This window comes from Polypterus senegalus, chromosome 15 (genome assembly GCF_016835505.1).
Source record: "Polypterus senegalus isolate Bchr_013 chromosome 15, ASM1683550v1, whole genome shotgun sequence".
Classification (NCBI taxonomy): Eukaryota; Metazoa; Chordata; class Cladistia; order Polypteriformes; family Polypteridae; genus Polypterus; species Polypterus senegalus.
The window spans coordinates 10,327,164-10,399,252 of NC_053168.1; the positions used below are offsets into that span (position 1 = coordinate 10,327,164).

The 72,089-nt window shown below is 42.7% G+C and overlaps 1 protein-coding gene across 2 annotated transcripts; it reads left to right on the forward strand.

Annotated features, from left to right (window-relative positions):
- The first annotated feature begins 1,346 nt into the window (after window positions 1-1,346).
- LOC120515672 (C-C chemokine receptor type 4-like) lies at window positions 1,347-38,719 on the forward strand. Of its 2 annotated transcripts, none has more exons than XM_039736892.1 (3): window positions 1,347-1,708; window positions 36,366-36,397; window positions 36,908-38,719. In XM_039736892.1, exons 1-3 carry the CDS (start codon window positions 1,694-1,696, stop codon window positions 37,929-37,931), a joined length of 1,071 nt encoding a protein of 356 aa, XP_039592826.1. In that variant the 5' UTR covers window positions 1,347-1,693; the 3' UTR covers window positions 37,932-38,719. The 2 variants fall into 2 exon arrangements, with proteins under 2 accessions (XP_039592826.1, XP_039592827.1); XM_039736893.1 differs by lacking the exon at window positions 1,347-1,708 and adding an exon at window positions 26,304-26,379.
- The last annotated feature ends 33,370 nt before the right edge of the window (window positions 38,720-72,089 follow it).

The window sequence follows — 72,089 nt, forward strand, 5'->3', positions numbered from 1 at the left end:
TTTACAGGAGATGAAGAGGAGACCTGAGTGAAGTGCTTAAAATTATGAAGGGAATTAGTGTAGTGGGTCGAGACGGTGACTTTAAAATGAGTTCAACAAGAACACGGGGACATAGTTGGAAACTTGTGAAGGGGAAATTTCACACAAACATTAGGAAGTTCTTCATAAGAGAACCACAGAAACACGGAATACGGGTAAGTGACCAAGTAGTGTGGTGACTTTAGGGCTTTTAGGGACCTTCAAATCTTGGCTTGATGTTATTTTGGAAGAATGTGAGTTTATATAGCGCCTTGATGTGTGGAGTACAAGTCACAGGAGGTTCTGCTCAAGCTTTATAACACACTGGTGAGGCCTCATCTGGAGTACTGGTTGCAGTTCTGGCCACAGGGCTACAAAAAGAACATAGCAGAACTAGAAAAAGTCCAGAGAAGAGTAACGAGGCTGATTCAGGGCTACAGGGGATGAGTTATGAGGAGAGATTACAAGAGTTGAGCCTTTACAGGAGATGAAGAGGAGACCCTTCTGAAGTGTTTAAAATTATGAAGGGAGTTAATCCAGTGGATCAAGATGGTGGCTTTGAAATGAGTTCATCAAGAACACGGGGACACAGCTGGAAACTTGTTAAGAGGAAATTTCACACAAACATTAGGAGGTTTTTCTTGACACAGAGAATGACAGACACACGGAATAAGAGACCAAGAAGTGTGGTGACCTTTAAGCTTTAGGGACTTTCAAAACTCGACTTAAGTTGGATTTTCATGAATAGGACTGGAAAGCTTTGTTGATCTGAATGGCCTGCTGTTGTCAAAGTTTTTTGTGCTGTTGCTGATAAGTGGACCAGAATTAGAAGCCATCACCGTGGGGCTGTGAGGGAGCAGCACTACCCGCTGTGCCACTCCTAATAATAACCCTCCTAATTCTTTGACTACACTCGGTATTCACCTACTGCCCATTTCAGATGCTCATGTGCTCACATATTTATGGATTGGCTGATTATGTCTGTTTCATTCCACTGACGTTGTGGAGGAGTTTGTGTAGAGGAGAGTGAGCAAAACCCTCCACACACAGAAAATGTAATTTTATCTGAGTTTCATACAAACACACCTGATAGTACTTTTCTTTCCAGGCAACGTGCCAAGGACAGACATCAGAAGGGAAAGTCAATGGGGGCGGCCTGCTCAAGTGGAAGGATGTGCTCGTCCAACGTGTTGCGCTTTTTCATCTCAATATCATCTTAATGAAGCACATTTAATAATACGTTTCCTCTATTGTGTTCAAAAGCTTGCGGTGCTTCTAGGAAAGAACAATGACAGTAGGAGAAAAGCCCAAAATGTTTCACTTTTCACAGAATTCGGTGAGCTCAGATTTTACAGAAAACACTATTTCATTCCAAACAGAAGGGGCAAATGGCAAATTAAGCAAAAATGTAAAAAAACCGCAGACATCCTAATGCATTGACTTGCATTTGTGACAGCACAAGAACAATTGCCAGAGCAGCAGTCACACCAAAGGTGCTGCAGCCGCTTACAGGAAATGTTTGGCAGGTGATAATGAAATACGAGTGACAATAATCTCTCCATCTAACTGTCAGCGAACAACAAAAAAAAAAAGGAGCATCGTGCACAATAAGCAACACGAGAGCATCGCAGAAAGGCGCTTGATTGGAGAAAACACAAGACGGGCCAAGGGGACAATGAATTCAACTAAGGTAAAGCCCACTTCATCCAATTCAGGGGGCAATACAATGATTTGTACCAGTGAGCTTGTTACAATCATACATAAAAAATACAACCTCATATTAATATGTAAAAATAATATTATTAATTATATTAGAAAGCTCTTTTTAAAAGTTTGCCATTGTACAGTGTTTGCTTAAAATATTTTTAATGAATAAACAGTGGATGGATTTTCGAAAACAAACAATTTTTTACAGTAATTTTGTTCATTTGTGAAAATCTGTTCATTGTTCATTGATTAGTATTATAGTATTATATTAGACAATTATTATACTTTTATACTAAATATGTAATACAAATATATATATATGATTGATGTATTTAAGCCATCTATCTATCTACATATATGTATGTATATACAGTATATGCTCCATATAGTATAAATACTGCATATAATGTGTGTACATATCTGTATATACTGTATACAATATACGTATATGTGTAAAAATGTATTTGTATAGTGTATCCAGATGTACACATATACGTATATATATACATCTAACAAATATATATATATGTATGTATCTTTGCTCACATACATGAGATATGAATGCTTTTTTATGTATGCTTTATATAATATATATTTGTATATATACTGTATTTATTTGAATATATATGATATATAGGGATCTATCTGCATATACTGCATACAGTGAAAGGATTGCAAACATTTGAAAGTGAGCAGTATATACTAGATATAGTCCCTAGAACTTCATGACCCTAAATATATAAAATAAATAACATTCTGTGGTCAGGCAGCTTTGAGAATGTGATGATAATTTTGTTACTTATTTATACAGTTTAGGGTCATGAAGTTCTAGGGACTATATCTAGTATATACTGCTCACTTTCAAATATGGTACTATTTATATTATATACAGCATACATACATTACAAATATATACATTCTATATGTGGTATATAACAATACATAAATATAAATGTATATACTGTATATGTAAATTTGTGAATTTCCCCTTGGGATTAATAAAGTATCTATCTATCTATCTAAATATTTATATATGTATATATGCATATCTGTATATATACAGTGTATACAGACAGACAGACACACAGATAGATAGATAGATAGATAGATAGATAGATAGATAGATAGATAGATAGATAGATAGATATGAAAGGCACTATATAATAGATAGATAGATAGATAGATAGATAGATAGATAGATAGATAGATAGATAGATAGATAGATAATATGAAAGGCACTATACAATAGACAGACACACAGACAGACAGATAGATAGATAGATAGATAGATAGATAGATAGATAGATAGATAGATATAGGAATTGTAGGAAGCTGGAAAGGCACTATATAATAGATAGATAGATAGATAGATAGATAGATAGATAGATAATATGAAAGGCACTATATAATAGATAGATAGATAGATAGATAGATAGATAGATAGATAGATAGATAGATAGATAGATAATATGAAAGGCACTATACAATAGATAGACAGACAGACAGACAGACAGACAGAGGTATATCCAGTATATATGCATGTATCTATGTATTAATGATTGTGAACATCTAACTTAAAGGGGGTTTGTGTCGAAGTAGAATACACAAATCCTTTATCAGAGTGGGGGGTCCTTGTGTATATGAGATGAAAAGGGAATTGAAGGGTCTTGTGGGAGTCTAAGTGGGGGCATTGAGGAAAATGTGGTTGATTCACTACCTGTCATTGTCTGGCTCCTGACTGATGTGGTTTTACTCAAAGACTGTAACTTTACCATCATTATAACACTTCACCCCCTAGATAAAAGAAAATCTTATTTCATGTTGCCAATCTTAAATGTATAATTTATTAATTAGTTTATACATATTTTCAGTCTTCTTGTTACTTTGAAATTTATCTTTGTTTGTCATTGAAAGAGCTTTCTGATGATGTGCTCCAGGAATGGCGCTATATAAAATAAAGAGCGACTGACTGATGGTTAATGACGCTTAATATTAAAGCAGTGTAGAGAAACAGACATCTTGAATGTTCTCTGCTTCGGGCTTCTTCTGAATTATAAAGTGAAGTCACTGACTAAGCAGTGCCTCTCGGAGGTGTAACTATTGACAGGTGGGGCTGGGGGTCCATGGTGTCTGCATGCTTGTTTCTTTATTTATGATAAACATTAGAGTCAAAATTTTAATGGTGTTATCCCCGCAACTTCACAGAGCCAAGCTCTGACTTGTAACTTTTACGTATCTTATAAGCTTGACATATCTCATTTTAAAATGGATTTAATTTAACTTCGCATGAGTTTTGGGGGTGGTGTCATTTATTTTTTGTGTTGCTGTCCATTAAATTCTAGGTACCCCACTGGTACCTTTTGTCCATTACTTCACTTACTCCATGTATCGAAAAACAACTCCAAATCCACCAAAACAAAAACTGGATAATAACTAGGAAGGCCGTTTGATTTGATGAGGTGCTTTTCTGTAGTGAGCACCATGACAATTGTAGAAGTGCCACCACATACTGGTATACAGTAGGTTTACATTTGGAGCTCAGAGAGACTAAGCGACTCACTCGGGACAACACAATGAGCCGGGTGGCCACCTTGCTATTTTATAAGGTGAAGAAGATCGTCCCAAGACAGCGGACCACCGGGTGTTTAATGTGGACTTTTACTTTTGTTTATGATAAGGAACTCCCTTTGGGTTGGAAGACGTGCCACAGACTCAACTGGGCACTTTGTGATTTTTTTTGAACTTCTACTTTGAAATCACTTCTATTTATTTATTTAGTTTTTGGTCTCCACCCCACCTTACTCACCGATATGAGAAACCCCCACATGTGACACACCGTCCAACTCATCTTGATGTCTAGTTATGCAAGATGATGAGCTTGTTGGGGTTCCCCATCTATTTTTTGGCCCTCTAACCCTCACGCTAACCCAAACACCAACTCGTAGGCCATTTTTGGATCGTAGCTTTTGGAGGAAATGTCACTCTTATGATAAATGAAACTAATTAGTGTCTTCAACAAAAATAATCACAAAGAAAGGAAGTTGTGTAACGCACATCAACTGACCTCAACGGTTCACCCCTAATGGGCAAGGGGATCAAAGTCAGCCTTTTTCACAAAACTTTAAAAAAAAAAATATTAGGATCAGTAATATTAGCATGTGGATTGCCATTTTATGTGATTTCAAGGTTGCTGGTTATGAATATTGCCATAGTTTTGATATCTGATTCTTTACCGGTGGTCCAGGCCCTGTAACAGCCACTCCCAGAAGGGTAAACATCGCACATTTCAAACATAAGTGTGTGGGGTGTCATTGTAGACTATTTCAGGGTCAGTGATTATAAATATATACGAATAGAGTTTTGATCCTTTAGCCCTCTATGGACCTCGAACAGACAGTGATAAATGATATGTTTCTATTACAATCAAAAATATTCAGACTTTAAACATTTACACTGAAGCACACATCACTATCTATATTTGTTTAATGGTGTTTATTATGAGTTTTCTTATGAGCTCCCCAAATTAGGGCGGCTTATGCTAATTCAGACCTTTTCTTCAGCTCATATGGCTTATATGGCTGTTATTGACACATGTACAGGTTAGAGCAAAATTCTTCTTTGCGTGTTTTAATCAATTTGATTAGTGAGTGAGGCAACCTCACCTCAAGACGTCTGCCTTCCTTAATTGAAATATCAATAAAGTGAGCAAATTCACCATTCACTGTGTAATACACCAGAGGAAAAAAATGAGGATACTAATAACAGCATCACAAGGTGTCGTGGGAGAGTCCAGACTGCATAAAATTGTTTTAGTACTGTCATCATGATCCACCTTAATAAAAGGATAGGTGTCTGCATAGCTGTGTGACCGTCTAGTTGCTATGTCTCTGTCATTCCAACAGATGGTGCATCATAAGCATTTATAAAAATAACATGCATGGCAGTTGTCATTCCAGCAGATGTTGCATCACACACACTAACAATGCTTTTACAAATCCCATACCAAATGGCATATAACAGAGACATATAAAGGGCATTTTCCATTCTGACAGATGGTGCATCACAAACATTTGTACTAATAAAAGTAATAAGATGCATTGCATCTGTCATTTCAACAGATGGTGCATCACAAACATTTATAGTAATAAAATGCATTGCATTTATCATTTCAACAGATGGTGCATCACAAACATTTATAGTAATAAAATGCATTGCATTTGTCATTCTAACAGATGGTGCATCACAAACATTTATAGTAATAAAATGCATTGCATTTGTCATTTTAACAGATGGTGCATCACAAACATTTATAGTAATAAAATGCATTGCATTTATCATTTCAACAGATGGTGCATCAGAAACATTTATAGTGATAAAATGCATTGCATTTGTTATTCCAACAGTTGCTACATTTTTGAAGCAATGACAACAAATGGCCTCCTTTAATTTTTTTTATGATTCTCGTTTATTATTTTGTTTGAAACCAAAGTGGGTCTAAACTGCAGAAGTTACATTTACTTTTGAAATAAAATTCCTTCTCAGTGTCACCTGTGTGTTCACTAACAGGGCAACACTGCAAATGTAACTGAGGTGTCACTCAAAAGAATGTTAACCAATCAAATGAGAGCTTTCAAAAGCATGTAAAGTGTGACTACAACGTCTGGTAGATCTGATTGGTTCATCCAGGGGGTGTTGGTTGACACATGCAGTGGATTCAGAAAGCATTCAGACCCTGTCACTTTCTGTACATTTTATTATGCTGTAGTTTTCATTTTAAATGAGCACATTTGCCATTCTTGCCCATCAATCTACGCTCAATAACCCATAATGGCAAAATGGAAAATTTTTCAGAAAGCTTTACAAATTAGTAAAAAACAGAAACTGAAATCTCCCCTTCATTAAAATGTTCAGACCCTTAATTCATTACATTGTAGGAGCCCCTTTGGCAGCAATTCCAGCATTGAGTCTTCTTGGTAAATCTCTATAAGCTTTGCACACCTGGATTTGACCAGTAGGGTAGTCCAAGAGAAAAAAAGACCCTAACATATTCAAGTTCTCCACAAGGCTAGCTGTATTGCTTATCATTATCATAAGAAAAATACAAAATTTTAATGAAAATAAATAACATCTAGAGGTCGCTCCGTTTGGCAGTTTCTTATGTCATGAGAACGGAACAGCAGGCAACCTGATCCACACTTGCAGGTCCACAACATCAGCACTGTGTTTGATGAAGTTACAGAATTGTTGTGATGCTTTGCCACTGGTAGAGGAATCAACTGTTTCTGTTTCTCGTCCTTTGCCGGTATGTCATCACACCTTTCAATGAGACGTTTTCCTTTTTCAGCTGCGTCATTTGCTATCATCACGTGCCAACAGTCCCCAAAATTCTGTGAAGTTTGGATCATCTGTTCATGTTCAGGCGATTTTGAGAAATGGTGGAGAGATTTATTTTCCTTTTTCCATAAGGACATCAAAGAAGGATGTCCTTTCTGCAAATGTTTGGCCGGACCACTCAAGGATGCTCTGAGACTTGTCCTTTCTGTTAACAGATCCTCCAACCTCAGCTTTGCAGATTCATTTGTCAGCTTAATATCTGGTGATGATGGCTGCTGCAGGCTTTCCACCATCTTCTCTCCTTTCTTTCCACTGGGATTCTCTTATCATAAAAGACTAAATTAGAAATTCCTTCTTACAATTTGAAGCTTCTGGAAACTTCCATTTACTAGTAGAATGTTCTGGAATTTTGCAGTTAGTACTAGAATGTTCTGGAAACTTCCACGTACAACTAGAATGTTCTGGAAACACCACTGTAGCTCTAGAATGTTTCCTAATCGCTTAGCCAGTTAAGAACTCCTTTAGCCTAGCACCTCTCTACCATAAGCACCCGACTGATGGAGTGCTGCTGAGGTGGTCTTCCTTCAGACAATACAAATGAAATGTTCAGAATGGAGCGACCGCCGCATGCTTGACAACCAGGCCAAAATTTCACAGGTTAGCCGACTACCCCTAACCGTTAAAATCAAGCTCTGTAGAGATACAATTCTACAAACATCAACTCTTGGCATTGGTTTGTGGACCACCCTTTTGGGCAGTTTATCCCATTCTTCTTGAAAGATCCTTTCAAGCTCCATTAGACTGGATGGGAAGCGTCTGTTAATGGCCATCTTCAGGCCCCTCCCAAAAAGTGTTTGGCCGGACCACTCAAGGACGCTCTGAGACTTGTCCCAAAGCCACCCCAGCATGGTCTTCCATGGGATCGTTGTGGTGCTGAACGGTGAAATGTCACCCCAGTCTGGAGCAGGTGTTCTTGAAGGGTCTCTCTCGGCATTTGGCTCCATTCATCCTTCCATCAATCCTCACGAAGTCTCCCTGTCCAGGACACTCCCACCACCTCCATGCTTCACCGTCGGGATGGCATTAGGCAGCACCAGACGTAGCGTTTGAAGTTCTGCCCAAAGAGTTCCATTTTCTGTCTCATCGGACCAGAGGGTCTTTTATCCTCATGCGCTCCGAGTCCTTTAAATGCCCAAGGCGCCACCCTTCCTGATCGATGGAGTGCCACTTAGGTGGTCATCCTTCTGGCAAGTTCTCCCGTATCTGAGGCTGTTAAAATACTGAAGACCCCAGTTTATGAAACTCTGTGGTACCCGCTTTATGATACTTTGAGTACTGGATGTAAAAGGGTGAGAACGGGCACTTTGGGCTCTGTCATATATCACCGTGATCAGACCTCCATGGTGCCAACGTTCATATCTCAAACAACCCACACCAGTCATCCATGTCATATACGCGTATTACTCTGGTCCAGCACCAAGTGGAGGGGGAGCCTCCCGCCCATATGAGGGGACCCGGCCCACTGGCCAAAGGGGTGACCCTCCCACCCACGGATTTCAAGGAAATGTTATAATAACAGAGTGTGTCAGACTCCAAAGGGGTCGTTTTGAGGTGTGAAGTGTGGCGGAGCACTGTGGCCAAGTGACGATGCAGCTCTAAGGCTGGGGGTGCGGGGAGCCATTATCCATTTTTAAATATTGTGATGTTTTAATCCTCTATTCTTCATATACAATTGCTCACATATCCCAACTTACCCTCCAGAGAGTTTTGGGGTCAGAGCGCAGGGTCAGCTCTTTGTACGGCGTCCCAGGAGCAAGTGCAGGTTTAATGGCCTTGCCCAACGGAGTAGGATTCCTTCAGTCACTGCCAGGATTCAAACTGCCAACCTTTGTGTCCTTTGGCTGGAGAGCCACCACTCTGTTATTTGTTTTGTTACCGAAAGTGTGAAAAGCTGAGGTCAACATTTTAGTGTCAATCCAACACTATTGAGGCCATTGGGCACCTGGGAATGGATTGATCCCCTTGTCCTGATCTGTGCCACCCCACAATTGGATCCTGAGGGTCTTCAGAGATTTCCCTGGACTTCATGGCTTGGTTTTGGTCCTGACACGCAGTGTGAATTCTGGGACCCTCTACACACAGGAACACACACGTGTGCCTTTCCTAAATGACATCCGGTCAGTTCTGTTTGTCCCAGGTGGACTCCAATCAATTTCTAGAAACATCTCAAGGGGAATTAAAACAAACAGGATGAACCTGAGCACCATCTGGCAGGTGTGGGCCACCCAGGCTGGCACCGCCCCCTGAACCCGACACAGACAAGCGTGGGACAGAAGCTCAAGGCACACTGATTTTTTTTTTTCTTTTTTACCTTGTGGGAAACGCCTTCCCCCGTTTCCCACAAGTACGACACAGTTTCAGCACAAGCACAGCGCGATACTTTTCCTCCTCTCTCTTTCTTTTCTTTCTCCTCCACTCTTCCTCCAGTCAAGCTTTGTCTTCCTCCTCCCGACTCTGGCGAGTTGCGGCTGCTGGCTCCATTTTATAGCCCACCCGGAAGTACTCTAAGGTACTAGAGTACTCTAAGTACTCTAAGGTGCTTGATGACCTATAGACTTCTGCAGAGCCTGCAGAATTCTGGGAAAAAGGTCTTGTGGGCAGACGAGACAAAGACGAGACCTCATCAGAGTGATGGTGAGAGCAAAGTGTGGAGATAACAAGAAACTGCCTGAGATCCAAGTGCAGGAAGAACTGCCCAAAAGGACTCAGCAGATCCTGCTGCAGCACTCCGTGGCAGTGCTCCCCGGATCCCAACAGGGCTGCACCAAACTCCAACTCCCATGGAGCCTTGCAGGAGTCCGAGGCACCGATGCAACCCAGGGGGTGGTAATGCTCTGGCCATGCTTGCTCCCCTGGCCCTTCCACTGTGGAGGCGTCCCAGCCGGGCAAGGGCCCCAGCCACACGCTACACAGGCCACAGCAAAGGGTCTCAATACTTAGGGGAGAGATTTCAGTTTCTGATTTTGAATGAATTTGCAAAGCTTTGCCTTTATAGGTTATCGGGGGCATGTGTCAGATCTCTGCATTTCAAAGGAAATCTACAATGAAATGCACAGAGAGTGAAGGGGGTCTGAAGACATTTGCAATCCACTGTAATATTCGGCTAGCACTTCCCATCTGCCCCCAGGTGGCATTGATTTAACGGGTTGTGTGGCATGGCCAATTGCTTATTTCATAACAAGAAGGAAAACGTGCATTTCATGTCCTATGCAGTATTCTCCATAATGTTTTTTACTTAATTTCCCCTTCTGCTCCACAGAAAATTTCATTAGACATTATGATTAAAGGGCACATTATAGACTTTCATTTAGGGGGATCTGCACAAATTTCGGTCACATGGTATGTTTTTTTACAAGACCCCAACCCCCCCCCATTTCAGGGCACCATAATGTTTGGGACAGTTGGCGTGACAGGTGTTTGTGATTCGTCAGGTGGCTTCATAAGATGCCTAGGCCTGCTTCTACCCTTTGGAGTCTGTAGTTGCAATTGTGAAAGTCAAAGAAGCTATCATGAGGCTGAAAAACAAGAAATAAAGCCATCAGAGACATCAGTGACACCTGAAGTCAAGTCAAGTCAAGTCAAGTTGGGGAGCATGCACTGGTACAGTGTGTTGCCGCAAGCACAACACGACAAAAAAACTCGGGATCCTGGTTTGCAACCCTCCAGGCAGTCCAGTCCCACCCTCCGGAAATGACCCTCTATCTGCCGCAGCCAGGTGTTACATGGGCGACCCCTTGGCCTGGTCCAGCCACTTGGGTACCCAACAATAAGAGCCGGATCACCCTGGGGGAAACGCGCCACATGGCCGCAGTGCCGTAACTAACGCTCCCTCACAATGCAGGTCATGTGCCTCATTCGAGACTCCATGAGCAACACAAAGTCAAACCAGCGGCACTCAAGGATTTTTCCGGAGAGACACAGAACTGAAGGAGTCCAGTCTTCGTCTCAGGTCACTGGATAGTGTCCATATCTCACAACCATATAGCAAGACAGGAAGCACCAGGACTTGGACCTTCTTGAGACCTTAGGATGGCTGAAATGAAGTGTCAGGAATATCATGAAAAAGAAAGAACACACTGGTGGGCTCAGAAATCACAAAGGGACTGGTAGGCCAAGGAAGACCTCCACTGCTGAGGACAGTAGAACTCACTATGGTAAAGAAAAGGCCCCTCACACCTGTCTGATGGATCAGAAACAGCCTTCAGGGGGCCCATGTGGACGTCTCAGAGATGACAATCAGCAGAAGACTTCATGAACAGAAAACATGGAGGCCACACTGCAAGATGAACACCACAAGAACAGGATGGCCAGGTGACAGTTTATGAAAAAGGATTTCAAAGAGCCTGCAGAATACTGAGAAGAGGTCTTGTGGACGTTGAGACAAAGATGAACCTCATCAGAGTGACGGTGAGAGCAAAGTGTAGAGAGGACAAGGAACTGGCTGAGATCCAAAGCAGACCACCTCATTTGTTAAACATGGTGGTGCTGGGCGTCTTATGGCTTGGGCATGTATGGCTGCTACAGTGACTGGCACACTTCTCTTCATTGGTGAAGGAACTGCTGATGGCACAATGAATTCTGAGGTGTGTGGAAACATCTGATCTGCTCAAGTTCCAGGAGATTCCCCCAGAGAGTTTTATTAAGGTGTAGGTTAAGCATTTTATTGAATGAACGCCTGACCATGTTCTCACACTTTGTCGTTTTGGGTTATTGGGCATAGAACGAGGTGCACAAATGGCAAAATGTATTTATTTAAAATTAAAAATATTCATTTTCAGCCATTTTCCAAACACACTTCATCCTGAGCAAGCACTGGGCACAAGGTAGGGACAATCCCAGGAAAGGGCATCAGTCCATTGTGTAAGTGAACATTCATACAAACACACACACACACAGTTTAGCATTGGCAATGCACCTCACCTGCATCTCTGAATCCTGGTACTGCACCAGCCAGCCACCCCAAATGAAATCTACGTATAGAAGGTCCGGGTCTGCTCCACACTTCTTGGCTGCATCCAGGATCGCTGATAACAGACCCGAGGATGTGCCAGGCAAGTGAGGACACACACACACACACAGTCAGTAAGGGGTTGGTGCAAAGTGTCTAGTGCTTTTGCTTACAATATTGTCCAAAATGTTCAATGCAGAAATCGTGAATAATTAAATAATCTGTGATAATCCGTGAGTTAAAATCTAATAAATAAATCAATAATAAACCCCCCGCAGTCATCGGGTTCTTACTTTTCTTTCACCTGAGCTCACTGCATCTTCCAGTCTTCCTTCCCTGTCCCAACTCTCCCTGCTCACGTCTTGCAGCCATTGGACACACCAGCGGCCCCAGTCCTCACTTCCGGTGATCTGCTGGACCAATCAGAGCTCGCTGTCCTTCTGTCTTCCACCGTGATCTCCTAGCGCCTTTGGGATTCTTAAGAAGGACATCTTCACCGTCGTACCCACTCCTTCATTAACTCATCAGGTAACGGTCCACCCCTAAGAGTGCTCCACGCGGCTACCGACTGTTCTGCCTCTTCTTCCTCAGAATGGCGCAGGGACCCAATACTCATCTCTTTCTTTTTTACTTTCTCATATACGAAGTATAGGAAAAGTATAGTAATCATGAAAAGATTCGACCCCGAGATTTTGATGAATCTTGACGTTTTAGACCTCTGAGTACGAAAATACCGTTTTTTGGAATTGCGTTTGTGTGTGTGTGTGTGCGTGTGTGTGTCTTATCACGATAACTCAAAAACGCAACGAGATAGATGGATAAAATATGGCATGTGATTGTTACACCAAAATTGCAGATCTGTTTGAACTTTTGCGCGAAATCCATCAAATGGAATTGGTACTTTTTTATTCATGCAGCTGCAGAGCCTGATTTATTCAACTTAACTTTTATGATAATTGTTCAATATATTATTAATTTGATTTGATTTGTTGTTGATAGCGGGTTGGATAATGGATGGATGGTTCTTTAATGTACATAATATAAAAAATATAATCCTTGTCTTGCGGTATACTCCTCAAATATCCCTCCCCATATCTGAGTATATGAGAAAGTCGACTGCTGATTTTTTCTTTTCCTCTCGCGCTTCAGCTTCGTTTTAAAACTTCATGGGATGCCGGGGGTGGCGATCATGGCTCCGGTGTTAATGAGGGAACAGGTCAATCCCGGACGGGCGCACAAGACTCTGATTACACCACTTTGCCACGCATCTCACTTAATTTCGGCGAATCACGACGCAGCCCTCCTCTTTGCCACGCCCCTTGAAATGCCGTTAGGTTTGGGAACCCCTGCCTTAAAGGAAGGAAGACAGAAAGAAACTAAATGTCAAAATTAAACTCCTGGGGTATAAAAACGCCAGTTTAGCTACGGAGATCTCCCAAAAAATTAGCCATGGAAAGAATTCTGCCCACTTTGTCGTGGGGAATTCCCCGTTGTACTATGTGGCCACAGTGAGCTTAAACAACTCAGCGCAACCACATCAAATGACAAGGGTGGGCTCTCTTGAAGGATTATCCTGGAAATACCTCTTTGTAAACTGAAATACAGTCAGCCCCTTACTTATGAACAGGTTGCGTTCTGAGAGGCTCTCCGTTAAGTCCGTTTTGCTCGTATATCCAGCATGTGGATAAATGTTTTAGTTTCAGACAGCGCTGGATTTGGACATATAAAGCAGGTTTATCGGTGGTTTCTAATGTGTTCTGAACATCTTACAAGTACTGTACATGAAATAAAGTTTTATAATAAAAATTATTTGCTGCCACCACTTGGCGGACGTGCAAATTATCCTTATGTGCCAGTTTTGGACTTGAGGATCACTTTCTTCATATCAGGGACGTGCGATGATGATAACACAAAATAAATGTGTCCAATGGTCTGTGCTATAAATTTGTTTTCTGTATTATTCCAATAATGTTGATCATTTTTATAGTCAAAATCGCTGAATTGGCGCATTTCCTTGTTCAAATACAGGGGAGAAACCCGAGGTGCAGCAGAAACGAGCCTCACCTCACCTCAAACTGCGCTTTTCTCACACACTGGGTTGATGCCTGCAATTGGCGCGTGCTTGTTGCTGTCTCTCTGTATGTCACCAGTCTAATGTTTGCAGACACGTTTATTACACACCCTGACTTTCCACGATCTGGCTAATATCTTTAATGAATGTGTGTGACATATTTAGCCCTGTTGACCGGACATTAAACCACAGTGAAAAGTACCGTGCTGGCCTGAAGGGGGCGCATGTGAGCCCAACAGATGCTCGTTGCTGCTGTTCTACGCAGAGGCGCCGATAAGTTAGCGACATCAGAAAGTCAAGTGCACTGCAGCGCTCCGTTTATTTGTATTTTTTGTTCCGACTGACTGCCAAAATGGAAGATTAATGTTTTTTAAACTAAAGGAAAATAAGAAGGACTTTTACAAGAAAGTAACAGAGATTTTCGTGGAGAAGGATAGGCGCATGGACTTCACTTCATAAATGGTTTTCAATTTAGTAAAAAATGGGATCAGACTAAGAAAAAAAAATCCAATATTTTAAAATAAAATTTTGACCTTAAATAAAATATTCTTTTGTTTTTCTTGTTATCTTTTTGTCGAACAATCTGTATTAAAATTAATTAAAGCTTCAGAATTAAAAGCTTCTAAAAACAACTAAATATTTCAATTGAGGTCAAAATTGAAATCAAATTTTCTGTACACCACTCTACACTTTCATTTTTATTGCATGAGTTTGAATTGTGGAATTGCAACGGCAAATTTAGAACACATGGAGGGTGAAGAGCAAATGCGCTCTCTCTGCTTTCTCGCCGCTATAAATGTAACGTTCTTTCTTATCCAGATATGCGCCTTACTTTCGTGTGTGTAAAGAATGATGATGAGATATGAAACATAACCAGTAGTCAATGTGCATGCTGGCTGTCAACTGAATACTGAATAAGACACTCTTTTGGTGTCATACATTTGTAAATCTGACTCTGAAGGAGTCACCAGCCATGAACCTCACCACATGTCACTGGTTCATATGTACGAAAGTTTGTAAGTAGGGGACGATCTGTATATGCACAAGAAACATATTTAAGGGTTACAACCAAACCAATAAATAAGAAATAATTGGGGCGGACTGGCCATAGGGCATTTGGGCAATGCCCGGTGGGCCGCGGACTCTGGTCTGGTCATGGGCCGGCCGTTTCATGAAATAAATTTGATGTACTGGTTACTGTTTGACATTAAAATTAATTTTTAAAACTAATAAACATTATCTTTCCAGTACTGCAATTTATATAGTCCTATATATAATATACCATATTACCTCATCAAGTTCTTTTAGTTGTCAGTACACAACGTTGCAGCATTTTGCCGTTTTCTGTTTCGATATGCTATTTCGATTAGCATATACAGTGGAACCTTGGTTCACGACCATAATTCGTTCCAAAACTCTGGTCGTAAACCGATTTGGTCGTGAACCGAAGTAATCTCCCCCATAGGATTGTATGTAAATACAATTAATCCGTTCCAGACCATACAAACTGTATGTAAATATATATTATTTAAAGATTTTTAAGCACAAATATAGTTAATTACACCATAGAATGCACAGCGTAATAGTAAACTAAATGTAAAAACACTGAATAACACTGAGAAAACCTTGAACAGAGAAAACTAACATTGCCTGAGTTTGAGCTACGAACTGCTCGCCAAAAGCACTTTTTTAAATGAGTTTTAAACACAGGGAAAAGAATTAACATTTGAAAAATCCGTTATTTAATAAACCACCAAGAAAAGTAACATTGCAACAATGCAGGCTACGAACTGATCACTGTAAACAGAAGTGAAATGGAGGTTAAAATCCAATAGAAAAAAGTCTTCATTAAATACGAGGTTAAAACAATGCTGGAATCAGTCTCTTTAAAAACAAGCCTTATGCATCCAGCTGTCTCTCTCTCTCTCTCTCTCGTGTGTGCGTGTGTGTGTGTGTCTCTCTCTCTCTCTCTCTCGTGTCTGTGTGCGTCTCTCTCGCATGTGCGTGTTTGTGTGTCTCTCTCTCTCTCTCTCTCGTGTCTGTGTGCGTCTCTCTCGCATGCGCGTGTGTGTGTGTGTCTCTCTCTCTCTCTCCCTCTCTCGTGTCTGTGTGTGTCTCTCTCTCTCTCTCTCTCCCTCTCTCTCTCCCTCGTGTCTCTGTGCGTCTCTCTCGTGCGCGTGTGTGTGTGTCTCTCTCTCTCTCTCTCTCTCTCTCTCTCTCTCATGTCTGTGTGCGTCTCTCTTGCGTGCACGCGTGTGTGTGTGTGTGTCTCTCTCTCTCTCTCGTGTCTGTGTAAGGCTCGCATGCTGCGTGTGTGTGTGTCTCTCTCTCTCTCCCTCTCTCGTGTCTCTGTGCGTCTCTCTCGCGTGCGCGCGTGTGTGTGTGTGTCTCTCTCTCTCTCTCTCTCTCGTGTCTTTGTGCGTCTCTCTCGTGTGCGCGCGCGTGTGTGTGTCTCTCTCTCTCTCTCTCGCTGCACAGGGAGAGACCGAACACGTGCGGAAATCATCGCCGTGCACAAACCGAAAGGGAATCTGGCTTGTTTGTATACCGAGTCTTTGGTCGTGAACAGTGTTCCGAGACGTTTGTGAACCGAGGTTCCACTGTACATTATTGCAATTTATTTCATCTCATTAAATTCTTTGGTAGGACGGCATGGTGGCGCAGTGGTAGCGCTGCTGCCTTGCAGTTAGGAGATCCGGGTTCGCTTCCCAGGTCCTCCCTGTGTGGAGTTTGCATGTTCTCCCTGTGTCTGTGTGGGTTTCCTCTGACAGTCCAAAGACATGCAGGTTAGGTGCATTGGCGATCCTAAATTGTCCCTAGTGTGTGTGTGTGCTTGGTGTGTGCCCTGCAGTGGGCTGGCACCCTGCCCGGATTTTGTTTCCTGGCCTTGCACCCTGTGCCACAAAGCAACCTGCGAGATTGGAGAAAGATTGAGAAGACATCGTGAGAGGAAACGACAGCGTCGTGAAAACGAGACGGACTGTGAATGGACAGAAGCAGAAATGCTGCTACACCACCACATAATTACGATTCGGACAGTGATTCCGAGTAGGCCGTTCCTATCAAATCAATATCCAAGGGTTTTCTTTTGTAATTTTGTTTCCCTTATAAAAAATCATAATGCTGTGCGATGAAGGGCCCAGTTCACGACTGGCGGCCGCGTTTAAACAGGGAGCTCTTCACAGACAACTTTAACACGCGCAACGTAGCTGGCCGCACATGGCTAGCGATGAAATAAAGTTATAAAGCACAGGATAGGAATTTGTCATATTAGGACGGAACATTTAGAGTTTATCGTTAAGTTAATGGAACATTTCAGTCAGGTGAGGTTTTCATTCTAACCTCGGTTATCATTTATTTCATTGTAAATGAGCAGTTCTTTTTATTAAGTTGAAAATAATTGTTTCACACCTGTAATCACTTGCAAGTCTCGTAACGACTGTCCTTTCTGCCTCTACAAGGTGCTACTCTGGTTGAACTTCTTAACTGATGCTTACAAGAGCACTGGGTTTGCCTACAAGCTCCCGCTAACGCTGCCTGTGTCGCAAGTGCAGTGTGAATGATCAGTCTCTGTGATGAAGAGAATCAAAAGCCACCCGAGATGCACAATAGCGCAAGAACATCTTGAGGCGTCTATGTTGATGTCGGTGGAGAAAAGTATCCTAGCCAGACTTGACACTAGCAGTAATGCTGATGATGTGGCTGCTAAAAACAGTGAACTGCGTAAGCTAATAGGGTACTGGCATTGACATTTGACACGTACTATAATAACACGTAAGCCGTGTTATTAACATTTTTATTTTTCATTGCATTTTATTTCTAAGCATCATGTCGTCAAATTTGAAGTTGTGTCTAAACAGCAGTGTACAGATTAAGTCTGGTAACAGTTTAGCTGGAGTTCATATCATAGGCTCATAGCAAGTAGCGAGCCGCGTACTCATCACAATGAATAATGGGGCCGATGGGTCGACCTCGTCACCTCACTTGCTGAAGGATGACCGGGCCGGTTCTGCGACCCAGTCCGCTCCTGGAAACAACGGTTTACAAAGCACAGTCCTGGGATCTCCCTGTGTGTAGCTTGCATGTTTTCCCCATGCCCCTATGTGGGTTGTCTTGGGGGTCTAAACACATACAGGGTAGGTGAATTGGTGTGTTTGTGTGTTCGCCCTACGATGAACTAGCGCCCTCTCCAGGTTTTGTTCCTGCCTTGCGCCCTGTGCTAGCTGGGATAGGCTCCTGCAGACCCCTGTAACCGTGTTCAGGATAAAGCAGGTTAGAAAATGGCTGACTGACTGATTTACAACGCTCCACACAGCAGACAGTGAAGCTGAAGCAAAGACGGAAAGAAATCCCACTGACAAAACAAGGAAAGGAAATTCCAGAATCCGATCATAATGTTGACCAGGATCCATATTGTCATACGCCACAACTGACCGCACCCTCGAGTTTATACTTTAACTGATACACTTGAGATGTGACCAAAACAAGAGCTAAAGGGGGTGGCAACGTGATGCTTGAAGGGAGACATCGTGTTTAAACGTTCACTAGGCAACCTACGTGCCTCATGAGGGCATCAAGGGCGTTGATAACATCACCGTCATGACAAGATAATGGGGGGCTCAGTCCAACAAATAACAACATCAGCTAGCAACAGGTGGCCCTTAGAACAGAAAGGCCCAAAAATAAATAAGACGTACCAATCATACCAGCTGCTTTCCCCTGCGCTAAACACCGAGGGCACCAGGCCAAAGGACCAACTCCAGATTTGTTCAATAACTGAAGTGACAGATGAACTGACTTGTCAGATGGGCTGCACGGTGCCATCTGAAACCTGACTGTTTCTTTTTATGGTTGTAAGTGCAACACCTCAGCCGCGATGCCACAACACTTGATCTTGAGGAAACTGAAAATCGAAAGCTGATCCCCCGCTGTGTGACCAACGCCAAGTCAACTTACAGAGAGTTGCACAGGGGTGGAGGAGTTTGGAGGGGCAGAGGGCGGTGGCTGTGTCAGCATTTCTCTAAAACAAAGACAAAGGTGACTTTCAATGAAAAAAAAAATAAAATCAAAAGAATGTCTGTGATCTGCAATCTCAGCTCTCAGGTTCGCGTGTATTGCCCTGTGCCCGCAGTACAATGAAATTCTTACTGGCACGTCTCCCATTGAGCCGCAACAAGCGTACAATACCAGTGAGTATAACGCTGTTGTGATGCCACGGACCCTCAGTGACTGACACTTTCGTTTATCTCGGGGACATCAGTAGTCATAACCAAAGATGGACCAGCGCGAGTGTCAGAGTTTATTAACTCTTTCAGGACTGATGTTGACCACTGTTTAAAAAGGAGGAGTTGACGATGTTATGTCTTAGCTGGACTCTCGCTGCTCAAAGGAAAGTTAGTTTCATTGGTTTGACTGAGAAACCAAAGCGAAGGCGTATTTTTTTTTTTCATTTTTATTACTATTTAATTTAATATTGTTTCTTTGTATCAGTATACCGCTGCTGGATTATGTGAATTTCCCCTTGGGATTAATAAAGTATCTATCTATCTATCTATCTATCTATCTATCTATCTATCTATCTATCTATCTAAAGAAAAATACTCAGTGTGTGACGATTTCGCCTATTATCTCTGAATTGGACTATGATTTGTCAAACTCAGATTTTGATAAAAGTGACTGAAAACGAATGTGAGGTTCCAGCTTCGTGGTACTGACAATATTGGCCAGGGAGGACTGCCACTTAACAATGATCCATCCATCCATTATCCAACCTGCTATATCCTAACTACAGGGTCACAGGGGTCCGCTGGAGCCAATCCCAGCCAACACAGGAAACAAACCCCGGGCAGGGCTCCAGCACACCACAGGGCATGCACACACAGCCACGGGACAATTTAGAATTGCCAATGTCTTTGGAATGTCCATGGGAGGAAACCCACGCAGACATGGGGAGAACATGTAAACTCCATGCCGGGAGGACCCGGGAAGCGAACCCTAACCCTAAGTGGCCTCCTTACTGCGAGGCAGCAGCGCTACCCACTGCGCCACCGTGCCGCCCACTTAACAATGATAAGAGGTAGAAACCAGATTGCAGTGCACGGTCACGCTGCTGCCCCAGCACACAAAGACAGCCTGGCAGCAAGCTTGCCGCACATTCTTGGTAAACTGGCAGCCACAGCATGCAGCAACAGACGTTTTATGTTGATTTCTGTGTGAAACTATCCATCCACCCATCCATTTTCTAACCCGCCTGAATCCGAATACAGGGTCACGGGGGTCTGCTGGAGCCAATCCCAGCCAACACAGGGCACAAGGCAGGAACCAATCCTGGGCAGGGTGCCAACCCACCGCAGGACACACACAAACACACCCACACACCAAGCACACACTAGGGCCAATGTAGAATCGCCAATCCACCTAACCTGCATGTCTTTGGATTGTGGGAGGAAACCCACGCAGACACACGGAGAACATGCAAACTCCACGCAGGGAGGACCCGGGAAGCGAACCCGGGTCTCCTAACTGCGAGGCAGCAGCGCTACCACTGCGCCACCACCCTGTGTGAAACTATTTGGAAAAAATATTCAGCCCTCAAAGAGTTAAAATAGAGGCTCGAAAGGGCAAAATGTGTGCACAACAGTGCATATCCTCGGATACTGCTACTAATATAAATATTTATAACATTAATGACTATGCAGAGACAAATTACTCAGAAAAAATGTCTTGATGCATGCTCAATAATCCAGGTAAGGAAATTCTAGAAAGTTGATTCAGTTCATCTGGACATAGTTTTGTTTCCGATGGAGATACGTTACATCACTCATCCAAGTGACTTCCTCAGTCTCAGCTGACTGCGAGTTTCTCCAACCTTATAAACAGTCCCTTGGCATAATGCCCGGAATTAGCACCATTGACTAACAATGAGCCACGTGATCAATGATATGCAAATTGTCCATTGATCAATGGCCATGAGTACCATTCACAGAGAGTTTTCACCGCATTGTAAGATGGTGAGAGATGTACCCTTAGGGTCCTCTCCTCGGTTCAGAGATGGCCGGACTCCTCGCTCAAACCAGCATTCCTGACCTGTCCAGGATGTGCACATCTTCATCACTGAAAGAGTGCCCACTGTCCTGTAGATGTAAATACACCGTGGAGTCCTGGCCTGACGAGGTAGCTCTTCTGTGTTGTACCATCTACCTCACCAGTGGCTGTTTGGTTTCCTTGATGTATGATTCACGGCAATCCTCTTGGCACTTAACTGCGTAAACTATATCACTCTGTCAGTGCCGGGTCATCTGATCCTTGGAGTGGACCAGGTTTTGCCATAGCGTGTTTTGGGGTTTGAAAGCCACCTGGTGTTTTGAAAAAATGCGTCTCAGCTCTTCCGATACTCCTGACACCAAAGGTTTTCGCTTAGGCGGCAGTTGTCCTTCCTCTGTCCTGGATTGCTTAGATCCTTCTTTAGGTGTCTTTCCTGCTTTGACCAAAGTCCAGATGGGATTGGGATCGCTACCACATTTACTCACGGCCTTTTTGATATGATGTTCTTCTGCTTCCATGGCTGCTGTATCTGTGGGTATGGTGTTTGCTCAGTGTTGTACAGTCCTGATGACACGTATTTTGTGCTCTAGTGGATGGTGAGTGTCAAACCTTAAATACTGATCCGTACGCGTTGGTTTACGGTACACATCAGCTTTTAAATGTCCCCCATTGCTGATGGAAATTTTACAATCTAAGAAAGCTAGCCTGTCACGTTTCATGTCCTCCCTGGTGAACTTGGATGTGTTTCTCCACTGAGTTGATGTGGTCAGTGAATTGTGGCACCTCTTGAGTATACAAAGAAAAAGCTAGCCTGAACATTGAAGGTCACTGAAAAAGCTCACAATTTGACCAACCTGAAACTGTTTATAAGACAACAGAATGTGACACACGTACTGAGGTGTGAAGAGCGCGTCTGCTTCAAGCTGACCACAACTGTTTGATGAAGAGCTTAGAGTCACATAAATATAGCGCCTTCCAAAAGTCTTCAGACCCGTTTGCGTTTTGCACATTTCGTTATGTTGCAGCCTTGTGCTAAAATCCATTCATTTCATTTGTTTTAACTCGTCCAGCAACACTCAACACCCCAGAATGAGAAACCGAAAACAGAATTTTGAAAAGTTTTTTTTTTTGCAAATTCATTAACTAAAAAGATTACGATATGCAAGATTTCCTCGAAAGCTGACATCTTGTCATCTTTCTAGTTAGCCAATGAAAGGTGTCGTTTCGGTGGACTTCTCACTCCATCCATAATGGCTAACACGGTACAACACCTTAGTACTGTAAATGTATTAAAAATCAGACCCTTCACTCAGTACTTAGATGATTCTAGTCTGGAGTCTTCTTGGGTCTGACGTGACAAGCTTCGCATGCTGGGCTTTTGGGATTTCCTGCCGTTCTTCTCTTCAGATCCTCCACCATTGGTGGACAGCGATCTTCAGGTGTCTCCAGAGATGTTCAAGTCCAGGATCTGGCAGGGCAAATCAAGAACATTCCCAGAGTTGTCCCTAAGTTAATTCTGTGATGTCTTTGCTTTGTTCTGTTGGAAGGTGAGCCTTTAACTCAGTGTGAGGTCCGTGGCGGTGTGCAGAGGCGGCCTTTGGGGGTGGCGACTAGGGTAATCGCCCCAGGCCCCGCGATAAGAGATTCTTTTGCCACCGTCAGCTCATCATACAAATATGGGTTCACCGACAAAAGCGCAATAGACATATGCACCCGACAAATGATCGCTGACAAACCCGCTAACTGGTTTTCGACAAATGCGCGCCAACAAAATCGCGAGAGAGGCCAAGAGAGTGGGACGCCCTTGCTGCAATTCTTCCTACATATACAGTACGTGATCTTAAGGAATATCTGCGTGCCGTGCTGATGGCATGCTGCGTCTAATAATATTGACTCCTACAATAAACATTATTATATATGCTTTAAACTAGTAATTCATATTGAATGAAACTTTCGCGATTTTGTTGGTGCGATTTTGACGGCGCATTTTAATCGGCACTATTTTCCTGGCGCGCAAATGTCGGGTCACACAAATCCGATTCAAATCCGTTATAGACTGAAATACGGTACGTGGTGGATTTCTTCGGAAACCACTCATAAAAGAGATCTTGTTACTTTAGAAGCCTTTCCCGGCATCATCTATCCCAATAACCAAGAAAGCTCTTAGCATGACATTTTTGGTCTCAAAATACCGTAATAATTACGCCCTTCAGTTTCGAATTTACACTGGGTCAGCAAAGAAGGCGACGCTAATACCATGCAGGTGTCTCCAAATGGCCTTATCTCGACTCTTCCTTCTTGTCGAAATATAGAGTGAGAAATCATGTTCTTGCTTTTGGGTGAAGAGAGTAGTCCTCGGCAGGGCGTTCCTAACATTCCTAACGGACGTCTCTGAGTCATCGCCTCCAAGAAATAGCATCTATCGCACGCCATCTGTGACTGTCAAAGCAGCAATGAAATAAATTTGCCGACTCCAGTGGGTTCGGCAGAAACGACTGTTATCTTGTTTGTTAATTTTGCGTGCAAAATGTTTCTGAATCATTAATTAAGTTGGTTAAAGGCCACTAAACCAATATAAGAACAATTACAATACGTAATGTGATCAAACGGCCAATGCTATCTACATAAGGCACCATGTTTTTTAACAATAATAAGGCAGACAAACCCGTGAGCGTGGTGGTACGGTATATAGCCTACACTTATGGCTCTCGGCCCCGCATATGACACTCGCCCAAGGCCCCGCGTATTCCTAGGGCCGCCTCTGTGGTGTGGAGCAGGTTTTCATGATGGCCATCTCACTACTTTCCTCCATTCAGCTTTTCCTCAACCCTCTCTAGTCTCCCAGTCTCTGATGCTGACACCACCATACTTCAGCATTTGCTGTTGGGTCCTCTCATGTCCTCTCTTTACCCCACCTCATTAGGTCCTATCATCCAGGCCCATGGTTTATCCTCTTTGTTCCATGCTGGTGATATAAAGCCCAGCAGACCGCCCAAAATCAGCCAGAATCTCTGCATTGATGTTGCAATCTGGATAAAGGAGCACCATCTCAAACTCAACTTGACTGGGAAAGATGGACCTTCTTGTTTGCTTCAGCATTCGAATATTTTTGCATAGGTGATGAGTAGTTTCTGGTTTTCTCCCGACCTGACGTGCAGAATTAAAGGCCAGACAGTTTCATAAGACCAGTGAATCCTGTTTCTCACATTCTCAAAGTCCTTTGCAAATTTCATGTTTTGTCGGCCTCCTCACTGGTGGAGGTTGGCAGTGGTGGTAGTCCTTCTGGAAGTTTCTCCCATTTCAAACACAGGTTCTCTGTATCTCAGCCAGAGTGGCCATCGTGTTTTTGGTCCCCTCTCTTGCTCATTTTGGATAGGCGACCAGCTCTGGGAAGAGTCATAGTTGTTCCAAGCTTTTTCCATTTAAGACTTATGGAGGCCATTGTGCTCTTGAGAACCTTCAGTACTGCATAAATGTTCCTGTAGCCTTCTCCAGAGCTGACCTTTCACAGAATCCTCTCTCTTTGTTTGACCTCATGGCTTGGTTTCTGCTCACCTGGGTGGCCTTCCATGAACAAGGGTGTGCCTTTACTAATCAGTCCAATCAACTGAATTGTGGATTCCAAATAAGGTGTAGAAACATCTCAATGACGATCGATTGAATGAACGCCTCAGCCAGATTTCAAGCGTCATAGCAAAGAGTCTGAATACTTGGGTCAAGGTGAGAGTTCGGTGCTTTGTCATTTTGGAGTATTGACTGTGGCTTGATGAGGGAAAAAATGAATTTAAATGATTTTAGCACAAGTTGGCAACATAACAAAACGTGACAAAGTGAAGGGGGCTGAATTCTTTCTGAAGGAACTGTAAGAGTTAGCTCAGTTGTCAAGTTAACTGAAGCACTGAGGACATGGGGGCACTCCTCAAAGCTGCTAAATGGTACGTTTCCCACATTTTGTTGGCTGGTGTCACCTTCAGTGCTGATTTCTTCCTTGGACCAAGTTCTCCCTGAAAAGGGTCCAACGTTCAGCACCACCTGAGTGAGAGATGCTAATTTAGTAAATGGAAGGATGGAGCATGGCCCAGATAAACGGTAGTATTGTGGTTAAAAACTACACCATGGACACCTCTAACTCTGGACCTCATATTAATTTGGACTCAGAAATGATGAGCAGTGATAAAGTGAACCTCAAACACAAAGTATTTCACATCATGCTTTTTACAGGGCGGCACGGTGGCGCAGTGGTACAGGGTCTGCTGGAGCCAATCCCAGTCAACACAGGGCACAAGGCACAAACAAACCCCTGGCAGGGTGCCAGCCCACTGCAGGGCACACACAGTAGGGACAATTTAGGATCGCCAGTGCACCGAACCTGCATGTCTTTGGACTGAGGGAGGAAACCCACGCAGACACGGGGACAACATGCAAACCCCACGCAGGGAGTACTCGGGAAGCGAACCCGTGTCTCCTTACTGCGCCACCCTGTAAAAAGCATGATGTGGAATATTGAAAACAAAACTAAAGGAGTACAAGCTCTTGAAGTTTTTCATTTGCATTAAATTTAGTAGTTTGTTTGAGGTTCATTTGATAGTTTTTGTTATATGAACTAGTTGAATCCATTCACATTCCACGTCTTTTTTTCATGCTCAGGTTAAGGCTTTTCATAAGCCAATGGCGTTTTCTTTTTTTTTTTTTTTTTTTGCTGTGTCAGCCACACATCCTGTTTTTTAGGGAAAAAAAAAAAAATAAAAGAAAAGTCTTGCTAGATTGAAAGTCCCTTTTGGTTACGCATAATTCTCAGAATAACATTTCCCCTTTCAAGAATTTCTAAGCACACACATTATATAATTCATTTCAATTAATTCCACTTCCTTTTTTTTTTACTCTCTTTATAATAAACCCTTGTGCGGTGAATTTCTTCTCCCCACCTCCTCACTTCTTAGTTTAGACTTGGATAGCCAACACTGAAGGGCCCAAATGAATGTGACTGAGTCAGAAAGAGAACTAGAAATGACACGTCCCACGCGGGTCACTCCCGAGCACTGCTAACGGCCGCTGCTTATAACGTCGGCTTGTCATCCACCAAGGGTGATAGAATACAATGCATTGCTTGTTCTTCACAGGCCATGAAGAAAATCTGATGAGTGACTGGGCATTCATTAGGACGTGTGGGCTCTTCGTCTAGACGGCTGGTCTGATGGTAAGAGCTCCCTGAGCGTCTGCATTTGCTACAGTTTCAGCACCTCTGCCATATAGCGTAAAGTGACAGTGTACAGCGCTCTTTACGGTCAGGTCATAGAAATGAAGAGCATTACCAACGAAAATAGTAAATCTGGCAACTTGTGATATTGTGGAGAGCATTCTTGTATGGTTTTTAACAGCATTTTGTGAAAAGCATGATGTGGAATATACGAAACAAAACTAAAGGAGTTCAAGTGTGTGCAACACAAATAAGCACCTGTGTGTCGTGCGTTACAGTATATGGCGTCTTTTATACTAACTACTAACTTAGATCTCTTTACTGCTTGTTTCAACTCAGTATCATAAAAAGTAGTAGAAACAGTAAAACCTTTTTTGCAGTATCAAAAGTTGGAGAACCCACTATGTGAAATGAAATATACTGTGGCGTCCTTATATTTGTAAAAGAACGATTGACTCATTATACTCTGAATACTCCACTGAGACACTTTCAATTGTATAATGCAAGTTCATCCTACTATTCTATAACTATTGTATGCAAATACCACAATAAAGCACTGTAAATGTATAACCCTGCACAATATTATGAAAAGACGTATTAGCACCTCAATACAGGGCATGATATAGCGCCTTTAACACTCATATGACGTGTATTTATGATAAATACCACACTAAAGCACTTTTAAATGATTAACCACACATAATATTACAAAATGGCACAATGGTCCTTAATTACAGTGCATTATATAGTGCCTTATATAATACCTCGCTAAAGCAATTTTTATTATTAACTGCACAGAATATTAGAAAACAGCACTTTAGTACCTGAATTCAGTACTTTTAGTGCCTTTTAAATTAATATAACTATTAGGTTATGTCTTTATGATGAATACCACATTAAAGCACTTATGATTAATAGCCCATAATATCATGAAATAGCACATTAGTACCTGATTATAGTACATTTTATAGTGTCTTTTTGAATACTAAACAAAAGCACTTTATATGTATAACCCTGCATAATATCATAAAACGGCATATCTGGTGTTAGTACCTCTTTACAGTACACTGTGTTATATGAGCTTTTATGATGAAAATCACACTGAAGCAGTTTAAATGTATAATCTTACATAATATGTTAAAATGCTATGTTAGTACCCAGTTACAGTAGATTACATAGAGCACTTTAGACTAATTTTCTGTTATAATTATATAGCACCTTTATGATGAATACCACATTTCAGCATGTGTTATAATTAACTCCAAATATTATGGTAAGACTGCTCTTTAACAACTGAAAATATTACATTATAGAACGCCTTCTAGACTAATATTGTGTAAGTGTTCCATAGCGTCTTTATGGTGGAAAACACACTAAAGCACTTTATATGAATAACCTTGCAATAAATTATAGCATCACAACATTTTAGTAACCTGAATATGTGCCTTATATAATGTTGTACTGACATTGTTAGGATACAGTGGCCTGGAAGATGACTGACTGACTAACATTATATAAGTATTAAATAGTGTCTTTATGAAGAATACCATACAAAAGCACTTATATACGGATAACCCTGCAGAACAAGGCATTTTAAATATCTAAATATCGTGCACTAAATAGTGCCTTTATATTTAAGTCACTTCACCTATCTGTGCTCCAATTGGAAAAACAAAAGAAATGGAAGCAACTTTATCAAGTTTTGTAAGTCACCTTGGATAAACATAGATAGATAGATAGATAGATAGATAGATAGATAGATAGATAGATAGATAGATAGATAGATAGATAGATGAAAGGCACTATATAATAGATAGATAGATAGATAGATAGATAGATAGATAGATAGATAGATAGATAGATAGATAGATAGATAGATAGATAGATAGATAGATAGATATTAAAGGTGCTAGATAGATAGGAAAGGCACTATATAATGAATAGATAGATAGATAGATAGATAGATAGATAGATAGATAGATAGATAGATAGATAGATAGATAGATAGATAGATAGATAGAATATAAAATACTGGCTCCAAAGAACCACCAGAGAACAACTTAACTACTAAGAGAGTTTGCTGGAATTGCTGGTCTGAATGTTCTAAAGTTCATAACACGCATGGTAACAACGTGTCTGTTTCTAGAATGAAGGATCGAGGAGGCCAAACTTCATCCTTCTATGAAATGTTGCACAATCAGACTTTGGCACAGAGCTCCTTAGTCAGGTCTTTGTGGTCTGACTGTGCTGATGTTCATCTCATGAGTGTTCACTCACGTAAATGTGAACACTTGATTCAAATATTCTAACGTTCTGTGGTGGCGAGTGGAGGAAAGTGCAGAGCAGGTTTTGATGATGGAGATGTCTTTGCCTTCACTGTTGCAGTTTGTTCAGCCGCCAGCTACACACGCAGCACAGCCTCATGGACATTCTGTACTCCTTTGTATTTTCGATCAAGTGGTTTTGTGTTTATGTTCCTCTTGGAAAGAGAGCCGCTGTCCACAATCAGCCTGCAGGTCCCTGGATGGACGGTGAAGTAATGACAAGTGAAGCTGCAGACTGCACTGACTCACCCACTGTTGTCTCCTGTGGGATACCACAAAATCAACTCATCAACTGTCTTCATCTGGTTGTGCCGGCTGATTGCAGGGATGATTATATTATTTTTTGAGTTTCTGTAATGCAGTGCAATTTTTCTGATGGGGAAATAAGGATGGGAATAACACTTTGCATACACTCATGTAGAAAAGTAAGTACACCCAATGGAAACTGTTGACTTTTCCAACACATTCGAAGAGGCAGACAGTAGATCTTCCTGCGATCAGTGGACACAGATGAAGGGGACATCAGGTCAGGTCAGATCAGGGAGCAGGCACTGGTACAGCATGTTGTTGCACCCACCACACGACGAAACAGCTCAGGATCCCAGTTGGCAACACCCCAGGCAGACAGGCAGTCCATTCCCACTCCCCAGAAAGGACCATCTATCTTCTGCATCCAGGTGTTATGTGGGTATCTCCTTGGCCTGGTCCAACAATGAGGGCCCTTTGAACTGGTCACCCTCGGGTAATCATGTCACAAGGCCGTAGTGCTGTAACTGATGCTCCCTCACAATGCAGGTCATGTGCCTCATTCGGGTCACAAAGTCAAACCAGCGGCACCCAAGGATTCTCTGAAGAGACACACATGAAGGAGTTCAGACTTCATCTCAGGTCACTGGATAGCGGCCATGTCTCATAAAACAGGGAGCACCAGGACTCTAAAGTCTTGGACCTTCGTCCTTTTTCATAGATATCGGGAGCGCCACACACCCCTTTCCAGTGACCTCATGACCCCCAAATGCTCTCCCAGTCTGTCTACTGACCTCACAGGAAGAGTCACCAGACACATGAATGTCACTGCCGAGGTAAGTAAACCTCTCAATGACGAGGTCGTCACTCTCTCCGCAGACAGACACACTGCTGATGGCCGTGCCCAGGAGGTCATTAAAGGCCTGGATGTTAGCAAGCCCAGACACTCAGACCCCTCGCTCAGTCTCTCGAGACCCCCGCTCAGAGCCTCCATTGACTTCACCAAGATCGCAGAAGTCAATGTCAGTGAATCTCTCTTCACCCACAGATGCCCCACAGCCGGTGGTCTCCACACTTTGCCCAACACCCAGTCCATACAAGCACTGAACAGAGCAGGAACAGAACACACCACTGACAGACCCCCAGAATCAACTGGGAAAAACGCAGGGGGTCTGCCTCCACAATCAGGGCTGGCACCACCATTAAGATGAAGTAGGCATTAGTTTAGGGCGCAGATCATTAGGGGGGGGGACCCAGCTGCACAGGTTCGCTGCCAAAGAGACAATTGGTGCACCAATAGGCTTGGCTTAGGGCACAGAATAGCCTAAGACTGGCAATGCTCACAGTACCAGTGTACAACAACAACAACATTTATTTCTAGAGCACATTTTCATACAAATGATGATGTAGTAGCTGAAAGTGCTTTACAGGATGAAGAAAAAGAAAAATGACAAAATACCGTATATGCTCCAATAGTGGCCCCCGGCGTTTATTTGCAAAACTTGCCTTAATAGAGACCGGCTGCTATTAGAGACCGGCCATTAGTAACAAAAACCTTCACAACGCAATATTTTTTTCACGCGTGTCGGTACATGTAGGTACACAAAAATATTGGCTAAGGGCTCATTTATACTTCACGCTCAGAACGCGTACGCGCCCACATCATGGCTGCCACGCGTTCCCAGCGTTCATTTCACGTGTCCTCTGAGCAGATCCTCAGAAATTAACGCGACGCGTGCGCGAGTTGCAGTACCAGCAAAAAGTCGTGGGGTGGGGGGTGGGGGGATATGCGCAGTGTGCTAAAAGTCGGAACGTGACGTCAGAGTCTCTGTCTACTATCTACATGTGACAGCAAGCCTCTATGGAGATCCTTCGAGGATCGATGTGCGCACTTTGCTGTTTGATGAATGGCTCAAATACAGCGCTATACATTATGTTGCCGATGTGAAGTTGCAAAAAAATAGACGGCACAAAAGATGGTATGTGAGACTTTTAAAATGTATCGTGTCATTTATATATGTCTTTTTTACTTTTTAATTTTTGCAACTTAACAACAGCAACATAATGTATAGCGTTATATTTGAGCCACTGAGAAAAAAATAAAGGACACGGTGAAAACGTGTACTTTGTGATTAAAGTGGAAATTTCGGCTTTAATCTCGAAATGTCCACTTTAACCTCGTAGTTTACTTTATCATTAAAGCAGACGGTCGCAAACGTCATCCCAGTTTTTAATCGCTACGAGCTTCTTGGACCTGACAGCAGGTAAAGTAAAACAATAAAAAATAGATGGCACAAAAGATGGTATGTGAGACTTTTAAAATGTATCGTGTCATTACGATCGGGAATATGCGACGCTTGAATATAAAAGCACCACGAATGCATCTGTATGTCGACATTTTGCTTCAGCAGCGGAAAGCAGCAATAGAGCGCCAAACAGAACAAATTAAATGTATGATATTCCAACTCTCTGCACATTTAGAATCTTTAGATTTATACTTGATATCACTTTCATGATGAAATGCATTAAAGTGTGTATGTTACATTTTACATATAATTTCATTTAAATAATGAATACTGTTAATAATTACACACATGGGGGTGTCACGGTGGCGGAGAGATAGCACTGCTGTCTCGCAGGGAGTTATGTTGCTGGTATTCCACACTTTGCTCCGGTTTCCTTCCAAAGATATGCAGATTTGGCGATTTGGTGCCGCTAAAATGACGCTAGTGTATGTGTGTGCTTGTATTCACCTTGCGATGAGCTGAGGCCTCGTCAAGGGACTGTTTCTCACTCGTGCCCAATGCTTCCTGGAATACATCCCTGGATTTATGGATTTAATCAATAAACATCCTTTTCAGAGATATTGCGGTAAGGTGTTATCGGAATTTAATAGGTGTTCTAGGCAATTCACAACACAGAGAAGCCGAACATGTTCTCACCGCGATAATATCTCGCACTGCCACCTGGTGGATTCCTCCAGATTTACGTAAAGAACGCGCGCAAGTATAAACACTACAACGCTTGCGTAGCAGGAGCGTCCGCTGCAGCATGCGTCACGTCGCGTGAAGTATAAATGAGCCCTAATATTACAAACATCTACTTGATTTGAATTTCACATGCTGCATAAGACTGTTAAAGATAAATGGCAATGTCTTTCTGTACCTTTCGCTGCTATTCGTCGTCCGAATCCGCAATGATGGCTTTGTTGTTGTCCAGTTCACTATCGTCTTCCTCCTCTTCCAGGTTTGTCCGTATTTTGGTCAACCCGGCACGAAAATGAAGCAGTTTTAGAAACCGGTATATCCGTATTTCTTATATACAGTATGCAACGTGCTGACATGCACATGTATTACACATGCAAAGATACTGACGCTTACAATGTACACTAGTTGGCAAATATCAAAGACACGGCTACTGTTACAGACCGGCTACTATTTGGCCGCGTCCCCTCTGAAGCTTGGCGCTTATTAGAGTCCGGCGACAATAAGAGACTCGGTGTTTATTGGAGAATATACGGTAAATAAGAAAATAGAATTAGGGAACACTTATTAACATAGAATAAAAGTAAGGTCCGCTGGCCAGGGTGGACAGACAAAACAAAGAAAAAAACTCCAGACGGCTGGAGAAAAAAACAAAATCTGCAGGGGGTCCGAGGCCACGAGACCACCCAGCCCACCCTAACATTAATGACCTCAATCAGTCCTCATGGTATTCAGGGTTCACATGGAAGAACTTGATGACGAGGGTCTTGTGGACCTCTGGCCTTCAATCCATCAATGTAAGGACATCACGGTGCCCTCATCAGGTGGTGGTGGCGCAGATCACAACAACACAGAAAACTGGAAAAAGAATAGAAGAGAAAGTAGGGGTGAGTGCGGATTGTGGAGCCATGATGAAAATGATAATTCAATGCATATACAGAGCATCAGGATTACACTAAAATGAAGCTGTCAGAAAGCCATGTTACATTAGGAAGTTTTTCTTTACACAAAGAACGATTGACACTTGGAACAAGCGACCAAGTAGTGTGGTAGGCAGTAAGACGTTAGGGACTTTCAAAACTCGACTTGATGTTTTCTTGGAAGAAATAAGTGGAGAGGACTGGCGCGCTTTGTTGGCCTGAATGGCCTGTTCTCGTCCAGAGTGTTCTGATGTTCTAATGAGTTTTCAGCAGTTTTTTAAAGAGCTCCACCATATCAGCCTGGTGAATTTCTATCGCTCAGCCATTCCAGATTTTAGGTGCGTAACAGGAGAAGGCCGCCCGCCTCACCACTTCTTGTACGTTTAGCTCTTGGAATCCTAAGCAGACCCTCATTTGAAGATCTAAGGTTACGAATTGGAGTGTAAGGTGAGAGTCATTCTGAAATATAAGATGGAGCAGATTATTGAAGGCTTTGTAAACCATAAGCAGGATTTTAAAGTCAATTCTAAATGGCACAGGTAACCAGTGTACCAGTGTACAGGCCGGCCATGATATCCAGCAACTTTGAAGGGATCCTGTGAAGTCTCAGGGTACCCACAATTCATACCTGCATGAAAACACAAGTCAAATGTACTTTTTTAATCATTTATTCAACAAAATGAGTCCAGCCTTGGCTCCCACACCTGGTATTGGGCCCCTTTGGCCGAAACGACTTCTTGTAGGTACAAATGCCCGCCAGTCTCCGACATCAACTCAGTGATATTTTTGATGGCCCCTTCATTCAGAATTCCTTCAGTTGCCACAGGTTTGTACGGTAGATTCTGGCTGCAGACATCCACTGAGCGGCCGAGCGGCTGGATGTGACGTTTCTTTGTTCAGAGAAATCAGGCCAGGCATCCACTGACCTGCTGCAAGTCTACTATTTGTTGCAGAACTTTTCAAAAAGATACCATTTAGTCAAGTGTCGATTTAGAAATAACAATGTACTGTTAGAATAGGCACTGCCCTTGTTAACCAAGGAGTGTGGGGCATCTGCCTTGTCTATCCAGCCATCATCCAACCTGCTATATCCTAACTACAGGGTCACGGGGTCTGCTGGAGCCAATCCCAGCCAACACATGGCTTGAGGCAGGAAACAAACCCCTGGCAGGGCGCCAGCCCTTTGCAATGATAAAGTGATAAAGCCTTGCCTTCCATTACTGAGGTGTTTCACCTACACGTTGTTGAGCCGTCTGCTCATCTGTGTCATTAGCACGACGTCGTTGTTGGGTAGCGGCGTTTGCTGCACGCAGGTCTTTCATAGTGAAAAGTGAGGGGCATGGAAGTAAAAGTGCATGTAGACGCCATCTCACCAAGTGACAGTCACACTTGTATAAGCGTCTACGTCTTCTGCAGAATCCACAACTCCCTTGGCTGCGGTTGAGCGTGAGCAGAGTGGACTTCTCCACACACACACACACACACGCACACACGAAAACGCCGAAAACATGTAAAAGTCCTTCAATGTCCACAAGGACCGCAGTTCATCAACCGGCGCCTTCACCCGTCCCTGGTTCTCTGACTGAGCAGTCCAGACACCCATCATCCCGAACTCGGCTGCGCACCCACCTTCAACAAGAGAGCACCCCCCAACACACACACCTTCCGATTGGTACCGGCAAACTTTAAAACGGATTTAAAACGTGCCCTGCGTCTCCTCAATCCCATCGCAGGTTCGATGCGTCACCACTACAAAGAAAACTTCACAGCGCCACCGACTGACTCCAGAACGGACGTCCCAAAAACTGATCTTCTTTCTTTGTAAACCCCTTACTTCGCTTTGCGCTTCTGCGTCTTACGCAGGCGCCAGTTTCCCCGTCGACTCTTTCTCTAGTTTTTTTAAATTATTATTATTATTATTATTATTATTATTATTATTATTATTATTATTATTATTATTATTATTATTATTAATGTGTTTTTGTTTAAATAGCCAGGTGAGGTAGGGCCGTACGTGTGCTCGCCGTTCGGGTTCTTTTGTAAATTTCCCTTTGGGATTAATAAAGTATCTATCTATCTATCTATCTATCTATCTATCTATCTATCTATCTATCTATCTATCTATCTTTTGTTTTTGTTCTTATATTGTGTTTTCCTTCTCTGTTGACAAGCGAGTCCATCCGTCAGCCGCTCCTTATTAGCCCGCTGCTCCACCGCATTAGGAGCCTCAAAGCGGACTGTCCTAATCAGTTCGTTTGTGTTTTCTACTTGTAATTCATTTGGACCGCTTTGCAGACATCTGTCTTAACTTTGACATCAACGAGTCTTGTTCTGTTGATCCGATAGACAAATTAAATCTGCTGTGAATTCAGTGCTGTAAAACAATTTAAAATAAAAACTTCCAAAAGAGTGAATATTATTTACAGTTATTGTAGATAGATAGATGGATAGGCATAAAAGGCACTATATAGAAAGAAAGCTAGATATATTAAAAAAGGCGATAGATAGATAGATAGGCCGCACAATATAAAATTGATAGACAGGCTTGATAGGCACCATATAAAGAGAAAGCTAGATATATTAAAAAAGGCGATAGATAGATAGATAGATAGATAGATAGATAGATAGATAGATAGATAGATAGATAGATAGATAGATAGGCCGCACAATATAAAATTGATAGACAGGCTTGATAGGCACCATATAAAATGACAGTGTCATATTAGACAAGGGTTACTGACATTCTGGCTGGGATGGATGGTTCTTTACCCTGACGGAGCTCCTCTATAACTGAAGTGTGTGCGCTGTGTTCTTAGAGCTCCACTTGGTGGCTGTCCTGGAAACTGCACTCACAAACATGTATGCCGCATGGCTTACACGTGAAATATTCAACACAATATTATAAGTAATTAAATATAAGAATGCAAGTAAATTATTAAGCACGTAAATAACATTAATGTTTTTTCAGCTTTTAGGGATGTGTGGCCTGATTTTTCTGTTGCTGACATCCATCTTGTTTTATGAGGGCATCCATCTTTATAAAAGCTTTAGTTTATTCTTCTATAGATAGATATGAAAGGTGTTATATAATAGATAGATAGATAGATAGATAGACATGAAAGGCACTAAAGAAAAAAAAAGATAAAATTCAAAGTCAGAATTGTTGGCCCGGTCCAACACTATAATAGACAGATAAGTCAATAAGTAGTCAAGTGGTACTCGTTTTACTTTTCTGTTTTTCACGTCTTCAGGTCCAAAGGCAGGCACTGTTTGGGTCTGACAGAGCAGGTCACACTCCGGCACTTTAAACTGTTAGGAGCTGAGCCTCCTGGCAGCAAAGGGGCACATTAATATTTGAAAGGTGCAGGTTAATTCACTCCAAGAACTTCTGAGTGGATCAAAGACAAAGGAGGTGCAGGGAACAGAATGAGTCATCTTTGAGTGCCACTTTCTACATGTTTAGAATTATAATTCATTTTAACTAACACTTCAATTCCTTTTTATTTTTGCAGGCCATGACGGTCTCATACCTCACCACTTTCATGTAAGTAACCATTAAAAGCTTTTAATAATAAGACTTTGTAATTTACTGTTTTGTACGAGAAGTGCAGCCAGCTCTGTTCATAAAAGGCACCAGTGGTCACTGCTTTGAGTTTTTCTTTAAGTAAAATCTACAAGTCTTTCACCTTTGATATCCATGGCTTTTGAACTTGAGGCTAGAATATCTAGATAGATAGATAGATAGATAGATAGATAGATAGATAGATAGATAGATAGATAGATAGATAGATATGAAAGACACTATATCATAGATAGATATACAGTACGTGAAAGGCACAATATAATGGATAGTAAGATGAACAGATAGATAGACATGAATTAACTGGCAGAATTAACGGTTCTCCACAGGGTGCTGCTGCTTTTCTGTCTGTTCTTCACACTTCCAGCCCGTATGGCGGCCCCCTTTCTTCACTTCCCAGTTCAGCATATTAATGTTTTTCATTGGTTGATCGAGTCCTGTACTGCTCCTAATGTTGTCTCTTGATTGTTTTAGGGACAACTTCACTGAAGACCCTCTGGGTCTTGGGACCACCGACTACGATTATGCCGATCCTTGTACCACTGACAGCTCCGAAGTCCTCGGGAAGCACTTCCTCATGGCCGTTTTCCCACTCATCTTCGTCCTGGGCTTGATCGGGAACATCATGGTGCTATGGACGCTCGTTCAGTACGTACACCTTAAGACAATGACAGACATCTGCCTTTTCAATTTAGCCATTTCCGATCTGATAGTGGTCATCTCCATTCCCTTCTGGATGTCCATGCTCCAAGCGACACTTCCCATTTCAGACATCTGCGGATTCATGAAAGCGATAACAATGATCGGATTTTACAGCAGCATTTTATTTGTGACCCTGATGAGCGTAGACAGATACCTGGCTGTGGTCCACGCGGTTTTTGCCATGAAAGCTCGGACTCTCGTGTACGGCGCGATGGCAAGTGCCGCCATTTGGCTTGTGGCCGTTTGCGCCTCGCTTCCGGAGTTTGTCTTCGCCCGCATGAAAACAGAGAACGGCTCCGCTCGGTGCGACATGATTTACCCAGCGCATTCAGCAAACACGTGGAAACTGATCCGCAACAGCGAAGTGAACGTTCTGGGCCTCCTGATCCCACTAGGCATCATGATATACTGTTACATCAGGATCGTCATGGCGCTGATGAAGTCCCGGATACAGAGGAGACACAAGGCCGTCAAGCTCGTCTTTATGATAGTTTTCATCTTCATCCTCTTCTGGGTGCCGTATAACATTGCGTTGTTCCTCCACTCTTTGCAGCAGGTTGGCTATCTGATTACCTGTGAAGCCACACAAAAGCTGATGGCCACCATCGACGCCACCGAAATGCTGGCGCTGACCCACTGCTGTGTGAACCCCGTCATTTATGCCTTTGCCGGTGAGAAGTTCCGGAATCACATGAGCGCCATGTTTAATGGATTCCGACTGTGCACGTTGGTGTGCAAAAGGACAAGGGGACACCTGGCAGCTTCTGAAATGGACACATCCAACACAATCGTGTAACCCCCTGGAAAGCGTAAAATCGCAGTAGATGGACGCAAGTAGGGTCAGACAAAAGAAGGCTGAAGAATGCGATAATTAAATTAAAAACGGCAGCAGCAGCCTCACAGAAGTGTCCCTGAGTAAAATGAGGACTTCAAATCCCAGCATGCCTTAGGGGCATGTATCAAAAGAGCAGCTCAAAGAGAAGACGTCAATGACTTTCCAGAAGAGCTGGTTGGTGGATGGTGGGAGCAACTCAACTGGATGATCTTTAACGGGTCCCTGGGGTGATAAGAGCTTTTGGAAAATTTCAACGTTGAGATCAACATGTTTACCCGTCCTACCCACTTAATTACTCCCAAAATAACATCAAGTTGAGCTTTGAAGGTCCCTAAAGTCGGACTTACTTACCACACGGCTTGGTCACTTATCGTTTGTAAAGAAAAGATTTGTAACATTTGTGCAAAAATTTACCCTGGAGAAGTTTACAACTGTGTCCCAGTGTTCTTGATGAACTCATATTAAAGTCACTGCCTTGATCCACCGGACTAATTCCCTTCATCATTTTACACACTTGTGGCCGAATGCAGAAATGACAACCAAGAAATTGTGAGACACCAACCTGGTCTTCCCTTTTATTTGTCCGAGGATGAGAAAAAATAAATAAATAAATAAGAAAGGAAAGAACGTAAATAAATAACTAAAAAACGTTGGGGCATGTCCCTTCAACGGGGATTCGAAAAATACCGTATATACTCGCGGATAAGTTCTCCCGCGGACTTGATTTTACCGTATATATTTCTGGTATTTTATAATGTCGGTCGTATAAGTTGAATGCGGAAAACTCACGCTATTGGTCCAAGAGATTACGATATGCTAATGGCCACCTGAGAGAGTAACCACGGAGCACACGGCCTTTATTATCTATGTATTGTGCCTACGTGACCACACGGTGATACCCGGACTATTCTGAAGCGATGTTTGCACTGTTTTGTGTTTTTTGTATCTCACACCCTCATACATCTTTATCGTAACAGCATCCCTTATCTACGATGGAGCGTTCAATCAGAAGAAAATATGAAGCCGGTTTTAAATTAAAAGTCATTGAAGTGGTGAAAGAAATTGGTGACTGCGCTGCTGCAACAAAATTCAATGTGTCTGAGAAACTGATTTACGAGATTAGAGGAGGCAAGAGTATGTAAAAAAAAAAAAAAATTAAGTGATGTATTTTTGAACAGGCGTATAAGTCGGGGTCTGATTTTATGATCAATTTTTTGGGTTTCAACACCCAACCTATACGTGAGTATATACGGTATATTCTATTATATTATCGTTTTATAAAGGTATAAAAGTGTCTGTGTGTACATCCAGTTTCTATGTCTCTGTCATTCCAACAGATGGCGCATCACAAGCATGAACCGAGTCCCATAACAAGCAAGTATGCCTCTGCAGCCCAGAGCTGTCCACCCTGGTGCTCCAAACAGTTGGACTTGACTCCGATAGTCAACAATTGAGTCTAGTTGTAGACCCCCAGATATCCACCCTTTTTCACTATGGTTAAGATTTAAGGTTATGTTAGGGTTATCTGAGAAGGCAAGAAGATGTAAAAAAAAAATAAAAAAATTAGGAGTTGTATTTTTGAACGGGCGCATAAGTCGGGGTCTGATTTTATGATCGATTTTTCGCGTTACAAGACCCGACTTATACACGAGTATATACAGTAGACTTGAGGTGTCTGGCTTGAACCGAGCTCCTTCAAGCAAAAAGTGACGTCTCCTTCCGGGATGACGGTGGAACGGGAAGGGGCGGAGCTAATTGCCTTCACTGGGCGGGTTCTTGGCACTGTAGAGAAAGAAAGAGAGGTAAGTTTTAGCAGGCAGCGCCCCCCTCTCGGCACAGCGGGTTATTACACACGCGAGGGAGGCACATGTGTGAGTCAATTCTTAATCCTTTAATCTTCCCTTCTGGCTCTCACCTCTCAGTCCATGGCCTGGTCGCTCTCCTCAGAACCTCTCCATGCTCTGCTCTTATTACTTCTTTTCTTTCGAGCTCCAGGCCTCGGCCTCCACTGTTGGTACTGAACATGTCTTCCTCCCTTTTAATGAACATTAATGAAAGTGAAATCTCCTTGACATCAGTGTTAGGAACTCCTTTATCTGGTAATCCTTTTTATACCCCGGTTCTATCTCTCAAAGAAAACTCGCCGCTTTCAATATTTTTTGTACTTTCAAGCCGCGCCCACCATCTACACCAGGGGTGGGCAGCGTCGTCCCTGGAGGGCTGCAATCCAGTTTCTTAATGAGGGGTCAGTTATTGCTGACGAAGCTCTTATTACTCAAGTGACATTTTGATGCTTCATTCTAGTGGTCTCGCTTGTTAAGGTTCCCCCAACAGTTGCATTCCCTTTTTTTTTAATAGCTCCTTATTAGCAATAAGATGCAAATGACAAAAAAGGAGCCAGCAGTTCTCTATCTGACTTGTTTCCATTTACAGCCGAGTGTGGATTCATCCTGCACACACCTAAGAGAACAATGTGACCGACTGAAAATGATCCGCTTCAGGCCTCAAATCATTTGGATCAGCGATTCTCAACCTTTAAGTATTTGCGACCCAAGTTTTCATAACAGTTTTAATCGCACCCCCCTAACGTTTTTTTGAAACCCTAATAGAATTTATTCCTAGATTTTTTGCTGCCAATACACCACTACAAGTTTTATTATACCTACAGTACTTAACTTTTATCGACATTTATCTAACTCCATATTTATTTTTCTAGCATCAGACTGTAGTTTAGGTTAATTTGTTTTGGTTTCAATAGATGTATTTTTCATATTTTCGATTCTTGTTTTCTTTTTTTCACATCTTTGCGCCCCCTTTTTTGTTACTTCGCGCCCCACAGGTTGAGAACCACCGATTTAGATGATATCCTGGGAAAGGAACAAAAAAATCTACGGTAGAAGGACTTAACGTTTGTGGCAGACGGCCAGGACACCCTGAGTATGGACAGACCATAGGAGAGAGTGTTTTCAAGACCGTTCCCCCCCCCCTCCGGACTGGTAGAGGGCAGCCCCTTGGCTAATGGCAGGACCATAGGTTATGAGCATTAAATCTCAACCCTGCTGGGGCCTGTGGCCACCGCCAGGGGCCTCCTGGACGTTTGCAGGGCCCTTTTTTGGCAGCACTTCTGCCACAACCGGATGTGTTGCCGGAAGAAGCTTGTTGGGCACCTGGACTTCTTCTGGGTGCCCTATTAAAGGAGCCAGTCACTACCACCCAATGGAGGAGGAGGACAAAGCCTGTGTGGAGGACTGAAGGGGCGGAAAAGGGACTGTGTTGTGCTCTGTGAGCCTTGTGTGCTGTGAAGGCAACTACAAATAAACCGTGTGCTGTGGGGACTAAAACCTGTGTCCTGCTTGTCTGTGTCGGGGTTAGGGCAGCTGTTTGCACCCGGGCTTCACACACTGCAGACTAACGTCTTCTTCTTTCAGCTACTCCTGTTACGGATCGGCACAGCGGATCATCTTTCTCCATATCTTCCTGTCTGCATCATCTTGCTCTGTCACACCCATCACCTGCATGTCCTCTCTCACCACATCCATAAACCTTCTCTTAGGCCTTCCTCTTCTCCTCTTGCCTGGTAGCTCTATCCTTAGCCCCCTTCTCCCAATATACCCAGCATCTCTGCTCTGCACATGTCCAAACCAACGCAATCTCACCTCTTCGACTTTGTCTGCCAACCGTCCCACCTGAGCTGACCCTCTAATGTCCTCATTTCTAATCCTGTCCATCCTTGTCACACCCAATGCAAATCTTAGCATCTTTAACTCTGCCACCTCCAGCTCTGTCTCCTGCTTTCTGGTCAGTGTCACCGTCTCCAGCCCATATAACATAGCTGGTCTCACTACCGTCCTGTAGACCTTCCCTTTCACTCTTGCTGATACCCGTCTGTCACAAATCACTCCTGACACTCTTCTCCACCCACTCCACCCTGCCTACACTCTCTTCTTCACTTCTCTTCCACAATCCCCGTTACTCTGTACTGTTGATCTCAAGTAACTCATCCACCTTCACCAACTCTACTCCCTCATCCTCACCATTCCACTGACCTTCATCTCCTTCAGACACATGTATTCTGTCTTGGTGGTCCTACTGACCTTCATTCCTCTCCTCTCTAGAGCATATCTCCACCTCTCCAGGGTCTCCTCAGCCTGCTCCCTACTCTCGCTACAGATCACAATGTCATTCAGACTAAAAAGCCATCAAATTAAATGAGGTCTGAGATTGGCCAGGACTGGTTTCTAATTAAGACCTGCGTTGCCCACCCCTGGTCTTCACCGTTTTTTCCTTGTTATCTCCTCGCTGTCTGCTGCCACTAATGCTTCCCATTTGATTAAAGCAAAAAAATTCCAACTCCTTCAGTCTCTCCTCATGGCTCACAACAACAAAGGGGGAAGACACCAGGCACACTCGTCTTGGGCTACCGTGCCTGTGGGGGTCCCGGCATGTTCATCTTTTTTATTTATTTTTTTTTACTGGCTCCATCAGTAATAATAATGACAAGAAGGCCGGTGACAACTATAGGGTGGTCCAGATCTAATTATGCAACTTTCAATGCAATGCAGGAAAACAATACAAGACAAAAGAATTGTCTGAAATATCTTGTAATAAACGAAAGTGGACTTACATTGAATTAATTCACTGATTTTTCATGTAATATCCCACTTTTGTGAATTCTCTATGTAATAAACCTAATAAGTTATAGATCAATGACAACTGCATAATTAGATCTGGACCACCCTGTACAAGGGGCTGCGGAAGACGGGAATGCACAATGACTTGAACTCCCTACTTCTGGTGCCACACTGCCCACCACAGGAGTCTCCCACCTCCGTTTGTTCTGCACGGGCTGACCGACTGCTTCTCTTAAGGATAGCGGCCTGAAATGCACGAGAAACGACTTACTTCTGTGCGATGTAACCAAAGACTTGCAATCCCGTCCATCGAGTGGCAGCTTGTGTGCGAAGTGACTTCTGTGGAGGTCGTTAAAAATTTCACAACTGCAGATTCTGTGAAAATGACACGATGTTAAAAGGATATTTTGTTGTATTTGGCTTGAAATGTAAAATAAATACATGCTGGTAACGTTCTGGAGGTGGGTTGAGATGTTACGTCATATGTGTATTGCAGGGACGTGCGGTCAGGGGAGGCGTCATGAAAAGTAAAAAAAACTAATAATGATAACACAAAATAATAGCCTGTGCTATACATTTGTTTTCTGTATAATTCCAATAATTTTGATCATTTTTATAGTGAAAATCACTGAATTTGTGCATTTCCTTTTCAAATAGACGAGAGAAACGCGCGGTGCGGCAGCGACGAGACTCACCTCACCGCACCTCGGCTGCGCTCTCCTCACACACGGGGTTGATGCCTACAATTGGCGCGTGCCTGCTGCTGTCTCTCTCTCTATATAATATTTGCAGACTCGTTCATTAAACACCCTGACTTCCCACAGTCTGGCTAGTATCTTTAATGAATGTGTGTGACATATTTAGTCTTGCTGATCCAACATAAAACCGCAGTGAAAAGGCACGAGGCGAGTGAGGCAGACAGTACCGTGCTGCCCTGAAGGGGGCGCATGTGAGCCCAACAGGTGCTCGTTGCTGCTGTTCTTCTCTGCGGAGGCGCCGATAAGTTAGCGACATCAGAAAGTCAAGTGCGCTGCAGCTCTCCGTTTAGTTTTATTTTTTTGTTCCGACTGACAACCAAAATGGAAGATTAAGACATTTAAAACTAAAGGAAAATATGGAGGACCTTTACAAGAAAGTGATGGAGATTTTCGTGGAGAAGGACAGGGGCATGGACTTCATTTACAAATAAAGGTAAAGAACATAAACGGTTTTCAATGTAATAAAAAATTGGATCAGACTAAGAAAAAAATAATCCAATAGTTAAAAATTAAATTCTGACCTTAAAATATTAATTTGTTTTCCTTGTTATCCTTTTGTTGAACGGTCTGTATTAAAATTGATTAAAGCATCAGAATTAAAATCTAACTAAATATTTTAATTGAGATGAAACTTGTACACCACTCTACACTTTCTGCGGTGAGTTGGCACCCTGCCCAGGATTGGTTCCTGCATTGTGCCCAGTGTTGGCTGGGATTGGCTCCAGCAGACCCCTGTGACCCTGTATTTGGATTCAGCGGGTTAAAAAATGGATGGATGGATGGACTCTACACTTTCATTTGTAGTTATTGAGTTTGAATTATGGAATTGCAACTGCAAATTCAGAACACATGGAGGGTGACGAGCAAATGCGCTCTCTTTGCTCGCTCTCTCTCGCCGCTATAAACGCAACGTTCTTTCTTAGCCAAATACAATACAGTTCATTTCTATGTAGCCCAAAATCACACAAGAAGTGCCGCAGTGGGCTTTAATGTCCTTCCTGTGTCCGTCAGCCTTAACACAGTCCCAAAACACTCAAAAGCGCAAAGCAAAACACCCACAAAACACTCTTCTTATTCTTCACTCCTCCCAGGCAGCATTGTTGTCCGCTTCCACCTGACTCTGGCGCCTGAAGTGGTGACTGTCGGCCTCTTTTATAGCCCACCCACAAGTGCTGCAGGTGCTCATTGAACTACTTCTGCCTGCACCTTCTGGGAGTGGCTGCATTCCCGCCCAGACGGGCTCATTAGGCCATGCAGCTCGCCCTGGCGGTGGCCACGGAGCCCAACAGGAATGTTCCAAAATACTGAAGCCGATGCAACCCAGGGGGGCTGCCACCAAGTGCTCCGGGGGACGTAGTGTGCAGCCCATGTCTGCTCCCCTGGATCCAGTGTCAAAGGGGCGTCCCAACCGGGCATGGGTCCCAGCCATCTGCCACACTATGTATTATATAGTGTCTTTCACATCTATCTATCTATCTATCTATCTATCTATCTATCTATCTATCTATCTATCTATCTATCTATCTATCTATCTATCTATCTATCTATCTATCTATCTACAGTGGTGTAAAAAACTATTTGCCCCCTTCCTGATTTCTTATTCTTTTGCATGTTTGTCACACAAAATGTTTCTGATCATCAAACACATTTAACCATTAGTCAAATATAACACAAGTAAACACAAAATGCAGTTTTTAAATGATGGTTTTTATTATTTAGGGAGAAAAAATCCAAACCTACATGGCCCTGTGTGAAAAGTAATTGCCCCTTGTTAAAAATCACCTAACTGTGGTGTATCACACCTGAGTTCAATTTCCGTAGCCACCCCCAGGCCTGATTACTGCCACACCTGTTTCAATCAAGAAATCACTTCAATAGGAGCTGCCTGACACTGAGAAGTAGACCAAAAGCACCTCAAAAGCTAGACATCATGCCAAGATCCAAAGAAATTCAGGAACAAATGAGAACAGAAGTAATTGAGATCTATCAGTCTGGTAAAGGTTAGAAAGCCATTTCTAAAGCTTTGGGACTCCACAGTGAGAGCCATTATCCACAAATGGCAAAAACATGGAACAGTGGTGAACCTTCCCAGGAGTGGCCGGCCGACCAAAATTACCCCAAGAGCGCAGAGACGACTCATCCAAGAGGTCACAAAGACCCCAGGACAACGTCTAAAGAACTGCAGGCCTCACTTGCCTCAATTAAGGTCAGTGTTCACGACTCCACCATAAGAAAGAGACTGGGCAAAACGGCCTGCATGGCAGATTTCCAAGACACAAACCACTGTTAGGCAAAAAGAACATTAGGGCTCGTCTCAATTTTGCTAAGAAACATCTCAATGATTGCCAAGACTTTTGGGAAAATACCTTGTGGACTGATGAGACAAAAGTTGAACTTTTTGGAAGGCAAATGTCCCGTTACATCTGGCGTAAAAGGAACACAGCATTTCAGAAAAAGAACATCATACCAACAGTAAAATATGGTGGTGGTAGTGTGATGGTCTGGGGTGGTTTTGCTGCTTCAGGACCTGGAAGGCTTGCTGTGATAGATGGAACCATGAATTCTACTGTCTACCAAAAAATCCTGAAGGAGAATGTCCGGCCATCTGTTCGTCAACTCAAGCTGAAGCGATCTTGGGTGCTGCAACAGGACAATGACCCAAAACACACCAGCAAATCCACCTCTGAATGGCTGAAGAAAAACAAAATGAAGACTTTGGAGTGGCCTAGTCAAAGTCCTGACCTGAATCCAATTGAGATGCTATGGCATGACCTTAAAAAGGCGGTTCATGCTAGAAAACCCTCAAATAAAGCTGAATTACAACAATTCTGCAAAGATGAGTGGGCCAAAATTCCTCCAGAGTGCTGTAAGAGACTCATTGCAAGTTATCAAACGCTTGATTGCAGTTATTGCTGCTAAGGGTGGCCCAACCAGTTATTAGGTTCAGGGGCAATTACTTTTCACACAGGGCCATGTAGGTTTGGATTTTTTCTCCCTAAATAATAAAAAACATCATTTAAAAACTGCACTTTGTGTTTACTTGTGTTATATTCGACTAATGGTTAAATGTGTTTGATGATCAGAAACATATTGTGTGACAAACATGCAAAAGAATAAGAAATCAGGAAGGGGGCAAATAGTTTTTCACACCACTCTATCTATCTATCTATCTATCTATCTATCTATCTATCTATCTATCTATCTATCTATCTATCTATAATATAGTGCCTTTCATATCTATCTATCTATCTATCTATCTATCTATCTATCTATCTATCTATCTATCTATCATATAGTGCCTTTCATATCTATCCACCAAATGATTTTAAATTAAACAATAATAATGATAATACATTTTATTTATATAGCGCCTTTCCTGTGCTCGAAGCACTTTACAGAGTCTCAGAATGAAACAGCAGACATATGTAACACTGGATACAAATCTTTTCTGCATAGATCACTAGAACCGATAGATACACGATATTCTGTACAAAGCATTAAATAGAATAAAAGGCAACAGAGCAGAGTGAAATACTAAGTTCAATACTAAAAGAAAAGCCTGAACAAATAACATCATTTGTGATAAAAACACACACAAATTCAAATTACTGCAATCTCTAGACAGAGAGGATGACAGAAAGAAGGTAAGAATGTCAGGTGAAGTTCGACGTCTTCCTAAACTGATGAGTTTTCAGTCGTTTATTAAAAGACTGAATGGAGTCGGCTGCTCTCATGAATTTCAGGAGGTCATTCCAACGTCTGGCCGCTGATATGGCCAATGGCCCTGCTGTCACCCACAGAGTGCAGGTTAGTGTGGGGCACAACAAGATGGCCAGAATCAGAGGACCTCAATGGGCAATCAGGAGCAGAGTGATGGACTCCAATATGAGGCCATTTAAAGCTTTGTAAATTAATAATACAGTTTTAAATTCAATCCTGTAAGACACAGGGAGCCGGAGCAGGTGAAGCAGGATGGCTGTGATGTGCTCGCTGATGCTGGTTGTTGTCAGGACTCTTGCGTCAGAGTTTTGAATCCACTGATGTTGCAGTATAAGATTAGAAGTGGCACCTGCCAGGAAGGAGTTACAATAATCGATGCGGGCTGTGATAATACATAGACGAGTGTCTCAGCGTCAGAAAAGGAGAGAATTGAGCGAACACGGGATGTGTGATGGAGGCGGACGTACGTAAGAAGGTTTCCTAACATGATTTATGGGGGCAGAATAAGAAAGGGAGGAATCAAAAATGACACCGAGATTTTAGTACAAGACTGCAAGTGGACAGAATGTGTAAAGAGTGAGGGGTCTGAGGTGCCGCTATCCCCTTTTTCAGCCCTCTCTGGCGCTCTGTGCCTTCAGCTCTGATTCTCCTCTCAATTTGCATTCCTGGCCCAGCCAGGTGAGGATAATTAAACAATCCGCACGCCATGATGATGATTTTCACAACATGCACTCATTACTGAGGGCTTTAAAAACGAACCCAAGCAGGTGGTCTGCCACCACAGTGGCAGGTTGTTGCCGCTGCGCTGCCTTTGAAGTCTCAAAGGAATTCAACATTTTACATTTTGTAGCACCCTTCTTAACACCTCCTTAGCTAAATTGGTCGTTTTCTTTGTTTCCTGTTTTTTATCGCACATTTTCAGACTCGATAACACAAGACCAAACCCTGACGCCTTCACGTGAGAATCTCAGTTTCTGCATGGACGCCACAAACATGTTTCCTCCTTTGAACATTCGGTCAAAATCCCAACGTGGGCCTTTACTTCAAACACTTGCCTGTTGTCTGCTGGCTGCCGTCGTCCTCCTGGTGGGCGCTCTTGTCGTGATGTTTGTTTACACAGGTTAGGTGGGCACCGTGCCACAGTGATTATGTAGGGATGTGGGTCGCCACATGGTGGCTCTCTCAATGCAGACCAGTGTGAGCAGGTGAATGCAGACTGGCATGAGATGGTGGGCCTACCCTGTGGTGAACTGGCACCCCTCTGCGACAAGTGTGTGTGTGTGTGTGTGTGCTCAGATCTTACCTCCAGTTCACTGTGCTCCAACTCTAATAAAATAAAATGTAAGAATATACAGAATACAATCTGGAGTGAAAAATAAAGAAAAAAACAGAAATGAGCAAAAAATAAAAAAATAATAAAGTGGACACAAAGTCGACATTGACGTCCACACCCAGAAAAAGAACTTCTGGGGGACTTCACACTAAAACACTTGCCACATGAGGACCAGGTGAGCCTCGGTGCTGGAGGAAGAAGGGAGTGTAAGTGTGTGTGTGTGTGAGACTTGGGGGGTATGCCAGTGTGTGTGAATGTGTGTGTGTGTGTGTGTGCGTATGACTTTGGATAGATGCCACCAATGGTGAATGTGAGTGTGACAGTGAGAGTGTGACTGTGATCTTTGGTGTAGGTGTGCATGCGAGTGTGTAAGTGAGTGTAGGTGTGCACACGTGTGTATGTGGGGGTCTATGAGTAGGTGAGCAGAATTTGTGATGGAGACCAAAACATATTTAATATAAGCGTGAGCGTAGGTAGGAGATGGTGTGCGTATGAGTGTGAGTGTGTGTTATAAGGAGGGTATGTCAGGGCGAGTGTGTGTGACAGAGAGTGTGCATGTTTGTGTGTGAGTCTGGTCATGAGAATTAGGTGCATGGATTAGTGTGGGTCTGTGTGTACCAAACACAGACTGTGTAGGGTGAATGTGTTAGTGTAGCCATGCTGGTTATGTGTTCATACTAGTCTGGGTCTGCGTGTGAGTGGGAGTGACAGTGCAAGTTAGTGTGGGTGTATGTGTCGGTGTTGGGATGACGTGTAGGTAAGTGTGTGTGTGTAAGTGTGAGTATGGGGGTGTCTCTATTTGGATGGTTGTGTGCATGTGAGTGTGACAGTCAGCCATAAGAGTTAAGATAAGTGTGCATTGGTGTGGCTCTGTGTGTGTGAAACTGGGGGTGAGTTACATATCTATCTATCTATCTATCTATCTATCTATCTATCTATCTATCTATCTATCTATCTATCTATCTATCTACCTATCTATCTATCTATCTATCTATATAGTGCCTTTCATATCTATCTATCTATCTATCTATCTATCTATCTATCTATCTATCTATCTATCTATCTATCTATCTATCTATATAGTGCCTTTCATATCTATCTATCTATCTATCTATCTATCTATCTATCTATCTATCTATCTATCTATCTATTATATAGTGCCTTTCATATCTATCTATCTATCTATCTATCTATCTATCTATCTATCTATCTATCTATCTATATAGTGCCTTTCATATCTATCTATCTATCTATCTATCTATCTATAATATAGTGCCTTTCATATCTATCTATCTATCTATATAGTGCCTTTCATCTATCTATCTATCTATCTATCTATCTATCTATCTATCTATAATATAATTCCTTTCATATCTATCTATCTATCTATCTATCTATCTATCTATCTATCTATCTATAATATAATTCCTTTCATATCTATCTATCTATCTATCTATCTATCTACCTATCTATCTATCTATCTATCTATATAGTGCCTTTCATATCTATCTATCTATCTATCTATCTATCTATCTATCTATCTATCTATCTATCTATCTATCTATTATATAGTGCCTTTCATATCTATCTATCTATCTATCTATCTATCTATCTATCTATCTATCTATCTATATAGTGCCTTTCATATCTATCTATCTATCTATCTATCTATCTATCTATCTATCTATCTATCTATCTATCTATCTATCTATCTATCTATAGTGCCTTTCATATCTATCTATCTATCTATATAGTGCCTTTCATATCTATCTATCTATCTATCTATCTATCTATCTATCTATCTATCTATCTATCTATCTATTATGTGAAACAGAGAGTGTACGTGTGTGTGTGTTTGTGTCTTTGAGCAGGTGAGGATGTAAAAAGTGCAATCAAAGCAAGTTGAACGTTTACATGAAGTCCTGAGTTCCCGTTTCCCTTCATTTTAAGTTTTATTGATTTTTCGATACTTTTGTATGTCAGGTTTTTTATTTTCCTTTAAGAAATCGCGCCAAACTCATTTGGATTCCCCCATTTCTGTTTTTTTTTCCAGAAGTTTTGAAAGTGCTGTGTTTGAGGTGTGCAATGTGAGAGTGTTCACGTGTGTATGAGTGAAAGTGTGTGCATGTTAACACGGGTGTGTGCCAGTGTGGGTCATTGTGTCTGTGGGTGTGTGTGCGTCAGTGCCGGTGCTGGTGCACGTTTGAGTGCGGCCATGAGAGTAAGTAGACGTGTGTGTGTGCTGAAGAGGGAGAGTGTTAGTGAGTGCACACGTGAGTGTGTGTGTGTGCTTGTGTGCAGGTGAACATGGCTGTATGCTGGCGTAGGTGAATGTGCTTGTGTGATAAGGGTGTGTGTGGCCAGCACAGGTGAGTGGCTGTGTGTGTTCATCAGTGTGCTGTAAGCACGAGAACATGTCTGTGTACCAAGAGGACCTGTGGCAGTGTGAGTGTATCTGAGTGAGTGTGAAGGTGTGCACGTGCAGATGTTATCACACACATGTGCGCATAGGGGACACCTTAACGGCTCTGGTGATTATAATTACCTGCCCCTCCAGGGGTTGGCGCTGATTTCTAATGCCTGTTCTCTTCCTCCCTCTGCAGACCGGATGATTGACAGCTGGCACATCTCTGACATCACTTCCGGTGTCTGTCCACCTGGCCCCGCCCATTTCTGCCGGAAGGACATATAATCAGAAGTTCGGCAATTCTTTTTCTATTGCTACTTGTTTTTTTTCCTTTTCAAATATACAGGGTCTCCAGGTGGTCTCTCGACTCTTTAATCTCTTAGAATGTATACATATGGAGTGTGCTGCTGTGGTCTTGAGAGTTAGTCTCAGTGTACGTGCCTGGACATTACGGTGTGGCCATGAGTGTGACTCTGCATGGACAGGCACATGCCGTTGTGTCACCTGGGATGTATATTATTGTGGCAGTGAGTTCCTGTCAATGTTGCCAGGTCTTGCCCGGTTGGGCTATCATTGACCATCATCAGTGGGGAAAAAAAATGGCCTCTCACACTTCTGTGTGCTCTTTACTGTTGTAAAATCTCTGTGCCCCCCCATTATTGCAGCCTGGAACATCAATGAGGGAGGGGACCCCCCTTCCACCAGGGTTTAATGGTAGCCTAATGGGGCACACTTAATCTTCACTAACCCTAACCCTTACCCCCTCACTCTGACACCAGCCCCCTGCTTTCCAGAGTGGGTCATTATTGGGCTATCAGTTTTTTAGGAACCTGGCAACCCTGGTGTCTTGGGAATGTGGCTGAAGACCCCTGAATGTGTGTGTGTGTGTGTGTGTGAGTGCCCTGTGATGAGCTGGTAGTAGTAATACCAGTAAGTACATACAGTTTGGTCCATAAATATTTGGACAGAGACAATTTTTTTCTAATTTTGGTTCTCTACATCACCACAATGAATTTTAAATGAAACAACTCAGATGCAGTTGAAGTGCAGACTTTCAGCTTTAATTCAGTGGGTTGAACAAAACGATTGCATAAAAATGTGAGGCAACTAAAGCATTTAACACAATCCCTTCATTTCAGGGGCTCAAAAGTAATTGGACAATTGACTCAAAGGCTATTTCATGGGCAGGTGTGTTCAAGTCCGTCGTGATGTCTTATCAATTAAGCAGATAAAAGGCCTGGAGTTGATTTGAGGTGTGGTGCTTGCATGTGGAAGATTTTGCTGTGAACAGACAACATGCGGTCAAAGGAGCTCTCCATGCAGGTGAAAGAAGCCATCCTTAAGCTGCGAAAACAGAAAAAACCCATCTGAGAAACTACTACAATATTACGAGTGTCAAAATCTCCAGTTTGGTACATCCTGAGAAAGAAAGGAAGCACTGGTGAACTCAGCAACGTATAAAGACCTGGACGTCCACGGAAGACGACAGTGGTGGATGATCGCAGAATCATTTTCATGGTGAAGAGAAACCCCTTCACAACAGCTAACCAAGTGAACAACACTCTCCAGGGGGTCAGCGTATCGATATCCAAGTCTACCATCAAGAGAAGACTGCATGAAAGTAAATACAGAGGGTGCACTGCAAGGTGCCAGCCACTCATAAGCCCCAAGAATAGAAAGGCTAGATTGGACTTTGCTAAAGAACATCTAAAAAAGCCAGCAGAGTTCTGGAAAAACATTCTTTGGACAGATGAAACCAAGATGAACCTCTACCAGAATGATGGCAAGAAAAAAGTACGGAGAAGACGTGGAACAGCTCATTATCCAAAGCACACCACATCATCTGTAAAACACGGTGGAGTCAGGCAGTGTGATGGCTGCCAGTGGCACTGGGACACTAGTGTTTATTGATGATGTGACACAGGACAGAAGCAGCCGAATGAATTCTGAGGTGTTCAGAGACATACTGTCTGCTCAAATCCAGCTAAATGACGTCAAATTGATTGGGCGGCGGGCATTTCATGATACAGATGGACAATGACCCAAAACATACAGCCAAAGCAACCCAGGAGTTTATTAAAGCAAAGAAGTGGAAACTTCTTGAATGGCCAAGTCAGTCACCTGATCTCAACCCAACTGAGCAGGCATTTCACTTGTTGAAGACTAAACTTCGGCCAGAAAGGCCCACAAACAAACAGCAACTCAAATAAAGGCCTGGCAGAGCATTAAAAAGGAGGAAACTCAGCATCTGGTGATGCCCAGCAGTTCAAGACTTCAGGCTGGCATTGCCAGCAAAGGGTTTTCAACCAAGTATTAGAAATGAACATTTTATTTCCAGTTATTTAATTTGTCCAATTACTTTTGAGCTCCTGAAATGAAGGGATTGTGTTAAATACTTTAGTTGCCGCACATTTTTATGCAATCTTTTTGTTCACCCCACTGAATTAAAGCTGAAAGTCTGCACTTCAACTCCATCTGAGTTGTTTCATTTAAAATTCATTGTGGTAATGGACAGAACCAAATTAGAAAAAAGTTGTCTCTGTCCAAATATTTATGGACCAAACTGTACATATCTGACCAACATGGAACTCGCCGCCACTCACCAGGGCTATCCGATCCGGGGTCTTTGCTATTTAAGGGTGGTCTCCCTGTGATCCTCTCCTAGATGAATATTTTCCATCTATTGGAAGGACAGCTGACCTACTTTGCTCACCCAGTTTGTATCGATGGGCGTCAGGTTGGTCAAACGTGCCAGTTAGGGCTTCCCTTGTGACCGCTCACCTGACCTGTTCAGTCAGTTAGCCTCGTCTTCTCATTGCAGTTCTTATGTTATGTTATGGCTGCCTGAGACGAGGGGATGGAAACTCACATACCATGAAGCCGGCCCTTGATTTGAGTTATCTGCCAATTCACACAATCCTGCAGCATGTCGGTCACAGATGTTACCTTAAAGTTGGCTTTGGCTCTGAGGCTAAGGATCTGCACTGGTATCCTGATGATTGCTGGTTTGAATCCCCATCACTGCTGAAAGAGATCCTACTCTGCTGGGCCATTAACCTTCAATTGCTCCAGGGTTGCTGTACAATGGCTGACCCTGCGCTCTGACCCCAAGAGATATGCGAAAACTAACAAATTCCTAATACGAGAAATTGTGTAAGGCGAAATGAAGAACAAAAAAAAAAAAAAGTCACGGCCAGACCCACTGCAGACCACTGAGGACATCTTGTGGTAGAAAGCTGCAAGTGCACGGCGTATGAGGCCCGGCTCAGTTCCTCTTTAACGTTCAGCTTCTTTGATCACAGCTTTCCGACAGGCCGTTTTCTTCACGCCTGCTGATTTATCACAACCAGCACCGCTTTTTTGGGCCACTTTACGTTGATGCCATCTTGTTCTCTACTTGTTACCAAATTTAGGGTCTTGGGGGCAGGGGGTCTATACTGAGGAGTTCATTCAGCAAGCTGGACTTGAACTTGGGGGATTACTGAACAGCCCTTTTAGCCAATGGAGGTGAATGAGAACTTCTCTGGCCCAGTAGCTAACTGGGCTTCTAACTGTATACTGGTCCTTATGTCGTCAAGGGTCCAAGAAGGGAACGGGGGTTTCATTAATATGTTGGGATTCTATGAGGAAACCAAAAAGCAGACAATCAGAGAGACAAAGATCAATTATTTGGATTTTCAGGTCCCACATACAAGGTTAGTGATCAGACTAAAGGAAGTGGTGTGTAGGTGGGCACAAGACTGGCGCAAGCACCAGGAAGAGAAGGTTGAGGGGTGAGCAGGACCCGATTAGTATTAGGTGATGTTAAAAGTGGTGTCCGCCAGGGGTCAGTGTTGAGACAGCTTAACTTTAAACATACAGTGGGCTTCAGAAAGAATTTAGAACCCTTCACCTTTCTACACATTTTAGGTGGTGCCATGACCTAGTCCTGGAAAAGCTGGCAGAGGTCCTGGAGAGGTGTAGGGTACTGGCAAAACTCACACCAGAAGCAGCAAAATCCCACTTTTATAACATTCAGCAAGCCAGACAGTGCGTCACAAGCAGCTGCACAGAAGAGAGATGCCATACTCAGCCTGGGCAAAGCTGGCCACATGCTGGTGGACCTCAGATGGCAGTTGGTCTTACAGAGAGAGAGAGATCATACCAATCGGACATTTTAATATGGTGTTCAGTGGAATTAAGGGTCCTCAAACTCCTTCCTGTGAATTTTTATCATGTTTGTCACCCATCTGCCTCCTGGGAAGAGGGCAGCAGCCCATGAAAGAAAATGTCTCAAGTACACAGAGCTGGCAGAAGAGTACCAAGACACCAACTGGAAGTTCAGGGTCTACCCAGCAGGGTTCAGAAAGCGGGGCTTTATTAGCAAAGCTGCACAGTGTTGGCATGATGGGGTCAAACCAGGAAGGAGCTAGGAAGGGAGACAGAGAAAGCTGTGGCTGTGGTGGAAGGACACAACTTTTGGCAGTGAACCCCCCTGTAAAGTCAGCTGCCATGAGTGGCGGGGAGATGTCCCCAATATGTCACTGCCCTACCACCCATCCATCTGTGAACAGTGGCCTACACTTGACGACACTACAGCTGGCAACGGCGGAGGTGCAACAGCAAGAAATGCTCTACGGTGGTCCAAAGGGGTAAATTTGCCTTTTTTGTCCATCCATCTACACTCAATAACGCATAATGACAAAGTGACAACGTCTTTTCAGAAAGGTCTGCAGATTTCTTCAAAATCAAAAACTGTACTCTATCATTGCTTGGTGTGGCCCTCTACATGGTGCTCAGCTCCATCCTGTTTGCTTTCATTCTCCTTGAGATGTTTCTAGAACTCGGGTGAGGTCCACCTGTGGCAAAGTGAACTGACTGGACGTCATGTAGAAAGACATATAGAGGGTCCCACAATTCACACTGCAGGTCAGGACAAACACCAGGAACATGAAGTCCAAGGTAAGACCTCCATGATCAAATTCTGTTGAGGCACACAGATCCAGACAAGGGTTCAAACCATTTGTAACACTTTAGGTGTTCCCAGGAGCTCAGTGGCCTTGAACTGTGAAATGGAAGAAGTTTGGGACCAGCGGGACTGGCCAACCTCAATAACAGGACAAGAAGGGCCTTGGTGAGGGTGGTGATCGAGGACCCAATGGTCACTCTAGTAGAGCTCCAGAAGTCCCCTGGCGAGAATCTGTCAGAAAGACCACCATTCTCGGCAGCCCTCCATCAATCAGGTGTTTATGGTGTCGTGGCTGGACAGAAGCCCCTCTTTAGTAAAAGGCATATGGTGGAATTTTAACCCTTAACTACCTGCATCATCTCTCACCTCATAAGAACTTACACGGTGTACTTTATGCACCAGGGTTAAAATGGCTATTTATATGCATGCTGTGAGGTTGTAATATAAAATATTGCAGTAATTTTAAGTTGCACATGTGCTTAATTTAATTTAATACCATATTACTGAATTATATGACACAGTCTAGGACAGGGGTCCCCAGCTCTGGTCCTGGTGGGCTTTAGAGGCTTCAGGTTTTCATTCTAAGCCTTTTCCTAATTGACGATTTGCATTCATTGCTAATTAACTCCTTTTCCATTCCATTTTAATAGCCCTGTTTTTAAGGATTCAATCCTCTGAATTGATTCGTTTCTTCATTAAATGGCAGCCAAAGAGAAATGAGACGTGAAACGAGATGACAGATGGCCAGTTAAATTGGGATGTCAAACCCCAGCCAGTTCCTCAATCAGAAGCCAATTCTCGCTGTGAATTAAAGCCGTCATTGAATATCGTGACTTGTTGCCGCTCTCATTCTGCCACAGCAGACTGTTGATTTTCCACCATCAAGATATTTTGGTGACCTGAGCAGACCAACATGGTCGAGACCTTCACCTTTCTATTATTTTCAGGTTAGCTGGTCATGTGGCGACTTGTTTTGTGTCTCATTATTGTTTGGCTGCTCATTAAGGAAAAAGAAACAGCTAAGGCGGGGGTCCCCAACTCCATTCCTGGGGGGCCGCAGTAGCTGCAGGTTTTCATTCTAGCCCTTTATTTAATGAGTGCCCTGTTTGTGCTGCTAATTAACTTCTTATGAATTCATTTTAATTGAATTGCTTTCTTAAGATTTGTTCCTCTGAATTTCTTCGTCTTTCCTTAAATGGTACCCAAACAGAAATGAAATGTGAAGTGAGACCACCTAAGTCAGGGCCTGAAACTTGGGATTAATAATGTATCTATCTATCTACTGTATCGATCTATCTATCTATCTATCTATCTAAACTCCAACCAATTTCACTCCAACCAGCTGCTTAATGAGGTGTCGTTAATTAAACCCGTTCTTTAATTCCATGGCTTGTCGCTGCTCTCGTGGTGCATTAGCTGACATTTCTGAAATTGTTGATTTTCTATTTTCTAAGAACTCTGGTGAAATGTTTTGTGGAGCTGAGCAGGTCAGCATTCCTGAGACCTTCATCTTTCTTTATTTTTAAATATTGTGTGATGGACACCAGTTGTTTTGACTCAAGTTGTATCTCGTTATTGTTTGGCGGCTAATTAAGGAAAAAGAAACAGCTAAGGCAGGGGTCCCCACCTCCATTCCTGGAGGGCCGCAGTGGCTGCAGGTTTTCATTCTAACCCTTTTCTTAATTGGTGACTTGTTTTTGCGGCTAATTAACTCCTTTTCCTTTCATTTAAATTGACTTGTTTTTTAAGATTTGTCCCTCTGATTTGCTTCATTTCTTTCTTAAACGGCACCCAAACAGAAATGAAATGTGAAGTGAGGGAGCCAACAGAAGACCACCTAAGTCAGGGCTTCAAACTCCAACCAATTTCACTCCAACCCGTTACTTCATTAGGCGCCGAGTCGCGTTGTTCTTTAATTCCATGGCTTGTCGCTGCTCTCGTGGTGCAATAGCAGACGTTTCCCAAATTGTTGAGTTTCTCTTTTCTAAGAGCTCTGCTAAAATGTTTAGTGGACCGGAGCACATCGACATTCCTGAGACCTTCATCTTTCTTTATTTTCAGATATTGTATGATGGACACCAGTTGTTTTGGCTCATTTTGTACCTCATTATTGTTTGGCTGCTCATTAAGAAAAAAGAAACAACTAAGGGGTCTGCATCTTCAAGAGCAAGTCAAAGAAAATGAGTTCAAAAGAAGTTAATTAGCAGCAAAAACAGGTCACTAATTAAAAAAAGGGTTAAAATGAAACCCTGTAGCCACTGCGGCCCTCCAGGACCGGAGTTGGGGATCCCTGAACTATGGGGTCTGAGTCCCGTCAATTAAAACGAAGGCAATCAACAGCAAAAACGGCTCACTAATTAAGAAGATGGTTAGATTGAAAACCTGCAGCCACTGGAGCCCACCAGGACCGGAGCTGGACACCCCTGGTGTAGACCTTCAAGGGAGAATGTTACTGTAGGCGCGTCAGCTGCACGATCACCTGATGCAGGTACCTGAATTTCATTTTCGATTTCCAGATCGTTGACATCAAAATCAGAGTTCGATAAGTCACAATCCGATTCAGCAATAAATACACAAAATAAATAAGTAACACGCCTGGTGTTATTATGCTTTGCACAATTGCTGCGCTCTTTCGCCCGATGTCGCTGCCATTCTAGACGTTCTTTACTCTACGCTCCTGACACACGCGCTGGGATTCAATGTCAAGTCAACGAGTCTAACAGTCCTCCTCTCAAAGAGGGTCTACCTATAGAACGTAACGGTGATGTTTATCGACTTTTACAGCTTTTATCGCCGTCAGTCCCTTGTGTCGACAAAAGGCAACATCCACCCTGAAAGAGCTGAAAACGACAAATCAAAGGTTTCAGATGTGATTGAAGTGCACCCTGCAGACTGTCATTTTGAGGGGATTTGCGTCCATTTCGGTCACAGCATGTAAAAATGACACCACTTTTTTTTTCTACATATGGTTCCCCCAATTTCAGTGTTCGATTCAGTGTCAAAATTGGTTGATTTGTAATTTTAAATCGGTTCCGTTTCCATCACTACTGGCACGTGATGGAATCAGCACTAGAATCAGCTACATTGGAAAATATTGTCACTTCATCTGAACTCTTAAAGTTTCTCGTCCATCTGACCATTTTTAAAAATCGTACAGTATATTAAGAGCAGGGTCACAAGGAAGCTGCAGCCGCTTCTAGTAACCATCACGCATAAGGCAGAGACAGTCCCAGGACAAGGCACCATCCCGTCACAAGGAGAACACACGCACAGACGCACACACACACTAGGGCCAATTTAGCATTGCCAATCCACCTAACCTGCAAGTCTTTGGACATGGGGAGAACATTGAGACTCAGACATGCAGGGAGTGCCTGGGACGTGAACCCCCATCTCACTAATTTGAGACACCAGCCCTGGCACTGTGCCACCTAAACGTATTAAGCCTCATATAGTTCAAGCCACCCTTTTTTGCCCACCTTTAATGTTACCATGCAGTGACTTAATTTGGACAATCAGCTACAAGAGTTCTCAAAATGAACATTGTGGACACCAGGGGGCGCCCCAGCTCCCAAACACCCAACACAAACAGGCACGGACTATGGCAAGCCGAATTAACATTTAGAGATATCTCAAAATGGATTTTAAGATATCTGGAAATGCTTTTAGATATCTCAAATTGACTTACAGATATCTAAAAATGCATCTATTTTAAGATATCTAAAAAGCATTTTATGATATCTTAAATAGATTTCAAGATATCTTGAAATGATATGCTGTACATTTTGAAATATCTGAAATGCATTTTAAGATATCTTTAATGCAATTCGAGATATCTTGAAATACGTTCCTGTGCATTTTGAGATATCGCAAATACATTTCGAGATATCTTAAAATAACTTCCTGTGCATTTCCTATTCTTTCAATGGGACTTCCTGTCTATTTCGAGATATCTCAAAATGAATTTGAGATATCTTGAAATACACAGGAAGTTATTTTAAGATATCTTGAAATGAATTTGGGATATCTTAAAATGAGAAGGAAGTTATTTTGAGATATCTCGAAATATAATTTAGATATCTTAAAAAGCATTCAAGATATCTTGAAATTCATTTTTTTTCAGATATCTGAAATACATTTTTAGATATCTAAAATTAATTTCATGATATCTTAAAATGGGTCTCTGCTCCATTTCAGATATCTAACAATGTATTTCAAGATATCTCAAATTGTATTTCAAGATATCTAAAATGCATTTTAAGATATCTTTAAAAGGACACTCAATTATTTCAAGATATCTCAATAGCATTTTCAGATATCTACAATACAATTTAAGATATCTCAAATACATTTTAAGATATCTTATAATAAACAAGTAGTCCCATTGAAATAATAGGCAATTTTACAGGAAATGATTTTGAGATATCTTGAAATGCATGAAAGGTCAATTTAAGATATCTGAAAATTCATTTGAGATATCCTGAAATGCAGACACAATTATTTTGAGATATCTGAAACTGTATTTGAGATATCTTGAAATACATTTGAGATATCTCAAAATGTATTGCAGATATCTTAAAATGTAAAGGAAATTATTTTAAGATATCTCAAAGCGAGTTTCAGATATCTTAAAAAGTAAATTACATTTTAAGATATCCAAAATTCATTTTGAGATATCTCTAAATGTTAATTTGGCTTGCCATACACGGACACAAGTGTAAAAGCATAGACATAGAATTACTAGATGGCGCATGACCAGCAGTATCGAATGTCAACGTCGCCACCATATTGCGAGTGGCACTGCTGTGGAGTGAAGTAATGAATAATGTGCTGCTTGGGATTATACAAACCGCCGTACGCTCCAAACCAGATCACAGGGATTACATTTCATAGGTAAGGCTGAACAATTGTTTTGGTTATATTTGGCCATTAGAAAATCCCATTTTATAATCTTAGTACTCAAGGTCACCTTACAATAAAATTAAACAACATTAGTAAAATTAAAACAAGAGAATGATAAATCAAAATCAATAATTAGCAAACAAACAAAGATAACTGGCAGTAACAGTTTAAAATTCACAATAGGTATGCCAGTTTTAAAAGATAAGTTTTGAGGTCAGCTTTAAAACGTGTTATTGAATTGAGCTGATAAATTGTATATGAAAGGGAGCTCGAGGTCCCATAGCACTGAGTCTGACGTGCGGTACAGAAAGTCGAGCTGCAGTTGAGGATCTGAGTGAGCGAGAGGAGTGTCAGTCTGGAGGAGATCAGTGAGGTGTGCGGAGCTTTTAATGTTCAGAGCGGGATTGTGGATCGTATTCAGTAGTGAACAGGGAGCCAGTGAAGCTGAGAGACAATCGGTGTGATGTGTTCAGTGGATTTAGAACAGCAGGCTATTATCCTGGCAGCAGAATTTTAAAGAAGTTGTAAGCGATGGATACGTTTTTGTGGGATGCCAGATAGAATAGCATTACAGTAATCTGTACGTGAGGTGACTCGGATAATAACCGATACTTCAGTACTGTGGTGCATAAGAACAGGATGACGTCTAGAAATGTATCGGAGATGGAAGAAGGCAGTCCGAGAAATATTACTTATATGGGAGGAATTATTTCATAATAATAATATTAATAATAATAATTATTATTATTATTACTATTATTATTTAATAATTGCCATTAATAGTGTATAAATGGATATGAATAATTGCATTTAAACAATTCGCCAAAATCTGCTGAATGTAAACGATACTGTTTTAAACATTATTGTGTTTTCATCAGAAAACCTGATTTCTACAATTCGTTTAAAAGGCACTTTTGCCACTCGCAATATGGCGGATGCACTGACGTATTGGGTCGACTGGGCAACACAGTGAATGCAGCGTCTATCTATATATGTCTATGTGTAAAAGGCTAAAGAGTCTTTATTTGTGGGAAACTCTTCTTTATCCAGTGTTTCCTACTGTGATGTATTGCCTAGTATTAGTTCATGGCAGTAGATGGTGCTGTTTGTTTCATGTATAATTCAAATAGGCTTTGTTTCTCTTGATTTATGTTCTTGTTGATTATTGTATGTTTGGAACAATTTATAATATACAGAGTTCAGAAAAATAAATGGATCATTTTTCCAGGATATTTATCAGAGTGGAAATCACTTCAATACATACTATTGGCGACAAGGAGCGGATCTCAGTGAGTAAACTGGCGTGCTACTGCAAAAGAATCATAACTTCCATCCATCCATTATCCAACCCGCTATATCCTAACTACAGGGACATTGGGGTCTGCTGGAACCAATCCCAGCCAGCACAGGGCACAAGGCAGGAAACAAACCCCAGGCAGGGTGCCAACCCACCGCAGGACACACACACATACCCACACACCAAGCACACACACTAGGGACAATTTAGAATCGCCAGTGCACCTAACCTACATGTCTTTGGAATGTCAGAAGAAACCCACACAGACACGTGGAGAACATGCAAACTCCACGCAGGGCGGACCCGTGAAGTGAACCCGGGTCGCCTTACTGTGTGGCAGCAGCGCTACCAACTGCGCCACCGTGCCGCCCAGCTGAAACATAAAAACCCAAAAGCAAAGTCTTATTTCCTACACTCACTTTGGACCCCGCTCAAGGAAATTGCAACAGTTGTGGGGGGAATCACAGATATTGGCTGGGATGAACGACTGGCCATATGCCACAAGAGTTTTGAAGATGGACCTGATATAAGTGTCTATTCTGCAGAATTCATCAACAGTGTGGGAGCTTGTACAGCCAGACACAAGACATATACTAATAAATTGGACTGGACTGCCAATAATGATGCTCTGTGTAAGAAAGGTCAGAGCCGACTATACTTCCTTAGAAGGTTGGCGTCCTTCAACATCTGCAATAAGATGCTGTAGATGTTCTACCAGACGGTTGTGGCGAGTGTCCTCTTCTACACGGTGGTGTGCTGGGGAGGCAGCAAAAAGAAGAGGGACGCCTCACGCCTGGACAAACTGGTGAGGAAGGCCGGCTCTATTGTAGGAGTAAAGTTGGACAGTTTGACATCTGTGGCAGAGCGACGGGCGCTGAGCAGACTCCTGTCAATCATGAAGAATCCACTGAACAGGATCATCTCCAGACAGAGGAGCAGCTTCAGCGACAGACAGACTGCGGTCACCGTCCTGCTCCACTGACAGACTGAGGAGACCCCACACTATGCGACTCTTCAGTTCCACCTGGAGGAGTAAATGCTAACATTATTTAGTTATTGTCTGTTTTTACATGCATTTTTTATTACTCTTTAATTTAATATTGTTTCTTTGTATCAGTATACTGCTGCTGGATTATGTGAATTTCCCCTTGGGATTAATAAAGTATCTATCTATCTATCTATCTATCTATCTATCTATCTATCTATCTATCTATCTATCTATCTATCTATCTATCTATCTATCTACTCTTGCCAAATTACAAGGAGTTCCGTGCAGGATGTAAGTGGACTCAGGATGTGAGTATTCCTTAATCTCAGAGGAGACCTACCACACATTACGGCCAGTGAACGCTCCTCCTGTTGTACCCTGTGATTATAAAAACGTAATGTTACTGTGCTGGGTGCCTGCTCAGTCAAGGTACATTATAGGAAGGCCAGAATACCCGCGCTTCGCAGCAGAGAAGTAGTGTGTTAAAGAAGGTACAAAAAAGAAAAGGAAAAATTTTAAAAATAACGTAACATGATTGTTAATGTAATTGTTTTGTCATTGATATGAGTGTTGTTCTCATATCTATATATATATATATATATATCTATATCTCTATCTATCTATCTCTATATATATATATATATATATATATATCTATATATATATATATATATATATATATATATATAGAGAGAGAGAGAGAGAGAGAGAGAGAGAGAGAGAGAGAGAGAGAGAGAGAGAGAGAGAGAGAGAGAGAGAGAGAGCAAAATACTCGTGCTTGGCAATGGAGAAGTAGTGTGTTAAAGGAGGAAAGAGAAAGAAAAGGAAACATTTTGAAAATAACGTAACATGATTGTCAATGTAATTGTTTTGTCAATGTTATGAAAGTCGCTGTGATATATATATATAGCAAAATACCCGCTCTTCACAGCAATGTCATGTGTTAAAGAAGTTATGAAAAAGAAAAGGAAACATTTTAAAAATAATGTAACATGATTGTCAAAGTAATTGTTTTGTGTATTTGGCGGCAGCGTCACAAAGTTGTTTTCGTGTAGCTGCATCTGAAAATGTACCACGACGCGTCTAACACGCCTCCTTTTACTGTTTTCTCACAGCTTGGATTGCTGCTGTCATAATGGGTTTGAGTCTACATATATATATATATATATATATATATATATATATATATATACACATACATATCTTCATCATATATACACACACATACATACATACACACACACAAATTATATATATGTGTGTATGTATGTATGTGTGTGTGTGTGTGTGTGTGTGTGTGTATTATATTATATATATATATATATATATATATGTGTCTATATGTGTGTGTATAGCTTTGATCACTGAGTGCAAGGGAAAAATAATAAAATATAGTCTATAAGTTATTAAACAGTAAAACATTAACGTTTTAAGAAGTACAGGTACATTGAGCACTACTGAAGTGGTTGCGGGTAAACTACATTTTAAAGACGGTGTAACAGAACAGGTAAGTAGTACTAACAGCAGCTAAAATGTATATGGATCATCTCTCGGTAGTTGATCCCTTTTGAAAGGCACTACACGACGGCTGTGGTATAGAAATTACATTTTCTATGTGAACGTTCAAATGTGTGCCTCTGGTAATGTGCCTTACCGGCATTACCAGCAATTAAAGAAAATTAGTTTTGTGTCCTTTGCAGTGTTAAGAGAGAAAGGCTTTGGTTTGGGATAAAAGGAGAAAAGGTGTAAAGAAAGGAAAGTTGCCTTTTTCTTTTATATAGTATAGAGAGATGTGTTTGCTGACGATATGATCGCCTTTTGGGGACAGACGCAGTGGTCTTGTGTAGACTGGTGAGACGTCCCTGCCATTAATCGGTTGTGATGGCACTGTCAGTCCTCCACTCGTGTGCGTGTCCTCATAATCCGAGCTGACAACCTCATAATCGTATACGTTGAAAAGAAAGTGCGAATCGCCTTAATATTAGTTTGCAGCGGTGTAGAAAAGGGGTCCCGTGTTTGCACTTGTCTGGGCTATAGCTCAGGGGGAGGATGAAAAAAATTAAAAGTGCTCACTTTGACTTAAGGTAGAAGCGCAGTCAGCATCTCAAAGGCCGGCACAGCTATGCACGCGCGCCGGCTGCTCGACTTTCGCTGGGCAGGAGACCCCAGTTTTTGCAGACACGTTCAGGATATCAAAAGTCTCAGCGCTCTTTGGAGGTAACGTAACATGATTGACATTGTCATGAGTGTTGCTGTCATATATATGCCTGCCTGAATAAGTCACCCTCGCTTCGCTCTTACTTTTTTACCGTTCATTTAATCGTGGCTAGTGGCGGAAAAATTATAAAATGGAAGGAGGAATTTTCTGAGTATGGCTTTACCAAAACAATTATTGATGGCGAATCAATTATTCATAAAGCTTGAATTGGTGATCTGTTTTTCTGTGTTAACCTCATATTTTTTCATACTTCTTCTCAAACTAAGGTGGTGCGAGGGTAAAATGAATCGGGATGCGTTGATCAATGTAATCGGTGTACCAGGAAATCATGCATTGACAAAAGTTCCCCTTTGCTTGTAATGCAAAGTGTGATTAAATGCATTATTTTTTAACGCGTTATGGAGCACATGCATCGAAGCTTCTCAGCTGTGCTTGTGCTAAGAAAAGGAAACATTTTAAAAATAATGTAACACGGTTGTCAATGTAACCTTTTGTAAGTAGTGCCTGGAGGATTCAGTGTGGAGAAAATCTAGAGACAGCGTGTGTATTAACTTGTGGATTTTTCTGTGAGTATTTGGTGGCAGTGTGACGAAGTTGCTTTGGAAGATGGCGTTAGCCGCGGAGCTCAGCTAAGAGTGAAATGAGGTAAATGGGAGGGGAGATGATGACGTGACTCCCCCACCCGCCTTAACTGTCAATCCCCCACAAACACAGTCTCTCGGAATTTGCATAAGCACACCCCTTCACCTACAATTTTAACTTAGTTACAAAGTGATTAAAACTCTCGTTTTATATCCTGCGTCCTCTCATTAAACTTGTATCCCGCATTACCTGTGGGCATGTGAAACGCCAGCGGTAGCCTGTCTATGAACTTAATTTAAAGTTTAGGTTTACATCGTGCTTTCTTTCCGAGGTAGCAGCACTCATGAATATGGTAGTATATGTCACTCGCTCGCTTCTTATTGTTTCGCTGCCTTCTCAATTATATAATGCATGTTTTCTTAAGCGCTTTTTGGAGGTCTTCCTGGTTTTCTACGCACTTCGTTGACAGTCAGTTCACGTGATTACTTGGGAGGCGTGATGATGTCACACGAAACTCCGCCCCCCACGTCATTCCAGCTCAACTCCATTACAGTTAATGGAGAAAAATACCTTCCAGTTATGACCATTAGGCGTAGAATTTCGAAATGAAACCTGCCCATCTTTTGTAAGTAAGCTGTAAGGAATGAGCCTGCCAAATTTCAGCCTTCTACCTACACGGGAAGTTGGAGAATTAGTGAGTGAGTGAGTGAGTGAGTGAGTGAGTGAGGGCTTTGCCTTTTATTAGTATAGATTATTGGACAAAAGGCCAGTCTACTTGGTGGAGAAGGGTTTAAACCCTTAGATCTTCAGTTACCAGGAATACACAGCCTTTCCACAAACCCAATACAGTCATTAGAACACTCTGGACGAGAACAGGCCATTCGACCCAACAAAGCTTGCCAGTCCTCTTCACTTATTTCTTCCAAAAAAACATCAAGTCGAGTTTTGAAGGTCCCTAAAGTCTTACTGTCTACCATACTACTTGGTTGCTTATTCCAAGTGTCTATTGTTCTTTGTGTAAAGAAAAACTTTCTAATGTTTGTGCGAAATTTACTCTTAACAAGTTTCCAACTGTGTCCCCGTGTTCTTGATGAACTCATTTTAAAGTCACCGTCTTGATCCACTGGACTAATTCACTTTATAATTTGAAACACTTCACTCAGGTCTCCTCTTCATCTCCTGTAAAGGCTCAGCTCTTTTAATCTTTCCTCATAACTCAACCCCTGTAGCCCTGAATCAGCCAAGTTGCTCATCTCTGGACCTTCTCTTGTGCTGCTATGTCCTTTTTTGTAGCCTGGAGACCAAAACTGCACACAGGACTCCAGATGAGGCCTCACCAGTGTGTTATAAAGCCTGAGCAGAACCTCCTGTGACTTGTACTCCACACATCAAGGCGCTATATAATCTGACATTCTGTTAGCCTTCTTAATGGCTTCTGGACACTGTCTGACAGTTGATAGTGACAAGTCCGCTACAACTCCTAAATCCTTCTCATAAGGTGGATACTCAATTTCAGACCTCCAATTGTGAATTAAAACCTAACAAGACCTAAACCTAATGTAAGTGTTAGGCTCAGCTCTTTAATCTTTCCTCATATTTCATCCCCCGTAGTCCTGAATCAGCCTATTCGCTCTTCTCTGGACCTTTTCTTGTGCTGATATGTCCTTTTTGTTGCCTGGAGACCAAAACTGCACTCAGGACTCCAGATGAGGCCTCACCAGTGTGTCATAAAACTTGAGCAGAACCTCCTGTGACTTGTACTCCACACATCAAGGCGCTATATAACCTGACATTCTGTTAGCCTTCTTAATGGCTTCTGAACACTGTCCGGGACTTGATAGTCCACTGCGACTCCTAAATCCTTCTCATAAGGTGGACTCTCGATTTTCCGACCGCCCATTGTGTATTCAAACCTCACATTTCTACTTCCTATGTGTAATTCTTTACATTTACTGACAATAAATTTCATCTGCCACAAATCTGTCCAAGTCCTTCTGTGATGATATAACGGATTCCAAATTATCTGCTAATCCACCTATCTTGGTATCATCTGCAAACTTAACCAGCTTGTTACTTATATTCCTATCTAAATCATTTCTACTGTATATATTAAAAATAGCAGTGGCCCTAGCACTGACCCCTGTGGAGCACCGCTCCACTCCACACCACACCAGTCAGTCCTGAAAGATTATAGATGTGTGTTTGATGAGAGTTTGGGCAAATTTAAGGGTGCACCAGTTGTTTTTCAGTTGGACCCCAATGTAGCACCCATACGTTTCAAACCAAGACCTGTTGCTTTTGTTCTCCGCCCCAAAATAGAAGTAGAGCTTGACCGTCTAGTAAAGCAGGGTGCACTACTGTAGTTTCAGTAACTCATCCCATTTGGGCCACTCCTATTGTTCTTGTATTAAAACCGAATGGGTGAGGTTCGAATATGTGCTGATTACAAATCCACAATTAATAAGGCATTACAGGAGCACCCATAGCAGATTCTATCCATCAATCAGATGCTTACTACTGTGAGAGATGGCTGGCAGTTTATCCCGGCCAACACCCCCACGCCGCTAGATGGAGTCCTCCCTGCAACATGGAGGTGCCCTGAATTCCCGCAGCGCATCATGGACAATAGAGTTCGGCTTCACAGCCCAGCTGGATACCGTAGGGGCCTCCTGGGGACACTGCAGGGAGGCACAAGTGTTTCTATTATAGCCTAGTCACGGGGACGGAAGTACTTCCGGGCCGAAGGAAAAGAAGAGTTTCTATCTGACCCAGAAGTGCTATGGAAGCACATGGACTAAAGGACAGAAGCACTTCCGGGTCAAGGACTATAAAAGGACTATGGGAAACCCAGCAAGCTGAGCCGGAGTTGGGAGGGAGAGTGACAGAGCTGATGGGTGGAGAGGATGATTTATTGTGATTATTATTATTGTGTATCGTGGAGGTGGAGGTGCACATTATTACAGAAATTAAATTCATTTCTTATATTTTACCTGGTGTCTGGACGTGTTGGCTGTGGGTTTGGAGGAGCGACAGCGCCCTCTCCTGTCACACTACATTAGCAGAAGGAAGAGTTTTTGCAAAACTAGACCTGGCACAAGCGCTTCAACAATTATTAGTGGATGATGCAGCTGCAGACGCACAGACCATAATTACTCACAAAGGTGCACTCAGAGTTACTCGCCTGCAGTATGGGGTTTGTATTGCTCCTGGGATTTTTCAGAAATTGATGGACGACCTCCTTTTAATTGGAGCAGAGACTGTGCAAGCCTTAGCACAACGATTTGCCAATGTAGACATCAGGCTAAAAAAAGACAAATGTGTGTTTGGTGTACCAAGTGTAGAGTTCCTAGGGTTCAGAGTTGATGCCAAGGGAATTCAGCCAACTACCACAAATTTTATAGCGATCCATGAGGCTCCAACGTCAAGTAATAAACAGGAGCTGCAAGCATTTCTGGGACTTCTAAACTTTTATCATTCATTTCTACTGTAAAAGATAAGGCCACTGTGGCAGAGCCACTTCACCGACTGCTGGATAAAAATGGTGTTTGGAAATGGGACGACACCCACGGGCGAGCTTTCAATGAAGTAAAAAAGTTGTGATCATCAGATAGTATTCTAGTGCATTATGACTTGGAGAAACCACTAAACCTCACCTGTGATGGAGTAGCAGCTCTTCTGAGCCACACAGTAAGCTCCAATTCAGATTACTCGAGGACTATGACCAATACAGACAGAAATAAATGATTCACAAGTTGATAAAGAAGCACTGGCTATCATTGCAGGAGTTAAAACATGTCATGAGTACCTGTATGGTAGGAGTTTTACAATCATTACAGACCACAAACCATTATTGGGGCCGTTTAAAGGAAATGGGCTTACGCCACAAATAATTGCACCTCGCATGCTCAGGTTGTCGTTACTGTTAAATACACATGACTGTGAACTTGAAAAGAAATTACTAATGTGGACGCATTAAGCCGTTTACCCCTCAGGATCCCAGAACTTGAAATTCCTCCAGTATCGGAAGTTCTTATGCAGATTCCCCCTTGCAGGCATCTGATATCGCATGCACGAGGACAGCAGATCCAGTGTTAGCCCGGGTACTGAACTGGGTGTGGAAGGGGATGGCCGAAGGAAAAATTAGGGGAGGACTTGAAGCCATTTGAAAGGCGTCATCATGAGCTGTCTTCACACAGGGGATGTCTTCTATGGGGAAACAGAGTAATGATTCCACAGAAGGCACAAACCTTAGTGCTCACTGCTCTACACGAAGGTCATCCTGGTATGGTGAATATGAAGGCTCTTGCCAGAAGCTATGTGTGGTGGCCCAAAATGGATGAACAAATACAACGATGGGTAGCTAGCTGTACTTCATGTCAAACTACACGGCATGCTCCAGCCAAAACTGTTAGTCAGCCATTGGAGGTATCCAAGAACCCATGGTCTCGACTGTACGTTTGACCTTATCAAAGACAAACCTTTTTTCTCGTTGTTGATTCCTTCTCAAAGTGGTTAGAGGTCGGCCCTGTTCTTGCTGCAACAACAGCTGCGGTCATTCAGATATTGAGAATGTTGTTTGCCAGATATGGACTTCTGGATACAATTGTGTCTGATAATGGTGCACAGTTTACTTCGGATGAGTTCCAGGCATTCTTGGGGCGTAATCTCATAAATCATATCAAGTGTGGAGGCTGCCCAGACACAGACAGGTAGACACGTTCATGTCACCCACAACACATTTATTTAAGTGCTCCATGTTTACAAATAGTCAATAGTGCTCACAAACCCCACAAATCCCCAAAGTCATGGCCACAACACCAATGCCTTGCATCTTCAGGCCGCCTCCTTTCTCCACCAGGGCCTGGTCTTTCTCCTCCCGACTCCAGCCATCATATGAAGGGAGGCGGCCCCTTTTATAGCCACCCAGATGTGAACCAGGTGGTTCCCGGCAATCTCCCACCGACACGCCCCAGTTTGGTGGAAGTGTATCCGGAAGCACTCTGGGTGTCCCCAGTCTTCTTCCCCCCAGCACTTCCGAATGTGGCAGAAGTGCTGAGGTCCAGGGCTCTCTAGGCACAGAGGTGCCCCCTGGCGGCGACCACGGGCCCCTACAGGATGGAGCTTCAAAGCTCTGTACCTGTGGCCCACAAAGGTACCACAGCCACAAAGGTAGACAGCTCCACTTCACCCATGTTCAAACAGCCACGCTGAATGCATGGTGCAAACTATAAAGAGGCAGTTAAAACAATTGTGGTTGGAGACTGGCATCTTAGACTGTCAAAGTTCCTGCTGCAACAGCATGTAACTCCTTGTTCCAGTATGGGATACAGTCCAGCAAAAACAGATAGATAGATAGGCACTATATAATAGATAGATAGATAGATATGAAAGGCACTATATAACAAGACAGAGAGATAGATAGATAGATAGATAGATATGAAAGGCACTATATAATATGATAGATAGATAGGTAGTTTATAATATGATAGATAGATAGATAGATAGATAGGCACTATATATAGATAGATAGATAGATAGATAGATAGGCACTATATAATATGATAGATAGATAGATAGTGTCAGGGATGCCAGGGGCAACGATCCGGCCGGGATGCCGTGAGGGACCGGAAGAGGGTCAGAGCCCACCCTGGATTGCTTTGGGTACAGGGCATGGAAGCTCTACCCTGTAGGGGCCGGTGGCCACCACCAGGAGGCGCCCCAATGCCTTGGGGACCTGTTTCCCCAGCACTTCCGCCACACCAGGAAGTGCTAGGGGGAAGATTTAGGACGGCACCCGGAGAGCTGCCGGGAGGACAGCCGGCACTTCCGCCACGCTGGGGCGTGGCCAGAGGAGGAATGCCGGGAACACCTGGGGCTCATCCGGGGACTGTTTAAAAGGGGCCATCTCCATTCATTCAGTGCTAGAGTTGGGTGGAAGGAGGACAAGGCACGAGGAGGTGTGGAGGCGGCCCGAAGAGAAGGCATTGAGTGGCCAGGACTGTGAACTGGGGTTTGTGCACTAACGTGACTGTGTCTGAGTGACATAATTATTATAAATAGTCTGTAAATAAACGTGTGGTGGTGATTAAGAACATGTCCGCCTGTCTGTGTCCGGGTTGGCTCCAAAATAGATAGATAGATAGATTGATGGTGGCACAGTGGCGCAGTGGGTAGCGCTGCTGCCTCACAGTTAGGAGACCCGGGTTCACTTGCTGGGTCCTCCCTGTGTGGAGTTTGCATGTTCTCCCCGTGTCTGCCTGGGTTTCCTCCCACAGTCCAAAGACATGCAGGTCAGGTGGATTGGCGATCCTAAATTGTGCTTGGTGTGTGTGTGT

Excerpts from the sequence above, each read along its gene's own strand:
- LOC120515672 (XM_039736892.1), top strand. Across the intron at positions 36,398-36,907 it reads TCATACCTCACCACTTTCAT|GGACAACTTCACTGAAGACC; the intron begins GTAAGTAACCAT and ends TGATTGTTTTAG.